Source organism: Adiantum capillus-veneris, chromosome 19 (assembly GCF_014529385.1).
Source record: "Adiantum capillus-veneris isolate H3 chromosome 19, ASM1452938v2, whole genome shotgun sequence".
Taxonomy (NCBI): Eukaryota; Viridiplantae; Streptophyta; class Polypodiopsida; order Polypodiales; family Pteridaceae; genus Adiantum; species Adiantum capillus-veneris.
Genome location: NC_140949.1, coordinates 83,619,740 through 83,691,828, shown reverse-complemented (window position 1 = coordinate 83,691,828; position 72,089 = coordinate 83,619,740).

Here is a 72,089-nt window from a genome sequence, read left to right as displayed (position 1 = left end):
TGAGAGTAATGTGAAGAAACCACAAACCACCTCATCATGTAGAAAACCGGGTGACACTAAGGCCAATCCAGGGATACATGAGTCACTATTTCCAACAGACTGGTTTGAAGGACTCGGAACATGACCAACTCCCACAAGATCTTGAGTTGAACCAAACAGACGCCTCAGACCAGCTGATTTTAAAAAATGGGTCAGAAAATATAGTGGATCAGGGGATCCATACAACCACTTAGCAAGCTTTAAGCAAGTGCTAAGAGCAGAGCGTATATTCGATTTCCATACTCAATTTGACGGGTTTGGAATGACATTAGAAGGAAAAGCGTTGACATGGTTCCAAAACATTCCACCAAGGTCAATCATGGACTTGAACATTAGCTCAAGGATTTGTAGCTGCTTGTTCCAAAACGGGGATTAAACATAATACAGTAGCTCAAATCTACAGCTTTAAACAGAAACATGGTGAGTCTGTTAGGGATTGTGCAACTCGAATGAAACAATACAGTGCCAGATGCCCAGAGATGGAGATACCTGCAGAAGAACGACTTGTATCTTTGTTTCTGGAGGGATTGCTAAACAAAGAACTTCATGCTATACTCTATAGTAAAAAGCATACAACCCTAGAAGCGTGTGTGTCTGATGCTATTGACCTAGGAGACAATTGCGAGATTTTCAACGAAGAAGATGTCCCTAAGGATAACCAAAGCGAGAAGACAACATCCACAAAACCAGCACAAGTGGGAACAACTGCTGCGGCACTACTCTCATCCATAGAAGATATGCTAAAAAGGATGAACGACATAATGAACAACAATCGAGAGTAAATGGACCAACCATGAGACCCATGAGTGCTACTTCAGACCAAAGTATGATGGGAATGTTCAGTACGTGCCCATGAGGCCACAAGGACAACCCATATACAGATATCAGCTTAATATGGCCCAAGCTCAAAGACCACCAATGGGTATGGAAAGACCTCAACCTGTGTTGGGACAACAACCTCCGTATCCAGGACATAATGCAGTGCCTATAAAGTACATGCACTCTGAAGGAGTCATAGATGAACAAGCATTAGTGCCTGTTACACCCTATGCAGAGCCTAGTCCATCTACAGTAATGGTAGAAGGAGATTGGTATAATCCACATCCACCACCAATGGAAGAAACCGTGACTTATGCTCCACCAGAGCTCGCACCAATGTATTATGTAGCTAATCAAGGTGTCAGACCTCCCATGGGAAGACCCATGATGAAGTATAGAATATGGAACTGTCATAACTGTGGTGTTGATGACCATTGGAAAAACGAATGTACAGAGCCTGAAAAAAACCTCAAATGAATTGAAGCTTATTGCATACAATCTTGCAAAAAGTGAGGACATTTTTCGAAAGATTGTCCTAAAAATCCTTTGAACAAGGGAAAAACCGTAGTAAACGTAGTCCAAGTGATGCCTAATAACTCATCAGAGAGTGAACCGATTGTTCCAATCAAGGTAATCACTAGAGCCTAGGTAAAGAAAAAGAAACACAACTTCTCCGATGATTCGGAAAATACAAAAGTTTCTTCTCAAAGAATCAAAAGAAGCAGAAGCAAAAGATATGAGATGAGAAAACAAAAAAAACGGGTTGAAATCAAGGACAAGGCAAGGAAGCTAGTCCAGGACAAGTTGAAAGAAACTGGCAGTGAATTCAAGGAAACAACCATGAAATCTGGAGGATCCATTCTGGTTGATAAAATTTTTGATCCTATTAATGCTACCTTGGAAGTCTACCAAGCAGGACTTAAAGCAGGCCAAAACATGGAAAACAAATGGAAAAACTATCCATCTCCAGACATGGAAGTAGCTAAGCTGGAGGTTTATCAAAATTTGGTAAGAATCATGCAATAAATGCTGGAAAAACAAAAACCCAAGCTTGAAAGTATTGCAAAACCTGAAGAGATTGTGGTAGAAGAAACGAAAGCAAAATTTTATGTGGTGGCAGAACCACACCTTGAAACAAACAAACCAGAGCTTATAGTGTATGACAACGAAGATGTCTTAGACAGAATTCCATTCATAGAGGAAGATTGGCTAGGACACTTATGGGAAAAAGTAAGAGAGATCAATGATGGGAGCCTAACTATAAAGTCAACTCCTATAGAAGAAGTTTGGTTGGATAACCTACCTTCTGGTATGAATATGGATGTACAATCCTTGTACGGGGATTGGGGATCGGAAGCTTCAGGAATGTCGAAACCATTGACATTAAAAACATTACCTTCTTACTTGGGAGATAATGAAGATGAATCCATCGTGTGCAAGACCACTCAAGTAAAAAGAGCTGAACAGACCCTAGAAGTAGACAACATTCATTCAATCATGTCTACACCCATCCAATGCACTCTTACCTTGGGAGAACTGTTAAAACTCAGACCATACTTGTGGAATGTTTTACTGAAAACCCTAGAGAAGGTGGGAATAACGGGTTTAATCTCGAAGAATTTGGGAGAATTGAAAAATGAAATGGAAAACAAAGAGATTCTATCATTTCCTATGAACAAGGTCGGAGAATATTATGAAGGGGAAGAGGGAAACACCACCCTCCCAGTGAAATATAATGACATTGAAACCATGGCAATACTGGATAGTGGAGCTGGTATAGCCATAGCCACTAAAGCAGTATGGGAATCCTGGGGACAGCCAGCCATTAGACAAACTCGAATGAAATTGCAGTTGGCTGACGGACACATTGAGAGACCCTTAGGGCTGTTTGAAAAAGTGATAGTTAATTCTTGTGGAATTGAATATCAACACACGTTCGCCATAGTAGACTTTGGAAAAAAACTCAACTATGAAATCATATTGGGAAGACCTTTCATGCAACAGGTACAACTTATCCAAGATTGGGGAAACAATTATTTGTACTTGAAGCAAGTGGGATCTTTAACAAGATTAAATCTAAAAGATCACACTTATAGAGATGTCTTGAAAAAATCCATCCAAGAGTTTGATTTAGTCTCTTCGGCTGAAACTAAACTCCCATCCTGGTTAAACAAAGACACTCCTATTTGGATGTGTGGAGCTTCCAAAAACGGAAGCTTAAGACAAGAAGAATGTATCCTAGAAAGGGATTGCACTGATGAAGCCTACGTACCTGAACCCTTTCCAGAACATTTAGTTGAGCCATTTGAGTGGACTCAAATTTTAGCGACAATGGATGTATGTGTGAATACGTCTATGCCTACTAAATTTTGCAATGAGGATGGCTATGACATAATTCCCATCCAAATGATTTCAATCCTCAACATTGAAAACGAAGATGAGGAACCCAAGGACTTAATGAAAGCTCAACAAGTCTTTTCAAACCTCTATTACGATGCAACTGATGAGCTAGATGAACACTCAGCTACCTAAGAAGATTCGAGGTTAGAAAAAGAGCATACGAGAGCTAAGTTACTCTTGAAAGGAGGGGAGGAATTCTTTTTTGAGTTTCCAAACTAGAAATCAAGAAGACAAAAATGGTATAGATGAAAGAGAGACACCAAAATTGTGAAAACACGACCGTTGCCATCAGTCTCTAGTAAAACACAATGCCTGATGCAGATAGATGTTAATGATTGTGTCAAGGATAAAATAACTGGCAGATATTCTTCAAACAAATACTCATAAAAGTCTCAAACATCGAGAAAAACAAGGGAGGGTACTCAAGAAAAATCACATGAAAAGAAACCACTCATGACCAGAGTCGAGCGAAAAAAGAAATATCAAGAGTTGAAAAAAGCTCTAAAGGAGATATACACAACCGAAATGGAAACGACGGAAGAGGATGGTAAGGATGTAATGCATGTTTCATCCCATTACAAAAAGTATACTCTCCAAGATCGGAAAATCATAGTTGAACAACCTGTTAGGGAACTACGGAAACAAGGCGAGTCTTACGAAGGGCCTGAAAATGCTAAAAAGATAGACTTGGTTGAACTAGGAGAAGAGCCTAGACCTGCTTACATTGTGAATGACCTAACAGAAGAAGAAGAAAAGCTTTTGCTGAGCTTGTTAAAAGAATACCGAGATATCTTCGTTTGGTCTTACAAGGATCTCAAGGGTGTTGATCCAGAAATCTATCAACATACTATACCCATGAGAGATGACGCGAAACCAAATAGACATAGACATACACGTATAAGGAAACATTTGCCAGGAAGATAAAAGAAGAGATTGAAAACTAAAGGAATCCGAATTCATTTATGAAATTAAACACACAGATTGGGTGTCTCCATTGTGGTAGTACCCAAGAAGAATGGAAAATTACGAGTGTGTGTTAATCTCAAAAAGGTGAATGCAGCTACCATAAGAGACAACTTTCCTCTTCCGATAACTGAGCATGTTTTAGAACGAGTTGTAGGAAAAGAAGCTTACAGCTTCTTAGATGGATTTTTGGGATACGATCAACTTTTGGTTGACCCAAAAGATCAACATAAATTTTTTTTTACAACAGAATGGGGTATATTTGCCTATCGGGTTTTGTGGTTTGGGTTAACTAATGCTCCAGCCACGTTTCAAAGGTTGATGAGCCATGCTTTCAAAGAATGCTTTAGGAAATTATTAGAAGTATATATGGATGATCTATGCCTACATTCATTAATCCGGCTTGATCATTTTGAACATCTCAAAAAGGTATTCAAAAAGTGTAGACTTTATAGGATTTTATTATATCCTGAGAAGTGCACATTCATGGGTAGACAAGGAACATTCTTGGACATATAGTGTCTAAAAATGGCATAGCTACTGATATTGAGAAGATTCATGTCATTGCAAAATTGCCCAGACCAACAACAATAAAGGAGGTACAAGCCTTCATGGGGCATTATGGATATTACCGACGGTTCATCTACATGTATGGATAGTACCTAGATGGTCGAAAAACATTGTGTCATTAATGACAATAGTTCAAGTGGATTCACAAATACCACTTCCTATCACAATCGGATTAATCGAGCAATTGGCTATGCATCAATTACTAGCTGGAAGGCTATACAAAAGAAATCGGGACGGGATAATGCTTTTATGCATTAACCCTGAAGAAAAAGAATAATACCTAAGTCAAGCACATGTTACCATAGTAGGACTTCACTTTGCGGAAGACCAAACTATGCAATGAATCTTGAGACTTGGAGTATTTTGGCCGACTATGAGGAGAGATGTTAGATCTTTTGTAAATGATTGTCCTCAATGTCAAAAACAAACACCCATTCCTCATGTAACATTGTTTTAAATGTCACCTGTTCCTAGTTGGAGTAATTATCTGGTTACTTACTTATCGAGCTGAACATTTCTTGAGGATATGAGTAAACGTCGTCAGAGAGCAATTGAAATTGAAGCAAGAGACTATGCTCTTATTGGGAACCAATTGTATCGGAGAGGTAAAGATCAACATTTGCGTCTTTGTGGAAATGAAAACTCGTATATTCCGATTATAGAACAAGCACATGCTGGATTAGCTGGAGGTCACTTTTCTAGTGAGACCACCGCAAGAGCAATATTGATGGCAGGCATATGGTGGCCAACACTTTTTGCAGATGCTAAAGAATATTTTCGAAGGTGTGATGATTGTCAAGAAGCAAAAATGCCAACACGAGTAGATAGCATGCCCTTAAGACCAATGATGGGGGCTAGAGCTTTTACAAAATGGGGTATAGATTTTGTTGGACTGATACAGCCACCTACTTATAAAACCCAAGCTCAATATATCATTGTAGCTACGGACTATTTGACCAAGTGGGTTGAGGCTAAAGAAACTCAAAAGAATGATGCCAGAACCACTACTGTATTCTTATATGAGTATGTATTCACGAGATATGGACTGGAAATAGAGATTGTTAGTGATCGGGAACTCATTTCCTCAAGACGTAATAGAGTATTTGCTTAATGAGTTTATGGTAATCCATAACAAGTCAGCTCCCTATCACCCACAAGCAAACAAAGAAGCTGAGAATACGAATAAAATTCTTTGCTTGGTGCTAACTAAAGTGGTTAGTTCAGGAAGGACAGACTGAGAAATGAATCTCCATGCTGCTTTATGGGCTTATCGAGTTTCATTCAAAACAGCTTTAAATGCTCCACCCTTTAACCTTGTTTATGGTCTTGATGCTATACTTCCAATAGAATTTCTATAGCCGACATTAAGGGTAGCACATAATCTTGAGTGGAATGGACATGAATCGTAAGAAAGACTCGAAGATCTGGAAAAGCTAGACAAGCAAAGGAGCCTAACTGTTGTAGCTCATATCTATGCACAAAAGCAAAAACAAAAACAGTTTTTTGATTCCCACTTAATCACAAAAATCTTCAAGAAAGGGGACTGAGTTTTAGTCTATTCCCTTAAGCAACACATTCCCAAGTTTAAGAAAAAGGGAAACGGACCGTTTATCATTGACGATGTATCTCCAAGCGGAGCAGTAAAATTATCCACCCTAGATGGTGAACCAATGGCTAATTGGATTAGTGGATGTCGTTTAAAGAAATACAATTTTCTACTAACCAATGAATTGCTAGAAAGAGTGGATGCAGACAAACAAAGGAAGATCAAATGACAACATGTTATTGATGAAGCCCAAGAGGAAGCTAAGCTTTGGGTACTCAAGCGGAAAGCTGCTCTCAAGAATCAATAGATACCGATTCCCATCAACGCTTTGGAAATAGATGATCGACAATAGGAATTACCTAAAGATGCAGTTTCAACAGATGATGACTGGTTAGACAGAATGGACCTGTTCATCAAAGTACAACTCAACAATCATAGCACCAATGCTTTGGTCACAATAGGAGCTAGAGTAAATGCAGTCAATTATTCCACATACAAGTAGGCCACAAGTCAAGCATTAACGGCAAGAATAGCGACAATCAAAGGATGCAACAAGAACCCAGCTCCAACATTGGGAATAGTCAACTTGAACGTGATAGTACATGGATGTTCATGTCCTCATCAGTTTGTATGCTTACCAGATGGACAATTGAATGAAATGATGATTCTTGGAATTCCTTGGATGCGTACATACAAAGCAGTACCAGATTGGGATATGAATCAGCTAAAGCTATCGCCTAAAGGAGGGCAACCCATTGTTCCAATTGCACCAAGCAAGGAAGAATGGAAAAGAAGCAATCATAAAACCAAACCACAAAGTAGTCAATCTTCTCCATCCCCTCGACAATCAAATGCTACAAGTAGCATGCAAAGAGTCATGAAAATTTGGGGCACAGCTTAAGGATAAACCGATTCAGATCTGGGTGCCTAAAACTTCACCGAAAAAACACAAGAGGGTTCCAAGGGTTAAAACACAGAGACGAGCATCTCCGAGCAAGGAACCTAACATGGAAATGGTTTGGAAGAAAAAGGAGCACTTATCTTCTCCACAAACCGCGAAAACAATCAAGCAATGGCGAGTTAAGTCTCAAAAGACTCCAACACATCATGCAGCCCCAAGCCGACCAAGCTACCAATGGCGAGAAAAAGCTCGGCAACAGTCAAAAGTGCTACAAGCAGGTCAAGCAATCAGTGTGCTAAAGCATCCTGATGGTACAATCAAACAGAGAGCACACAAGCTACAAGATTTGCTCTTTGGAAGGCATCAGGAGAAAACCTCGACATCGGAAACCCTTGAGTTAATTACTCAAGACCTAGCTCTTGCACAACATATTGGTTTGAATTGCATTGATCTTCATATCATAGTAGAGCCAATCACGGCTATGCATAGACACGATTTTTCAACTCAATGCACACAGTCGTCCCAGAGTATGCCATCTAGGAGGGGTGGAAGGGCACTAAGCACTAAGTACTAAATAATTAGGGGCAATGTTTGAAGAGGGAGGAAAAAGTTTGATGTTAACGTGTGATTTTTTGCAAAATTACTTAATAATGCCCTTATAATACATCATCAAGGAAAAATTCACAGATAATATCTTCCCGATGAGTGTAAATAGTGTATATACTATCAGAAAAGCATAAAAAATAGTCATTTTTTGGATATTTTTCATCATTTTTACTGATAATGAAGTTTAAAAATAGAAAAATCCAACAAGAAACAATAAAGCTGTGTTCTCCAAGGGATTTTCTTAATTATTGAATTTTTACTTTACTTTTTTAGAGCATTCTGCTATTTTCTTTGATTTTTTATTCAAACAGGTCAAAAATTAATAATAAATAGCAGGGAAGCTCAGATGGACAAACGAAAGACACGATGGTGATCAGAAAGACAAGGCGGATAAGCACAAAAATTTTCAATAAAATCAGACGATGGAAACGGGAAGCTTAAATTAAGCGGCCATGCCTACTTTTGCAAAATTCTTGCAAAATGAGCTACAGGAATCCGAGCAGGGAAATTTTTGAGTCTAACATAGATTTCACGGACTAGTAGGACAAACAGGGGAATCTGGGGAAATTTGGTTTGGGAAGTCCGGGTATAGATATCCAAGGTAAGCTAAAAACACCTCATTTTCACTTTGAGCCTTTGCAGAGAGAGATTTCGGCCTCTTTCGCGCGACTTTTTTGGAGCCCACAGTTGACCATTTTCAGCGCCGTCTCACACGAGACATGAGGGGTAAGTTCTTTACTCGATAATGATTCATTTTGTATGGCCTCTAGCTAATCTAAAGCCCTAGAAAAAACCCTAGAAATCGAGTAGTGCACGAAGACCTACGACCTAAAACTGACCCTAGCGGTGTGCCAGCTTGACCAAATAAGATGGGATTTGAACCATAGCATGCCCTAACATAATAGAACCTTTCTATACCATCAGTTGACCATTCGGTTGGGGTCAAGGGGGTCCCCAATAGAAAAGTTAGGTTTTTGACAAATGCCAGAATTCCAACCTGACTCCACAGATGGCTTGCTTATGAGGTCCATATACAATGTATATGATTGGTTTGGTGAAATCTATCAAGCAAAGCCCTCGAAAAATGGCTCGAAGGTTACAAAGCGTCAAATTGGACATACGGGGTCAAACTGACTCCAAATGAGCCAGAATTGGACAGGTTGCTTCACGACTATGTTGCGGACAAGTCCAAAGCCTCAAAGTTGACCAACCAACCCAACAGGAAGTGTAGTCACAAAAAACGGTGATTTCAGAGTCGACAGAGCACAAAGTGATGCCGACATGACCAAACTTTACCAAATTCAATTTAGGACTTGTATTAGGTGTATGAAACATGTCAAGGTCAAAATTGGTAGGTTTTGCAAAGTTTTTGACACTGTAGTAAATAATCGTGATTATTTACTTTTGCATCAGTTTTGCTTGGAAATTGTCAAATCATCTCACCTATGATGTGTACACATCTATTACATGCCAAAAATCAAGTATGAGCCAAAATGACCACCCATTACTTGTAAAATTGCCAAAAAACGCAAAGAAGTCTTTGCAAGCCAAAATTTGGGTTATGGACAACATTTTTTGATCCAAATCACTTCATATCTCATACCCAAGGTCTATACAATGCCTAGAACCAATTTGTACCAAAAAATGTCAATGTAGGAAGTAAAGTTAATAATTGTGATTATTTACTTTCTGGTCAAAATTGGGAAATTTTGATATTTTGCCATTATACATCTAAAGTACATGATGTGTTAAGCCCACTAGCCAATTTTGAATCAGTTTGGAGCTCAATATCTCAAATTTCCTTTATATTTCAAAGACCTAAAGCCAAAATCTGGTACCATTTTCACCCTATGCATCTAAATGAACCCATAATTCACTCAGAGCATGTATTTGGTATATACTTCAAACCTATAAAGCCAAGTTTGCAAAAAGTTGAAAATTTTCCTCAGCTATAAATAATCACGATTATTTACTTTGGTTGTAAATTTTTGTTTTGACCACACAGTTTTGTTCCTTACATGTTTTTATGCATCTTTGCTTGTTCAAAAATTGATTTGAAGCAAAGTTGACCAAATTGTCAACATTTCAGCCTAAAGGACATTTCACAAAAAATTCCGACAAATCTACTAACTTTGCACTCTATTCACCACTGAACAGGAGCCATGCAAGCAACGGAGAGGGCCAAGAAGAAGCTAAACCAAAAGGAGAAACTACAGGAACTGCCTGCTTATCAACTAGACCCCGAGTCAGCCAAAGCAGCAAAGGCATCCTACCTCTCTAGAGAACTGCTGGAAGAATCTTTCTACACTGGATTCTTCACCTGCCGAATGAAGATATTTGCGTCGGTGATCAGCAACCTAACATCCAGGTTTGTAGGCTACTTAACGGTGGAGCTGAAGAATAAAGTAACAATGCAATTTCTGCAAGTGACTGACAAAGAAAGAAGAATCAGATACCAGAAGGCACTAGATGCGCTTAAAGACCGCCTCGCCAGCAGCCGTCAACCCGAAGTCTATTTCAGCCCATAAAGCTGTGTCAAGGGACGACACAGGCGAGGAGGGGGGAATGTTAGCAGCAAGCTAACACGGACACCATTTTTCGGAGTTCTCTTTGTAAAATATTTATTATTTTGATAAATCGAGAATATTGTAACTCCTATTTTCTTGGATAAACTCTATAATTAATGAGTTGGGGCTACAAGATTCCAGATTGTATCAACCAGTCATCACCCAACATCGGTAGAACTCCAGACTATTAGTTTTGACCACCAAAAAACCTTGGCTAAGGTATAAAAGCCAATTTTTGTAAGTTTTTTAGAAGTTTTGGATAAGAAATACACAACGTGAGCTAACGACGGTCTAACTAGGAATTTACACTTTTAAATCGAAAACTAAGCATAGGCGGGGTATTGGGGCATCATTGCTAAGCATTTAGATGCATTCTGGATCGAAAATGACTAGGTCAAAAATCCAGTGCTGTTAATAAGCGCGATTTTGGAACTTGACCTAAAGTGGGGTTTGAGACCATAAGCATATGTGCTTAGGTCTTATAAACTTTTCCTAGAGGTTTCGTTACGTTTGGATGTCATTTGATCCTGTATCGTATGTGCTTTGCTTGTCGATGAGCAATTGGCTTTTGGTGATTTCAGTCACTTGAGTGTAGCTTGAGTTAGATGCGAGTTGTTAGTTGTTTTCCGAGAGATTGACAACCTGTTGTAGCCCCTATGCACTAGTCGAGTCAGCTTCGTCCCTTGGTTTGACAAATTAATCGTGGTTCTCGCTAATACTGCAATAAGATAGGATGGTGAGGTTAGACATGCATCCCACAAGGAGCAAGGGCATGCATATCATGCTTGCCCCCACAAGAATACACGTAATGAGCCTCCTAGAGCTACCTTGGTTGAAATTCAAAAAGATGATGCTCATCACAAAGGATCTCCTCTATGTCATGCTTGGGGAGAAAGGTAAGAGAACTTGATGCTTTCATTGTCTTTGACCCTGGTTCTACTCACAATTTCATATCCACAGAGTTGGCCACCAAGTTAGGCATCCAAGCCTATCAAATGGGAGATGTCCTACTTGCCAATGGTGCTTTCAAGGAACAAGAAGCTTCAATCACTCCCTTAATTGGGAAATTGAGGCTCCATGTCCAAAGCTATGTGGACAAGGAGGGTTTCTTCATCTCTCCTCTCAAACATGAGGATGTAATCCTAGGGGCACCATGGTTTGATTGCATGGCTGCCAATGTTAAATTCCCTAAAAAACAAATCTATTTTAGGTACAAATAAAAATATATGTACACAGATGCTAAGGAGTTGGTTAGCACCATACCCATTGTACATAAGCAAGCTTTCAATAAGTCAATAAAGAGCTCTATTCCATGTACATGATTTTTATTAAAGATTCTCAAAATGAACCTAATGTTTTAGCAAAAGAAGATATAAGCAATGAAAAGGAATTAGATTTATCCATTTTCCTCAAGGGATTCCAAGATGTTTTTATTGATGACATCCCTTGTGAACTATCTCCCAAATGAGGGGATGCCGACCATGCAATTGAAATTCTTCCAGGAAGCTCACCGCCTAATAAACCTTCTCATTAAAGTTTCTCAAGCTCAACAAGAGATGATTATGCAGCAAGTGCATGAGTTGGTTGAGAAAGGCATGGTTAGTACTAGCTCATCTCCATTTTGTTCACCAGTGTTATTAGTGAAAAAGAAAGATGGCACATATCGTATGTGTGTTGACTATAGAGCACTAAATAGGATCACTATCAAAAATAGATTTCCCATTCCACGGGTAGAAGACGTATTTGATAAGCTACATGGGTCAGCATACTTCAATAGGATTGACTAGTTGATCAAGACATTGTAAAGACCGCATTTTGCACTGCGTTTGGTCTTTACGAGTACATTGCCATGCCTTTTGGCTTGACGAATAGACCAGCCACATTTAACCGTCTGATAGAGAAGCTATTCAGGCCTCACCAAAGCTTTAGTGGAGTGTTCTTTGATGATATAATCATCTACTCTAATTCATTAGACAAGCACAAGCAACACCTCCAGGTAATATTTCAAGTTTTATGAAAGAAGAAACTTTCTATTAATAGAAAGAAAAGTGATTTTTTCTTACAAGAGATTTAGTATTTAGGTCACATTATCCCTCAAGATGTCATCCAAATGGATCCATCAAAGTTAGAGGTAATAAAAGGATGGCCTAATCCAAGGAATTTGCGTGAACTAAGAAGCTTTATAAGTATGTGTGCATACTATAGACGCTTCATAGAAAAGTTTTCACAAATTGCGGGACCATTACATGACCTAACAAAGAAAAACGTTAGGTATATATGGTCCACCAAGGAAAACAATGCTTTCAAAAAGCTTAAAGAGAAGCTTATCTCTCAACCTGTGCTTACAGTGCCGGATCTCTCAAAGCCATTTGAGGTCCAATGCGATGCCTATGGTGATTCCCTTGGAGCTGTTTTGCTCCAAGAAGGGTATGCCATAGCCTATGAAAGTCAAATGCTCGACCCTGTTGAGCAAGCTCTAGGTATATATGAGAAGGAACTCTTAGCAGTTCTACATGCTCTAGATTTGTGGAAGCACTCATTCTGCAAACGGATCACCAAAGCCTTAAGTACTTCATGACGCAGACCAAGCTCTCCGACAAACAAATGAGGTGGGCAAATTTCCTTTTGCAATTCCATTTTCATATTGTTGACATTGCTGGCAAGCATAATCAAGTAGTCGATGCACTCTCAAGATGACTGAGAGTGAATGTGGTATCCATAGCAACTCGCAATGATCTATCTTCTATGATATATGAGTACGCTATTGATCCTGATTTTAAAGATGTGATTTCAGCCCTTTGCACTAGGGAAGAAGGAAGAACCATTTACCTTAAAAGATAGTTATCTTCTCTATGGCAACATGCTATGCATTACTAACTCACTGTATGTGAGAAAGTAATGCATAGCAACTCGCAATGATCTATCTTCTATGATATATGAGTACGCTATTGATCCCGATTTTAAAGATGTGATTTCAGCCCTTTGCACTAGGGAAGAAGGAAGAACCATTTACCTTACAAGATAGTTATCTTCTCTATGGCAACATGCTATGCATTACTAACTCACTGTACGTGAGAAAGTAATGTATGAATCTCATGCTCCTCCTTTTGCGGGGCATAGAGGGATTCAATCTATCCTAAAAGGGATAGAAACTTCCTTCTATTGGCTTGCCATGAAAGCAAACATACAAGAGTATGTTTCAAAATGTGTGGTATTCCAAAAGACGAAGTTTGATAGAGGGAGGCAACGTGGATTGCTTCAACCTTTGCCAATCCCTAATTCACCATGGGAGAGAATATCCATGGATTTTATCTTTGGATTGTCCAAGTCTATCCATGGGAGTACAAGAATATGGACAATAGTGAACAGGTTTAGCAAACAATCACATTTTATACCTATCAAAAAGACTATCAAGGCCATAAAATGGCAACCCTCTTTATATAAAAAATCTTCAAGTACCACGTCTTGCCAATGTCCATAGTGTTGGATAGAGATCCTAGAATGACCACTAATTTTTGGAAGGGTCCCTTTGAGAATTTAAGTACAAGGATAAGCTTCTCTTCAGCTTATCACCCGCAAACGGATGGCCAAAGTGAAATAGCTAACCTAATAATTCTTGATCTACTAAAAGCTTATGTCACAAAAGTAGATCAAAAGTCCCAATGGGAGAAGTACTTACCTTTAGTGGAGTATGCTTACAATAACACTGTACATACTTCCACATGAAAAGCATCTTTTGAGGTGATTGAGGGAAGATCAAAAAGTCCCATGCTACTTAAGGTACATGGGAAGATCTTTGCTGCAGATGAATATAGCCGAGACCTATAAGAATATTTCTAAAACGTTAAGGATGCCATTTTTATCTCTCAACAAAGGCAAAAAGCTGCTGCTGATAAGCACAGAAGAGCTATAGCCTTTAAACAAAATGATTAGATCTTGCTTAAGTTTCCCAAGGCTTGCTTAAGGCACACGACGTGCAAGAATCCTATGGGACACCAAAAGTTATGTGCTAAGTTAGCAAAAAGGTAATATGGTCCCTTTCAGATTCTTAGGTCCATCAATGAGATGGCCTATCAACTCAAGTTGCCGAACCATTGGCTCATACACAACGCTTTCCATGTGAGCCTACAAAAGCCTTACAAAGGAGATCCACCTCAAGAAGAAACCTTTGAAGACCCATTGGAGATCGAGGACGAAGAAGAGGTGCGGCAGCCCGAGTCCATTCTCCGACATGAAGACAAGGTATTGAGAGGCGGTAAGACTATTCAATGATATCTTATCAAGTTTAAAAATTATCCTTTTGAAGATGCTAGATGGATGCAAGACATACAATTAAAGGATAACCTAAATCTTGTCAATGCTTACAATGACTCCGTAGAGTAAGCAAATGTAAATATGTATAAATGAACAAAGTTTTTATCTTATAAGACACTCTTTTTCTTTATTGTGCACAAATGTTAATAGGTATGCATGCTTAGGATCATGTTTGTGGAGACACCGTCTCCCGAACACCAAGTAGAGCTTGTCACTCTACTATGGAAGATTGATACGGACTAATGTATAGACATGCTTGCGGCAGCTAAGGCTCTCAAGCACCAAATGGATTAGTCATCCATTCTGGAACGGTTGTAGGGTAAAATAGGGATCCTATACCCGCTAGCAGACAGACTAATCACTAGGCTTTATCTTCTCTACCTCATAGTCAAGGACGACTATGATTTCAAGAGAGAGGTAATGTCATAAAAACGAACATCTAATTCCTCCAAATGATTTTCTCATGTTAAAATAATCATTTAATATGGGGAGGTACCACGAGAGTAATAGCTAGAATATTGGTAAGGCTGCCAGATCGGTCTCAGCAGGGATCACAAAGGAAGGAAGATAGGTATCCAAAGGGGGACAGTCTGCAAAAGAGCAATGTGCATCAATGGAGCTTAAAAGAACTAAGGTTCAGCTCCATTAAGACTTCCATAGGCTAAAGTTCCTAAATTTAATTAAATTGTCCAATGGCCGAAAGTGGGGAAAATTGGATGGTTATGGGAAGACTAAAAAGTCTTTCCACATCCTTAGGAAGGAGGGGGCGAGCCCTAATGGTAGGGGAAGAGAGAGAAACACACACACACACACGTGCGCGTGCACGCGCGCGCACACACGCACACACACTCACTCACACACTTCCAAGCTCTCCCTTTACACAAAGGGAAGAATGGACGCATGGAAGGCTCCTAGCCCAGTTGCCCCCCAATCTCCCCTGAAACCCCATTGAATGGCCATATAGGTGGACCAATGTAAATTAGGCTAGAGTAAAATTATTCTAATCAATTTAAAATATGCTTGATAAAAGAACCGATAGAAATTAATCTCCCTAGAAGACTATTGGACAGTCTACCAAGGGGTCCAATGAGTATCCAACAACCCAACGGCTTGCTTGATTCCTATTGGCCAGAAGACTAAAAGGTCCAATGAGAGTTTAAATAAATTATTTTAATTACCTAAAGCTCTCACAAAAGGGAAAAGGGGGACACATATCACAAGGCTATCAATTATGCTTCTAAATTGTTATTGGCTAAGCTTTGTAAGAGTCAATGGGAAGCCAACAAGAGTAATTGGGAGGAGGGGTCAACCAAGAGAGAGAGAGAGGTTGGCATTTTAGTCTATCTAATTTTTGCTACACAGACACACACACACACACACACACACACACACACACACACACAGAAGTGGGAATACTATGGAGTTAATTTTGTCTTCCTCCTATAGTTATTTTTCCATAAAAAAACCCCCTTCCCCCCCCCCCTATTGGCAAAATAGGGCCGTCATTATTTCACTGTGCCACCGAGTTTTTTGATATGGGACAAAATATATAAGGACTTTTTTGTAAAAAAGCAAGAGGAAATCCTTAGCTATCATCACAAAGGGAAGGAGGCTGCTTCCACCCTCGGACCATGAACTGGCGCTCTCTCCCCAGGCAATAATATCTTTTGACGCCTGAGGAGCTCTCATAGGAAGGGGCGGCTCTGCTCTTTCACTTCGGGCGCTCAGGAGGCGTGCAAACCAACCTATAAATACTAAGGTGAGGGCACTTCTTAGCCCTCACTTAGCTTGAGATTAGTTTCTGGTTGTGGTTATCCCGCTCTGTGTCGTTACTGCTTGAACTTCCTAAAGCTATGGAGCTTGCAGCTCAAACTCCTCAGGTACTGTGGTCTACCTAAACTCTCGTTTGCTTCCTCTATGATTTACTGTCGGAGACCGACTGTCTTTTTATAATGGGATTGACTGGCTCCTCTTGGGCTGGGCAATGATAAGGAATAGAGGTAATACTATGGCATATATTGGTGATTAATGGTTGTTCTGTTGCTTTGTGTGGAAAGTAACTAGGAATTGTTGAACTCATTAACTGCATATGATCTTAGGAAGGGGTGTTTTGTTAATCCATGTGCAGGAGAATACCATATACAGGATTTTTTCATAAAGAACAACACTCGGTACTGTTTTTTCTTCATATTAGCCGGGTCTTGCCACAGGTTTTTGAAAATGGCTCTATAAAAAGCAGCCGAAGTACTTCACCTCTGCTTAAATGAATAGGTGTTTATATGAGGCAGGATGTATGTGTGTATAGGGGTATGTGGATGGAAGCATGATGGGTGGCTTGGCTTATTGGCTGTTTTTAAACATCTGCTACATCAAGATATTTGCATAGGAGTAATTGGTTGATAAAAGAAGTTGATATCCACTGTTGGATTACAGTCGAGGGGTTTCTGCCTACTAGAAAGAGACTGCATGCAACACATGCATCTCTCTACTATGTATTTTTTTAAGCCGCTGCAAGTCTTTTTTTACTACTGTCTAAACTGGTTTTTCGACTTTAAACTGATTAAAAGAAGTTATTCTTTGCCTTTGTAACATTCAAATCGTTGGGTACCTTAATCTACTACTCTTCTTCTTCATTGACTTAGTAGCAGGACGGGGGATTTTTCTGACTGATCTTGTTGAAAAAATATAGGGTATCTTGGCTTAGCTTAAGCCACTGCAGGTCCTGCCACCTAACAACCTACCTAAAGTATGGTTAAAAGAAAAGAAGGGCTCTGTTTTTTAGTCGATACAGGCCTAAACACTGTTTTTGTCGACACTGGTTTTTTTGGGGGCTCTGTTTTAAGCCGACTTTGGTCTTTTTTTCTGTTCAAACTTGACAGTAAGCGAACATTACAATAACATGGATGATAACTAATTACTTAGCTCTTGGAGGGAGTAGGTATAGAGCTAATGCACTTTTTGCTCTGGCTTGTAGCTAAAGCTAGTAACTGTATAAGAAGTAAATGGAACCTTGAATTTTCTTAAAGCTTATGATTGTTTTGGTAATAAAACTCTGTCTAAACACCAACAAGGAGACGTCTGGCTCTTTGGTGGTTAGAAATATGGCAACTCTTGGACTTTGGCATAATACCCTCCCTCATGATTTCATATGGGGAAAAGGTGTTAAGATTATCTAGCACCCAGGACAATGGAGGTATCTTGAGAAAAGAGGGCTGAAATCTGCCGAACTGTATTGAATACTTAAAACTTGAAGTTTTTTGAAGGTAAGTATATATGCTCAGCAAAAAAGCTGGCCTTTGGCTCATGACATAAAATTCCACTTGATTGGTAAGTATATGGTGGCTACTGTTAGTGTAAAGCATAGCTACGAAGCTATGAAGAAATCTTTGGATATTGAAGGTAAGTATATGGCTAGTACCCTCAAAACTTGGCATAAATACCAAGATTTTGCTCAAGAAATGAGGTTCCACTGGAAAAAAATGGTGTTTTTTTACTTTAGTGCTTAATAAGTAGATGGTTGTTATTATGGGCTCGAGCATAGCTACCAAGCTATGGATTAACAAGTAAACCTCACTATTCTTAAAAACATTTTTTGATGATGGACTTCACCACTCATATTAGAAAGTATACCACTGATTTCTGAAGGAATATGTAAAGAGTACTAATAAACCTAAAAGCTTGTCTAAAGTAAGTAAATTTTGTAAGATGGACATGGATAACAACTGATATAGTCCATTAATACCTGTAAAACACATCCAAGGCTAACTGAATTGTTGTCTTGTTTGGTGGATGCAGGTAAGGACTCTATCTTATCTTGGAGGGTTTCTTTTCTTTGGCAAGCAACATTACTGTTATGAAATATCCACTGAAGAACGGGGAAGTTTTTTTACTACCAACCCCACTGAAAGAGGACCTCTTTCTTACAATCATTGTACTTAGATAATTCTGATACTGAGTTATTTTTGTACAAATCAGTGCATTGTTCCTTGGCCAGTTGTCTTTTGAATGTAAAAGTTCAATTATGTCTTATTAAGTAAGATTTAAATAGCTACACACACACACACACACACACACACACACAACTCATGTGTTGAGCAAGAACCCCATCTCCTTCTCCAAGCATTGGGAAGTAGAGGCCTACACCAACAACTCTTGGCTATGGAATGCAAATCCAACCAAGAGCCAAGCTTCAATGGCATGCTCATCTCCTCTACCATGCTAATTACTAAGCTAAGCTATGCTATTAGAGTGATTATGTGAGGAGAATACTTCTTTCTTGTAAGATATGTCTTCTTCCTCTCAATCTTTCCTCATTCCCTGCTAGCTCTCACCATTTTGAAGGTGTGTGAGGTCTTGGGACTGAGGCTAGGCCCACTAGGTGTGTTATTCAAGCATAATTTGGTGCATGAAGCTTCCATCTTCATTGCACCAACAAGTTTTGTCAACAAACAAAAAGATTGTATTGTACAAAAGTCTCCTTTTATGGGAGAAGCTATAATACAAAGCCTTTTTGGAGAGGGGACCGGCTCCATGTAAATCCGGTCCTCAACTGTTGTCAATTGTTCTATTTCTCTCTCTTTTCAAGTATTGTGTATGCCAAACTAGCTAGGTGTAAATTGCTATGTTGATTTGTCAAACTGAGTACTCTCTCTATGCTCATTAGGAACTTGTTCTTAATGAAATGCTCAGTATGTTATCAATTTTTGCTACACACAAGTTACTAGTGCATTTAAAGAGAGAGAGAGAGAGAGAGAGAGAGAGAGAGAGAGAGTATCTCCTTTTCTCTCATCTCCTTCACACTCACTTGTCGTCTCTTGCGCTTGGGGCCTTCCTTCCATACAAATGTGTGTGTGTGTGTGTGTGTGTGAGAGAGAGAGAGAGAGAGAGAGAGAAAGAGAGAGAGAGAGAGAGAGATCTTGGCCTCCCATAGAGTACCACAAGTTAGCTACTATTGAAAAAAGAAAAAAATCTCCCTATCTCTCCCATGTGCCAACTCAAAGTGATTCGCACAAAAAAAATCTTTATTGGTCTCCATTCTTGTTTTGACACACATCACTTCTCTCTCTCTCTCTCTCTCTCTCTCTCTCTCTCTCTCTCTCTCTCTCTCTCTCTAGGCTCTCTAGTGGCCGTATTGCCCTTTTCCCCCTAAAGCTCTCACAACCATCCCCTTAGACTCACCTTTATCAAGATAATAATATTTTTTTGAAGAGATCTATTGCCTCTGTAGTTTTTTTCCTTAATGCACAACCTTCCACTTGGCTAGACAAATCTTCTCTTGAAAGAACTATGTATCTCATTGTCCCATAATCCCAAAAGAATAGCTACCAAATCTACCACCTATTTTTAAGACATGGCTAAAGGGTAAGTAGGATTCAACCCACCACGATCCCTTACATTTGAATACATTTGACAAGTTACACAGTTACATAGACTCCATGTATTGAGATACATCTATGTACATTCATTTCCACCAATATATTTCTTTCAATTTGGCAGATGTTGCCCATACACCTCAATGAACAACCTATATAATGAGATTTGGGTGATTACGTCGATGGGTAGAATAAGCTAGCATTCATGCTTAATGATGAAGTTAACTAGCATAAGCTAATCATAACTAGAGAGAGAGAGACAATGGCAAGATAACTGCACACAAAATAAGCTTGATTTTATTAGGGTGAAATGAAACGAGTACAAGGGTCATTATATAGGCCTATGAGGTGATGTTTTCAATGTGCAAGAATCCACCAAAGCCGGAAAAGGTATCTCTAGTCCAAGTGCAATGTCCACGGTGTGAGAAAAGCACAAATCCTCACAATCCTACACTTTTGTATTTGAAAACACCAAAATGTGAAAATCCTTTTAGTGGGTTCTTATTCTCCATCTAAATAGGTATGCAAAATGATTGTCTCACTTAAAGAGTTGTGACAATAGGGTGTAGGTCAAAAACTCGTCTCCTTGAGAGTAGTAGGCAACAATGGTGTAGGCTAAACTCCTCTCTTTGAGAGTAGTAGGCAACAAGGGTGTATGAACAAAGTCAAAAATTGGTGTCTCCCAAAATAAAAAAGTACCTATGGTGTCTAAGAGTCAAATATCAATAATACCTATTTCAAATCTACAATTTTTTTTTTGTTGTTTTCATCTTTTTCTTCATTTTCATCGTCGTCGTTTTTTTATTGATGCTTCTAATCAATGCCTTTCCTTGCTTCAAATTTTGTCATCAAAGTGGATGTTGATGGCGGTATAGCATGCTTCTCAAACTTTGTGCAAATGACACACGATGGTGGTATAGCATGCTTATCAAACTTTGTGCAAATGATGTGTGTCAGTAAGAATGGTCTTACATGTGGTAGGGTAGTGTCTCATCCTTTTACAAAGGGATGGTCTTACATGTGGTACGGTAGTGTCTCATCCTTTTACAAAAGGCATATTCTTTGTATTCACTGTGTACAAGTGGACTAATGCATATAGAAATGAAAAGATCCTCCTAAGATCCTCAATGTTTTGTGTGGAAAAGTTCTTACTCTTAGTGTAGGCAATGTCTAGTCTCCTTCTTAATTTATGCACCAATTTCGCAAGGGAATTTACAATGCTTTGTGAAGCCACTCTTCACTATCATGAAGAACCTCTTCACAAGGACTGAAAAAGGTTAAAGCTCAATATTCACTTTTGAAAAAATTCACCACACACAAGATTACGCTCTTGAATATTTGTAGCCTTGGCTTTGTATGCTCCAAAGGAATTCAAGGCACTTACTAGCCGGGTGTCAAAAGATCACCGCTACTATGGGAAGAACCTCTAAATTGCGCTGAGGCTTTTCAACTCAAAGGTGGCCCATGAGAAGGGGACCCCTCTAAGGGAGGACCCACAGATGCTTCAAACTTGGTTGTGCACGTGGGCAGACAAGGTCGTGTGGAAAAGCAGACACTAGTCACAGGGACGTGAGTGACATGCATGTTTAGGGGTCTCCTAAAAGATAGAGTAAGAGCCTATAAGGGAGGGAGGTTAGATGGAGAATGGCATGTAGTAGTACCGTGCCCTTTTAGACCGATCAATTGGATTTGGACGCCATCAATTATAGGGAGTAGCAGATGGGGCACCAAATCCGGGTGGCCACCATGGTGGGATAGTGTGAGTGCCTTTTTGGGCTTTTGATCTCCTTGCCTTCTAATTATAGGAGGTTCACATCATCATGCCTTGGTAGAACAACCCCCATTGAGTCTTCAAGGATGTTAGGTAGGTCTTCAATTCTCCAAGCTTTAAATACACACTCTCTAATATTTTGATCTATAGGGGGTTCTAGACATTAATGAATGCAATAATCTTGCAATATTAATTGCGCAATCAAATACTCCTATGGAATCCAATTAAAGCACATAGATAGCCTATGGATAGCTCTTGGCAAGGAGTTGTGGAGAGGTGATCAATGTAGAGGCTGGTGAAGTTGTGTGCAAATTTTTAAGCAAGAGGGATCAAATAGAAATCAAATCAAGCAAGAGAGCGAATGAAGGCTTGACATGATTTAGCTTGAGAAATTGAAAATGCAAACTAGGATCTAATGCTAGATCAATGGAGATGCTAGCTTTAGGCTTTGATACCACATGATGAGGTTTGGGTGATTATAGTGGCTAGACTAGGCTAGTGTTCATGCTTAATCGTGGAGTTAATTAGGGTAAGCTAATGATAACTAAAGAGAGACAATGGCAAGATAACTGCACACAAAGTAGGCCTAATTTCACTGGGGTGAAATGAACCAAGTACAAGGCCCATTATATAGGCCTAAGAAGTGATCTCCTATCGACATCACTGATGATGTTCCCAACGTGCAAGAATCTACCAAAAGTGGCAAAGGTATCTCTAGTGCAATGAATGTAGTCAAGATGAGCTAGGGTGGTACTTCATGGTGTGATCTAGGTGCAAAACCAAACACCATATACTCTCATGAAACTCAACAAGCTTCATTTGAGTATCCTTGTTGCATACGGCGCTTTGTGGAATTCCACTCCTTTTATTGAATGCTATCATAAGTATCCACTCTTCAAAAGGTACCCATATGCCTTCTTTATGATCCTCTTGAATTCTTGTTCAGACCAATCTTCTTGCTTTTGCAAGGTACTTCAGTAGAGATAAATAAGAAACCGCTCACCCTCATATGTCTCCACTTGAAATGGCTTAAGTGATGCTACAAAACACATTTGATCACTCTTACCACAACCAATACTGTAAAACTTTGTACCTATGTCATCTCCCTCAAACCATGTTCTCTTCATCTTCATACCTTGCTTTAGATAGCATATCTGCCACACTGGATTCTCATTCCCTGCAATACGCTTAAACTTTGGATTCAATGACTATATGTAGGTAATCCACGCAACATAGCAATGTTTGGAGGAAAATTTTTTAATCATGCCAAGGAAAGCTAAACAATCATGATTACCTTGTTCATCCTGCTCAACTGAGTAGTCACTCCCTAAGGTAAGGTACACGTCCTTATTACTCCCAAATGTAATTTCATGGTCGTCAAATGTCTACTCTCAATAGAAAGATAAAATTGATCATACCCTAAATAGAAATCTCGCATTGAGTAAAATTCTCTTCTTGCAAATGCCTCTACAAATTCATCCACAATTGGATTATTTATAGGCTATATATCTTGTATGAAATGTATAGCTCTATTCTTCTTAGGCACAATGAACCACTTGTTTGAATATGGTGCATACAAAGGCTCCAAAATACCCATGCAAATCATCTCATTGAATAGCTCTATGAGCTTTGAAAAATGTGTTTTTGGAACCAAAATTGGAGGCAAATTCCAAGGTACATGAGGAATAGTGAAGATCACCATAGGTACAATAATACTAGGATCAATACATCTTATCTCATGTGGCTAAAAATCAAAAGACTTACCATGTCTTGAAAGCATTTCCTTAAAACACTTGTTCTCTTTTTGTATTAGAAACTCTTCATAGTCAAACTTTCATTATTTTAGAGATTCCATTGTGAACTTGTGTCCTGTTCAGTTTGGATCCCTGAGAGTTGGCTATAAAGTGGCTTGTTCTAGATTCTCCCTACAATCTGATGGTAAAGGCAAGGCCCAATGATCTTACTTTCTTTGCCATAATTCCAATCCTTCATTGCAATTGATCTTCAAAAGCCTCAATCACTTCATACATTTACATAGTGCACCCTTTCAAGATTTTGCTTCCATATTTCATCTTAGGGTCCATTATAGCCTCAAGATCATACATAGTATCAACATAATAAACCTACTTAAAGAAAACTAAAATACATTCATGATCCTCTATAAAATCCATTTTTTTGAGTCTCAATTCTATACATGATATACATGTTGGCATTCACCTCTCTTCATATCTTTAAGCTTCATGAAGCATCCTAACCCATGGTATGTTAACATTGGAAAACCTATTGAAAATGCTACTTCCCTATTTGGGTCATGTGAGAACCTTTTTCTGTTTTTACAATTGTAATCTCGCTACATAATGGTACATGGCCAAAAACTCTCATCTCGTTGTAGTCTCTGAACTCTTTGTTTGCATTTGGTAGAGGATACTGAGTGAAAGCATGTATTGGTGGTACCACTATTCCACTTTTAGGGGTACCCCGAGTGTACTTTGGAAGGAAAAATGTGATTTATTAAAAAGAAATTGCATTCCCACCCTGTACGTACTCAAGCTACTCTGTAGGTATTAGCCCTTCTCTTCCTTCTTTACACATGCCACACTATGAAGTCACTTGCCCGCGGTTTACCAAGCCACATGACCTCGAAGAACACGATGCAAGAACTTGCATCTAAAGATCAAACCCCTCCACCTAGAGATCAAACCCTTTCCACCTAATGAACTAGCAAAGCGACGCAAACCCCGCAGTCCAAAGAAAAACTGGAGGTAAAGGGGGTGCCTGGCAGCGTCATTGAGTGTTTTGTATCCAACTCGAAGGTGTCAACAAAGTCATCAAAAGGTATGCATGCGTCTACTTTGCAGTGTGTTTTCCATTGTTGTAAGGGCTACAAGGATGGTCTTTCACCAAGATCCATTTTTTGGTGCTTGCAGTGTTTTGAGTACCCGTGCCTATCTAGATTCTACTACTTGGCCAAGGAACTACAAAAAGAGCATGGCCTCAGCCTAGATGGGTCAGCCTAGATAGGAGGCTGCCTAAAGAGCTCAAAGAAGGAGATATCCTTGATGAGGAGTGACTGAGTGTTTTCAAGTGCCTGCAAAAGAAAAACACAAAGCTATTTCTTCATCATGTGAGGGATGCGTTTGTTAATGAGTGCAGGCTTTTGTACCAAACTTCATATCAAGCGGCCCCATCCAATGGTTTGCTAGAAAAATTTGCACGGGGACGGTATATGTACTGGACATGGCAAAGGGAATCAATGCCAAGATGGATGGCCTACAAAAGGAGTTGGCTACGGTGAAAGTGCAGCTGCATGAGAAGAGGGACCTATGTCTTAGAAATGAAGGGTTGTTCTCTACTTATGATGGCTTCTACACTGAGATGGAGCAACAAAACAAGGAGTTGGAGGTGCTCAAAACTCACCAAGTTCTGATTGGAGAGAGGTTGTCTGCAAGGAGGTAGAGGTCAAAGCAATCACCAAAATGCTGTCTAGAGCAGATGCCAAGCGTGAATTGGCATGGCTTAAAGAAGAGTTGGACTCCTTGTAGATGAGCTTTTTGCAGGTGAGATTTTTGCTCAAAGTGCAAGGAAAGTGCTTGTACTGATCTGAAATTACTGAGAAACTACTTGAGCTATGCATGAGTGGTTATCATGCTAAATAAGGTGCATAGAAAGTGCTTAGAGACAGCTTCATAGTGATTATGAGGTGCTTAGAAAGTACTGAGAAGTGCCTCATACTGCTCAATGGAGCTTAGAAAGTACTTAGAAGTGCTTAGACACAGCTCAAAAGTGTAAGAGGTGATGTAAATCCATAGATGTGCTTCACAGTGAAGCACCTTCTTAACAATGCTCAATGATGCTTAGAAAGTGCTTATAAGCACACGGAAAGAGCTTCAAAGCGCTTACAAGGTCATTGGAAACTGCTTAGTGTTAGGTTTAATGTCCATGTGGCCGGTCGTCCATCACTAACTGCTACTGACCCTAAGTGTACAGCTATACACTTGTGTGAGCCACTAACACTAAGTGTCGTGTGTATTGTGCTTGTGTGCATATTTGGATAAATGAACATTAAAGGGGGCACTATGTGTTGGATCTCCCCCTCCAAGCTACGAGTGTATGTGGCTATGTGTGTGTGTATTCCGCTCCATCATCTGGTATCAGGGCTTGGGTCTAAGAGGTAGTGGCACCGGCATTGTCTTTGTGCGTGCACAAGCTTTGAGAAGAGCTAAGGCTTAAACCTTAGTGTGCAACAAGAATTAGTCTGCAACAATCGATTTGATGCAGATGGTGGAAGCAAGACAAGCACACAATCAATTTCCATTTTGTGTGTGCAGGTCAAGCAAAGAGGAGGAGCTTATTATGAGCTCTTTGTGTCCACAGATAACCCAAACACACACACAACAAGCAGTTTTGCAGAAACAAATTTGCGTAGTGCATTTTTTGACCCAAAAATCAAATTTTTGGCCATAAATCCCTCAGGGACTCAAATCTGCGCAACCCAGGACTCTTTTTTGTGGTTTTGCATGTTGCGGACACAATGGTGATGTTTCTTTGACCTAATTTAGATCCCTTTTTTTTGCAGTTGTGTGTATTTTGCATTCTGCACAAGTACGTATTTCAGAGTTTAAATCAGGGCTTCAGATCAGGGTGATGAAAAGCTTTAGAGAGCTAAATATTCAGACAACTTAGTTTTGGAGAGCCGTATTTATGGCTAGACCACCAACTTGGCGTCAAGAGCACCTATCCCACTCTAAAGCTTTAGCTCTCCCGGCTATGGAGATACCTTCGATGATACAGGTAGCTGGAGTTACCCTTACGTGACCTCGCCATAGGACATGTATAGAGTGGGATAGGTGCTCTTGACGCCAAGTTGGTGGTCTATAGTCAATGTGATAGTTTATGCACCTCAGTTTCTCTCTATACTGTCTGCCTTGTGAGTGGCATGCACTTTGATTGACGCATTGGTCATTTTCTCTCTTATATTTCGGTTGATATAGTCCCAAATATAAAGGGGACTCTGCTAAAATTTTCCTAGAATCTTTTGAACTTATCATAATGTCTACTACCAAGGAGCGTGATATCTCTGATAGAAAGAAGTTCAATGGAACTAATTTTTAGCTTTGGAAAAACCAAATGCAAGATGTGCTTGTCCAAAAGAAACATAAATCGAATATTATCTATGAGACACAAACTGAAGACATGAACTTGAATCAGTTTCAGTGGGAAGATCTTGATGAGCTATGCAAGTCTACCATTAGACTGCACCTTGTCAAGTCAGTATACTTTTTTGTGTTAGAATATGATACTGCCTACGCTTTATGGAAAAAGCTATGCAACACTTATGAAAAGGATACGGCTAGTAATAAGGTTTTCATGATGTGAAAACTCTTTAACCTTTGCATGAAGGAGTCAGCCAGTGTTGCCAGTCATATCAATGACTTTGACTCTTTGCTTACCCAGATTCGTGCACAAAAAATTAACATTGATGATGAGATGAAAGAAATCTTCTTTCTTTGTTGGCATCATGGGATATCTTTTGCACAGCTGTCAGTAATTCTGCTCCTAATGGTACACTAGAGTACAATGATGTCACTAGTTCTCTTTTGTTAGAGGAAATGTGTCAAAATACTATGAGTAGATCACATCATGGCAAAGCTCATTATGTACAAAAGGATGATAAAAAGCGTAAAGGTCATTCTTGGCACCGTGACTCCAAGAAAGAGGCCAATAGAGATGCATCAAAAAGTAGATCAAAGTCTCGTGGTTGCTGCAATATACAATGCCATTATTGTGATAAGTATGGTCACATAAAGAAAGATTGTCATGATTGGAAGCATGATAAGGGCAAGGACAAAAGGCAAGGATCATGATGTGAAAGACGAAAAGCCAAAGAGTTCTATTAAGATTGAAGAACTGAACATAGTTCAAGACGACAGTGAGGCGCAAGACATTAATGTGTTGACTGAACATTTAGATGTATTTTATGATGCACAAGAAACTTTGACTTTACAGAGTTCTATGCCAGCTGAACTACTTGTTAGTGGTGAAGTGTCCCACACATGGGTTCTTGATTTGGGCGCTTCATTGCATGTCATACCTCATAGAGATTGGTTTACTACATACGAAGAAACAAATGCTCTGTTACATTTGGTGACAGTTACTCTTGTGACATTGTGGGCATAGGTGATATTTCCATGGTGATGGCTAATGGCATGAAGTTTATCATCCATAATGTGCGTCATGTTCCAACCCTGACATGCAATTTGACTTGAGTCGGACATCTTGATGACTTGGGTTACAAAGTCACTTTTCACCAGCAGTCTTGGCACATTCCTAAAGGTCATCTTGTTATAGCCCATGGTTCAAAAGTTGGTTCATTATATCCTCTTTATGTGTCTGACAAAAACAGTGTTCTTTCTGTAATCAAGTTGCCAACCGTTGCTTTGTGGCATAGCCGGTAAGGTCATATGTTGAAGAAGGGAATGCAAACGCTTTCTCCTTTGGGCTACTTATTGTCTTTATTGCTTTCAAATTTTCCTTTTGTGAGCACTGTCAATATGGAAAACAAACATGGATACATCATACACATTATTTTGACAAAGAAAGCAAACCCTTAGAGCTTATGCACAGTGATTCATGTGGGCCTATGCATTCTAAATCACGTGGTGGAGCGTCCTCCTTTGTCACATTCATTGACAATGCAACACGACATGTTTGGGTTTACACCATGAAGTCTAAAGATGAGACATTTTCTTGTTTCAAGAAATTCTTATCTAGTGTGAAAATTCAGTCTGGGAAACTCAGTATGAACATAATTTGAAAGCTTTGAGATCAAACAATGGTGGAGAATATGTCTGCAAAGAATTTACAGACTTTTGTTCACTGAGTAGGAGAATTAAGCATGAGTTTACAGCTCCTTATACCCCCACACAAAATGGTGTTTTTGAACAAATGAACATGACCATCCAAGAGAGGATAATGTCTATGCTATCACAAGCCAATCTACCACAAGGGTTTTGGGTTGAAGCATTATACAATGCTGTGTATTTGTATTCAGGAAAACTAAACTTGGGAATTGGTTCAATTGCCAAAAGGTAGGAAAGCACTGCCTTGTAAGTGGGTTTACAAGAAGAAGATTGCATCCAGTGTTGAAACTACAAAGCTCGTTTAGTAGCCAAAGGTTTCAAGAAAGAAAGAAAGAATATGGTATAGATTTTTAAGAAATATTTTCTCTAATGGTGAAGATAACAACACTGACAATGTTGCTTGGTTTGGTTTCAACTGAAGATTTGGAGCTTAAGAAAATGGATGTCATTACAGCTTTCTTACATGGAGATCTCAATGAGGAGATTTATATGCAGCAATGTGAAGAGTTTGTGTTAAAGGGCAAGAAACATTTAGTCTGTAAGCTTCTAAAAAGTCTCTATGGCTTGAAGCAATCATCTAGACAATCGTATCAAAAGTTTGATGCATTTATGTGTTCCCAAGGCTATAAGCGTAGTACTGAGGATCCATGTCTTTATGTGAAAAGACAACCCTATGGACAACTAATTATGCTTATTCTTTATGTGGATGACATGCTCATTGCTGGAATTCAAAGAAGGACATTGCTGACCTCAAAATGAAGTTGAAGAGTCAGTTTGACATGAAAGATTTGGGAAGTGAAAATCACATTTTTGGGTATGTGCATTACTTGAGAACGTAAGAAGAGATTGTTATACTTATCTCAGAAGGATTATGTGCATAAAGTTCTTGAGCATTTCAACCTGCAGAAGGGGAAGTCATTGAGTACCCATTGCCTACATTTTGCATATTTGAAACTTAGCAAGAACGATTGTCCCAAATCTGCTGAGGAAAAAGCTGTGATGGCTAAGGTTCCTTATGCTTCTGCCATGGTGGCTACAAGATTGACATTGCACATGCAGTGGGAGTTGTCATCAGATTTATGTCTAACCCTGGTAAAAAGCATTGGAATGTTGTTAAGACGATTCTAAAATACTTGAGTGGAATAGCAGATAGACAATTATGCTATGGTTGTTGAGAGTTATTCATTAAGGGATTTGTAGATAGTGATTATGCAGGCTGTGTTGACAATTGTAAATCAACAATAGGTTGGATTTACACATTTTTTGGTTCTGCTATTTCTTGGAGATCAGTTCTTCAAGAATGTACATCCATTTCCACTATAGAGGTAGAGTATGTTGCATTGAGTGAGGCATACAAAGAAGCTATTTGACTTGCTCGTCTAGTGAAGGATTTTGGATTATGACAATGTACACCGGTCCTTCATTGTGACAGTCAGAGTGCTATTGCGTTGGCTAAGAATCCAATGTTTCATTCCAAAACAAAACACATTGATGTGCGTTATCACTTCAATCGTGAATGTTCGGCAAACAAGAGCCTTGATTTACTGAAGATTCCTAGATTAGAGAACACAGTGGATGCACTCACTAAGAGTCTCTCTAGCCATCAATTTTAGCACTGTCGTGAGTTGATAGGCATTGAGTAAAGAGTGGTTCTCTTCCATTCTTATGGTCTCCCACATTGGCCATCAAGTGGGAGAATGTTAGGTTTAATGGCCATGTGGCTAACCGCCCATCACTAATTGCTACTAACCCTAAGTGTACAACTATACACTTGTGTGAACTACTAACACTAAGTATAGTGTGTATTGCGCTTGTGTGTATATTTGGATAAATGAAGATTAAAGGGGGCAGTGTGTGTCAGATGTTCCCCTCCAAGCTATGAGTGTGTGTGGCTATGTGTGTGTGTATTCGGCTCCATCACTTAGCGAGTGGTTAAAAATTGCTTAGCAAATGATTAGGAACTGCTTAGAAGAACTTCATAGTGCTCAATGGTGCTTAGAAGTGCATAGAAAGAGCTTTAAAGTGCTTACAAGGTCATTGGAATCTTCTTAGAAAGTGGTTAAAAACTGCTTTTTAGCAAGTGGTTAGCAACTTCTTAGAAGTCCTTCATAGTGCTCAATGGTGCTAAGAAAGTTCCTAGAAGTGCTTAAAAACAGCCTCAAATTGCTATGGGGGATTAGAAAGTGCTTACTAAAGGTACAGAAAGCGGTGTAGCACCTGCTTAGAAGTGCTTTACAAGTGGTCAATGGTGCTTAGAAAGTACTTCAAAGTGCTTAGAAAGAGATACTAAGTGCTATGAGGTGATTAGAAAGTGCCTAGAAAGTGGTGACAATGCAGTGTAGCATTTGCTTAGTAGTGCTTTTTAGTGCTCAATGTTGCTTAGAAAGTTCATTAAAGTTCTTAGAAAGATCTTAGAGAGAACTTGTTTTTTAGAAGTTCTTAGTAGGTGCTTGGAAGTAGTAAGAAAGTGCACAAAAAGTGCTTTGTAGGTGTTTCAAAAGTGCTTGCCAAAAGCATTCTACAATCTGCTTTAAATTGTTAAGAATAAGTTGGGTAGAAGCATTAAAAGCATTTAAGTTCAACCAAGCATCAAATGATCTTATTCTATGATGTTGTCTATGCTATGGTTGGCAGGAGAGCAAGAATGCTTTGGAATGTGGATCACAGTTCTTGGCGTCTCAAAAAGCGTTCATGGATACAACCCGGGGGGTCCACCTCAAAATATGTAAGTGTAGCACACGAGTTAACCTAGAGGGGTTTTTTAAATACCAAAGAGTTACAAAATTGCATGTACAATAGGGGTTTAAAAATAGAAATTTGAAAAAAAGTTACAGGTTTATGAACGAAGCGGGGTCTTTAATTCAGGATGAAGTGTGTGCGTGTAGAGGTGTTTTAGAAATACCTCTTGAATGCACCTTCTATAGGTGTTTTTGAAAGGTGGACCCCTCGGGGGATACACCAATTCAATATATGCAACATGAGACTAAAGCTTTCATGGTGCCTTTGATGGGGGCTTTTCACAAGCCAAGCTCCCATACCCCTCTTCTCTCGTCCCCACCCCATGGAAACCCTCTCTTAGGGAGGGAGTGATAAAAGGCATTGGAAAAAAGTAAGAAAAAATAAATTATGATTATGTAAATATATAAGAAAGGTAAAATAGGCCACCTCATCCCTGTGGGGTAGCCCATCCCCACCTTGCCTTCTTTTTCTTCACTGTTGCCCCGCCGGGTGTCCCTTTTCCTCTCCTCCACTCAAAAGGTCAACCCCCTCTCTCTTCCCCTTGTCCTTTCTCCTTTCTCTCTCCCCTTAAGCTACCCCACCTCTCACCAATAATGCATTATAACTCACCAATAATGCACCCTAACTCACATGCAACTTACCCTATCTTCCAAAATAGTATACCCCACCCCCTCTTTCTCTCTCCTATCATATCCCATGACCCAAATACCCCCCTCTCTCTCTAAAGGGCGCCATGTCTCTTGTCTTGTAGCTAAATAACCTCCCCCACACTCACACACACTTAGTTTCACTGAAAAAGGTGCCCACAGACCCATCCCCACCCGGTGGTTACCTAATTTTTCTTGTGTTCACACACATCTGCACACAGATTCACCTCTGAACACACTCCCCTCTCTCCCCTCTTGTAATTACTTTATTCTCCATGTCACCTCCCACTTTTTTTCATCAACCCATCTCTCTCTCTTAGTCTCTCTCTCATGAGACTGCTGTTCTGGCACATATACACACAGCCAGACAAGTGGGGCCCACAGTCACATGGCCTATGTAGATAATGATTTCTTCATTTCTAAATTCTAGAATTCCTCCCCCCTCCTCCCCTATATAAAGAGGGGTCACCATCACACTAAATACACACACAACATCACCAAAGAATACACTATGCATTGTGTGTGCCTAGTGCACACCCACACACCCACACCATCACCATCACCGCAATCACCATGCTCGTCTTCAGCATGACCTCTACACCCTTGGGCTATGGAAGATGAAGGGTAGCTAAATGAAGGATGATGGCCATAACCCTCGTGCGAATCTTTGCCATCAACTCCCACCTATCCGCCATGTGCTCTACCACTCTCTCCCTTCTCATTCCCCTACCCTATGCTCCCCATTTCATCGCCTTATTCTCTAAATAAAGCTTGAGGTTTTGTGAGTATGTTTTCCTGCAATGTTTTTCCCATGTGAGGTGTGCGGAATCGCCACCTAGTGTTGTGTTTGGAGTGAGCTTGTGTATGTGTGAAGGGTGTGCGGATTCGCCATCCTTCTGTGGTGCCTAAGTACTAAGCCGCAATACCCCCTCCCTCTCTCTCTCTCTCTCTCTCTCTCTCTCTCTCTCTCTCTCTCTCTCTCTCTCACTCACTTGATCTCATCTCCCTTCCTCTTCATCATTACTCCCAAGCATCCATCTCTCTTGGATGAATAATTTGTTATGGTGGTGTGTTGTTTGCGTCCTAGCCGCTGAAGCTAGGTGGTGCCCCCTGTTTGCTTTACCATGTCAGGCTCGAGGCACGCCATTCGGTCCCCGGTGTTTTAGAGGCCGTCGGGGGTTCGGGGTTCGCTTTGCTCCTGTCATTTGGTGACCCCACTGAGGATCTTTTCATGAAACCCTTCAGTTTACAAGACTGAAACCCCTAAACTATTGTGAATGGATGAATGGCTAGCAGGATTTGCTAATTGGACGACAGAAGAAAAAGAGCTCCAAGCACAACTAGACGAACTCCGCATCTCCATCGAAGCTCGAGTGCCAGGCGTAACGGTAATCGATTTGTAGTTGGAGAGTCAACCAACACGCCAAACCCAGTGGATATACATAGGCCAAGTGCCAAGAAGAAGAAGGAGAAGGTCGAAACCATGTCCGCAACCTACAACCAACCCACAACAACAAAATGGAAGGAGCTCTACACAATAGAGAATCAACACTATTCTACTTTGAGAATCGGGCGACTCAAGTCACCGAGGTAATTATCACAGTCAGTTTTCAAGTCGCACCTGATGCTACAGCACAGATAACGGAATCATTGGCTCACACTCTCACTAGAGAAACTAGGGATCTACTGAGTTTGTTTCAGGAAAGAACACCACCCCCTCCCACAAGCTTGGACAGTGACTAAGCACCTCTAAGCTTCACATGAATCAGTACAACCTACCTCAAGACAGATCACACATACCAACACGTGTATGCTCAATCAAGGTAATACTGGACTTGAAGGCTCACTACCAGCACGTCATTGACACCATGCTGGGTGGGGAGCGATTTTTTTAGGTTCTGGCATTAGATCAACCATTTGTCTTACCTTTGGTACAAGGCAATGTACCGTTTGAAGTTTTAATCTATGTCCTAGTATAAGAGGGTATACACGCCTCCTTGTAAAGAAGAAAAAACTTTTGCAAGTTAAGCAGTGTGTCTTTCTAGCTCTCTCTCAGTAATCATGGCAAGTGTAGCATTTCCAACATTTAAAGGAAAGAAGGGGGAGGATTTGGTAACAGACTTCCTAGATGACTTTGAAGTAGCATGTGTAGTGAGCAACAAAGATACGGATGAATCCCGGGTTAGAATCTTTAAGCATCTTATGAAGCTAGAAGCTAGATCATGGTACAATGCACTTCCACAAGCAACCAAGGATGACTCGGAACCCTTAAAAACCGCTTTTAAGAGGCGCTTTGGGGGAGGTACCACTTTAGAAAAGTTGTGGGACAAGTTGAGAGACTTGAAACAGGAGGGTCTTTTAGAATATGCCACCTATGAGTCCAAATTTGTGGATTTGTGGGAACGGTGGGTTGAGTCACTGGCAAGGGGGGAAGCTGCACCCGATTTCCTAAAAAAAGATCGGTTCACGCAGGGCTTATGGCCGCTTCTCAAGGAGAAGGTGAAAGGTAGATTCTCGGCTACGTATGAGTTAGCCGTTGAGATTGCTCGCCTTAAGGACAAGAAGCTGCGAATGAAAGCCAAAGAAACCGAGTCAACAGAAGTAGGAACATCGCGTCGACTAGCAACTACGACAACCACCATACCACCACCATCGGTTCTTGGGGTAAGAGATGACCAACAAGATATGTTGGCCCATATTACTGACCAACTGCAGAATTTGTCTGTCCACTTAATACAGCAAGGGAGGAGTCAAAAAAGAGATCAAGACCCTGGAAGAGCACGACGACAAAACAGGGAGTATCATTGCTACAACTGCGGAGAAGACGGTCACGGTATGTACTACTGTCCCAAACCACGACAAAAATATAATAGAGGAGGTAGGAGGAACCAATTGTCACCCCCTAGAGAAAGAACACCCCCACCCCGAGCACCACCCCCACCAACACAAATTCTACGTCCACCCCAGACACCACTACAAGCATCCATCCCACCTCTTCCACCAGCCCCACCACCTGATCGCCGTGTAAACATCATAAGGCTAGAAGAGAAAGGAAAAGCCGTAGTAGTGGATCCACCCAGAGCAAAGGAGAGGGACAAGGGTAAGGAGAAGGTAACCTTTTTAGAACCACTTGATGCCATGACTGTGAAAAGAGCTAGGAGGGAGAAAGCTACACAATCAGATGATGAGAGAAGCATGAGAGGAGAAACTAGCAAGAGGCCATCCAGGCCACGACGAAAATTGGGCATCATCGACTTCCAGCTAGGGGAAAGTTCTAAGCCCTATGATCTAACATTGGATGTGGCAGAGCAAGGACCGAAGATTACATGGCCACAGTTGCTACATCTTGTACCTAAAGTAAGGCGACAATGGTATAAAATGGTAAGTACAAGACGCTCCAAAACAAAGGTAGCCGGAGCAATTTCGGGATGCAACATGGATGACATCCTTCCAATTGTCGACGTAAACATAAAAGGAAAGAGGGTTGGAAACACCTACATTGATGGAGGTGCACAAATCTGTGTAATGAGCGAAGCTATGATGCTTCGATTAGGGCTCGAGGTTGACAAGCCTTCTCCATGCAAGGCAAAGATGGCAAACAACGCAAAAGTAAAGTGTGTGGGTGTGGTAAGTGCCGTGAAAATAAAAGCTTTCAACACTGAGGTAGAGGTAGATGTTTTTGTAATGCCTACTAAGGGGGAGGGCTATCCACTAATTTTGGGAAGGCCATGGTTGATGGCCATGAAGGCAAAACAGGACTGGGGTACTGGCCTTCTATGCATGACCGGTAAGAAAGGGGAGACAATCTACTACGACATGAGGATTGGCAAGCAGAAGCAAATGAATCTGGAAACATCGGCAGATGAAACCACTAGAGAATCTTCCAGTTCTGAGGAGGAGACCACATCCACCGATGAAAGTGACAGTTCCATTGATGTGATGGGTATCATTATGACGGATCCACAAAGGGTAAGCACAACTGGTGATCCATCACCAAAAGGGAAACCCAATGAAGAGGAGAGCAAATCACCTGGCCTAGGAGGAAGTAGGTTGAAGGGTATGTTGTCTACGGAATTAACACTTGAGGAGAAAGATAGTTTTTTGCAAATGTTGATGGGATTTCCTAACCTGTTCATTGACAACTATGAAAGAATCACAGGCATTACAGTGGTGGAACATCATATTAAGCTGAAGGAAGGGGTAAAACCAGTTGTGCAAAAGCTACGACGATTGGGGGTCATACAAGAAAAGGCACTCTTGGCCGAGGTAAGGAAACTGCTGGAGGCGGGATTGATCTATCCTGTAGAAAAATCAAAATGGGTGTCACCCGTAGTGGTGACGCCTAAAAAGAATGGTAAGTGGAGGGTCTATGTTGACTACAAACCACTAAATGCAGCTACAAAGAGAGACCACTTTCCTCTCCCTTTCTTGGATGAAATTCTGAATGAAGTAGCGGGTTTTGAATGCTATATCGTCTGTGATGGTTATTCTGGATACTTTCAAATAGGCATAGCCTTGGAAGATCAGCTAAAAACCACTTTTATCACGCCATGGGGTTGTTTTGCATACAGGGTTATGCCATTTGGTCTCACAAATGCACCTGCCACATTCCAAAGACATGTCACATATGTTTTTCAACCGTTCTTTGGAACATCCATAAGAGTGTTCATTGATGATTTTTGTATATATAGCTCCCGTATTTCACATTTAGAAAAGGTAACTGAAGGTTTGGCCAGGTTGCAGAGCCTAGGTGGGCAATTAAATGTGGATAAATGCCACATTGGGGAGAGTAAAGTCATTCTACTAGGCCATGAAATTTCAACAAAAGGTATCAACGCCGACCCAAGTAAGGTGTCCGCACTCATAGCCCTACCTTCACCAACGACCGCACGTCAACTGGTCTCTTTTCTACAGAAGGTGAGGTACTTAAGTAGATTCATACATCTACTATCACAACGTGTTCTACCACTGCAACAACTCACTCAAAGATCAACTTTCACTTGGGACGAGGAAAGCGAACATCACTACAACAAGGTAAAAGAGGTCTTAGCCACTCTGCCAACTATCTCAGCACCTAAGTGGGATGAAAAATTCTATGTCACCTCAAGTGTTGGTGATGACTCATTGGGGGTTGTGCTACTCCAAAAGGATACGACGACATCTTTCATGAGGCCAATCTACTTCTCTAGTCGAATGATGACAGCAGGAGAGAAAGGTTTCACCCATGTGGAACACTTAGTCCTAGCTCTTAGATTTGCAACTACAAAGTTTAGGTCATATTTGCTGCCTAAGCAATTTGTGATTCTAACCACGGATGAAATATTTCCCTATGTTGTACAACACATGGATGTGTCTGCTAGAATTACTAAATGGCTAGTTCGTCTGCAAGAGTTTGACTACACGGTATATGTAGAAAGCACGACAAGGGCAAGTTTGGGGGGACTCATGACCTACCAAGTCTTTGAAAGGAAGGAGAAGCAATCTAAGGAAGGAGAAGTCCAATTACCTCCAGTACCACCGATGGTAGAAGGAGCATACTCTCTCTACTTTGATGGAGCCTACAAGCGAGCGTCCGACAAAGCAGCTGTAGGCATAGTGGTCTTTGATGACAAAGGGACAAAGGTATTTTCGTTGGGCCAATTGTTGGATTCACATTCTAACAATGAAGCTGAGTATGCAGCACTAACCAAGGGTCTACAATGGTGTGTCTTGCAAGGTGTACAACGCCTTAATGTATTAGGGGATGCTCTACTTCTGGTAAGGCAAGTAAATGGAGCATGGACATGCAAGAATCCTAGTTTAAGGACTCACTTAAGTGGTGTAAAAACCTTGTTGGGCAAGTTTGAAGAAGCTCAAATACACCATATCCCAAGGTCTCAAAACCAAGAAGCAGATGCCCTAGCAAGTGAAAGACTATAGGAAGTGGTGGTTGGAGCAATAAAACTAAAGCTCCCTCTATTTCAAGGAAGTGATGCCTTGCCTAACATCATGCATTTTTTGGAAACAGGGGAATGCCCATCAGATTTAACAAAGGGACAGAAGCAATGGCTGACGCGGAAGGCCACAAGGTATCGACTCATCAATGACAGTTTGTACTGTAAGGGTAAGGACCAAATACTCAGGAAGGTCCCTCTCTCTCAGGAAATCACGGGAGTAATTGCTAGTTGTCACCACTGGGTTTGTGGTGGTCACTTTGCCCTAGACATAACAAGTAGGAAAATCTTGCAGGCAGGCTTCATATGGCCTAGCCTCAACGGTGATGTACACCACTGGTGCAAAACGTGTAAGTTGTGTCAAAAGGCCGGCACTAGGTCACTTATGCGTGAACCACAGACACCTATTCTCTCATATGGCCCATTTGAAAAATGGGGTATCGATGCCATTGGGCCATTACCTAGGGCCAACTCAGGAAAATTCTACATTATTATGGGGGTCGTCTACATGACTAGATGGGCAGAGGCTACAGGCACCACTAGAATCACAGCGGTAGAGGTAGCTAAATTTATCTACGAGCACATATGCTGTAGGTTTGGCACACCTTTAGAGATCATCTCTAATAGAGGGCCAGGTTTCAGAGCAGACTTGGTAGGATAATTAATGCAGAAAGTGGGCATTACAAGGAGGCACTCTTCACCATATTACCCTCAATGTAATGGCCTAGTTGAAAAGGTAAATGGAATGGTTTCTAAAATTATTACCAAGCAGGTAAACAATCATCCTGGAGACTAGGATAAGTATCTACTACCAGCTTTATGGGTCTACAGAACTTCATTTCGTACATCCTTGGGATTCACACCGTATCATCTAGTATTTGGTAAGGAAGAAATCTTGCCCATTAAAGTGCAACTACAAAGTCTCAGAGTAATGGCAAGCCAGCTTCAACAGCCCAACATGCATTTGAGAGATCACATCATCAACTTGAAAAGACTGCAACTGGACAGAGAAGAATCAATAAATTATTATGCAGCACAAGCAGAGCATAGACGACTTAGCTTTAATGAGCATCTCCGGAAAAAAGAATTGAAGAAAGGAATGTTGGTGCTCCGCTACGACAATCGCTTCGACACGCGCATGGATAAGAAACTCCTAGTCCGATGGGAAGGCCCTTTTATCATCAGGAAAAAGTATGCCAATGGAAGCTACCAGCTTATGGAGGCTGATAGAAAACTTCATAAAACTAGGGTAAATGGTTGGCGACTTAAACCTTATTTTCTTTGATTTGACCTGGCTCCACCAATTGACATTCCAGATGAGGACACACTATCAGCCGCCACCTCCGACGATAATGATCAAATAGATGAGCTAGAGACATGAATGCCTCTAGCCAAAAGGGGAGGGCTAATGATGGGGGCTTTTCACAAGCCAAGCTCCCATACCCCTCTTCTCTCGTCCCCACCCCATGGAAACCCTCTCTTAGGGAGGGAGTGATAAAAGGCATTGGAAAAAAGTAAGAAAAAATAAATTATGATTATGTAAATATATAAGAAAGGTAAAATAGGCCACCTCATGCCTGCGGGGTAGCCCATCCCCACCTTGCCTCCTTTTTCTTCATTGTTGCCCCGTCGGGTGTCCCTTTTCCTCTCCTCCACTCAAAAGGTCAACCCCCTCTCTCTTCCCCTTGTCCTTTCTCCTTTCTCTCTCCCCTCAAGCTACCCCACCTCTCACCAATAATGCATTATAACTCACCAATAATGCACCGTAACTCACATGCAACTTACCCTATCTTCCAAAATAGTATACCGCACCCCCTCTTTCTCTCTCCTATCATATCCCATGACCCAAATACCCCCCTCTCTCTCTAAAGGGCGCCATGTCTCTTGTCTTGTAGCTAAATAACCTCCCCCACACTCACACACACTCAGTTTCATTGAAAAAGGTGCCCACAGACCCATCCCCACCCGTTGGTTACCTGATTTTTCTTGTGTTCACACACATCTGCACACAGATTCACCTCTGAACACACTCCCCTCTCTCCCCTCTTGTAATTATTTTATTCTCCATGTCACCTCTCACTTTTTTTCATCAACCCATCTCTCTCTCTTAGTCTCTCTCTCATGAGACTGCTGTTCTGACACATATACACACAGCCAGACAAGTGGGGCCCACAGTCACATGGCCTATGTAGATAATGATTTCTTCATTTCTAAATTCTAGAATTCCTCCCCCCTCCTCCCCTATATAAAGAGGGGTCACCATCACACTAAATACACACACAACATCACCAAAGAATACACTATGCATTGTGTGTGCCTAGTGCACACCCACACACCCACACCATCACCATCACCGCAATCACCATGCTCGTCTTCAGCATGACCTCTACACCCTTGGGCTATGGAAGATGAAGGGTAGCTAAATGAAGGATGATGGCCATAACCCTCGCGCGAGTCTTTGCCATCAACTCCCACATATCCGCCATGTGCTCTACCACTCTCTCCCTTCTCATTCCCCTACCCTATGCTCCCCATTTCATCGCCTTATTCTCTAAATAAAGCTTGAGGTTTTGTGAGTATGTTTTCCTGCAATGTTTTGCCCATGTGAGGTGTGCGGAATCGCCACCTAGTCTTGTGTTTGGAGTGAGCTTGTGTATGTGTGAAGGGTGTGCGGATTCGCCATCCTTCTGTGGTGCCTAAGTACTAAGCCGCAATACCCCCTCCCTCTCTCTCTCTCTCTCTCTCACTTGATCTCATCTCCCTTCCTCTTCATCATTACTCCCAAGCATCCATCTCTCTTGGATGAAAACTTTGTTATGGTGGTGTGTTGTTTGCGTCCTAGCCGCTGAAGCTAGGTGGTGCCCCCTGTTTGCTTTACCATGACAGGCTCGAGGCGCGCCATTCGGTCCCCGGTGTTTTAGAGGCCGTCGGGGTTCGGGGTTCGCTTTGCTCCCTTCACCTTCACCACCTACAAGGGCCTCTGTTTTGAAATCGATTGCGCATATTGGTAGCCAATGTGTTGCATGTGGAAAACCCCTCTCAGCTAACCACATGGCAGGGGTTTTCTTGCTGGAATGTCAACATAAGTATCAACCATTTTTCTTTGCAGTACTATGCAACACCACATCAGAGTGCACCTACCCAATGTGCATGGTAAAGATTCCAGAGATTTCCAAGTCTTGTGCACTCAAAACTGCATACACAGAGCGCGAGGGTGAGTCCACTATACTCATCTTAATTCCACTTACCATGAGATTAGTCTGTCAAGAGTCTAACATGACCATTCCTTCACAAAAACCAATGTTGAGAAAAGTTCTTCTCTACTTGCATGACGAAAACAACACAGAACTCTCTGATGGTTTTCAGTTGTTCAAGGACACAACCATGGACGACAACCCTCCTTGGAAAATGGATGCTTCAAAAATAGTGGTTGAGGAGAACCATGTCAAGGTTGCTATTGTGGATGAGTCTATCAATCTCTCAACCCACAATCAGGAAGGTGAAAAGAACGGTGCTATAATGTTTCATTTTCTTGTACCAACTTTCTATTTTTTTACCCTAAATCTTGTTTTGTGATCCCAGAATCTAAAACTGCGGATAGCGTGAAGGACCCCAAGGATGAGCCAATAGTGGTTAAGGAGAACCATGGAAATTCTACTATTGTGGATGACTCCAACAATCTCTCAACTCACAACTAGGAAGGTAAAAAATAACATTGATGTAGCGTCCCTACTTGTTGGACAAGCTTTCTATTGTTTTACCCTAAGCCTTGCTATGATCCCAAAATAAAAAACAAAGAATAAAGTGAAGTGCCCTGAGCATGTGGAGACAATATGGGCGATTGAAAAAATGTTGAAGAAGAAGAATAAGTGACAATTGGAGGAAGGAGTTCACCCTCCAGATCCAAAGAAAAGTACTAACCACGACCCCCCCAAAACTCGTGCACATCAAAAACTTTAAGTCTCTTGTGCTATATTTGCTATTTATTTTTTGTCTCATGTGTGAATCTTCACTTCAATTTACCAAGTGGTTTTTTGGGCACTGTAGTAAAGTACAAGTCATTGGTAATGTTGGGCACTGATAGTGTAGTGAAGAAGACCTAGGGCATTTTGATCACGGGTTACCTTGGGTAGTAGTTCCGTGTCCCTGACCTCGGTGATAACAATAGTCCTACCTTGATCATTAATAGGAATGATATGATTCTTGTCAGTCATAACAAAAAAGAGGGACAAACCCCTCCTGGTGTGGACATGGTGCACTACGGAATTGTGAAGCACTATGTGCACCACTTTGCAGAATGGTTTGTTCTTGGGGCTAGCCAGATTAGTGAAGTGTACGTCTGGAACACATGTAGTGGGAGAGAACTAGAACAAATCTCATGGCTTCTCAAGCAATAATCTGAACATATTCTTTTTAAAAACTTGAACACTTTTTGGAACGAGTTTCCACAAGGGTAACACCCCTTGCTAGATGAAAAATATTATAGGTGCTGCTTGAATGACAGACTCCTATGCTATCTTGCCCTCTCTAGAGGACTAGATAAAAGATCAATGGAAGAGTTTCCTACATCAAAAGGTTTTTCCATTTGTCTATGAATGGAAAATATCAAAAAATCAATTGGAGACAGCCACTACCTGTGCACAGGACATAAGAACAAATCAAGAGTAGTCTCAATTAGTTGAAATGGTGAGGGAAAACATGTCAAGTGGGGGCAAAGTACTACCTCCAACACAATGTTAGAAGAGGCATTCTAGTAGTATCAGGACCTATGATTATCATAAAAAATTGTAAGAGCTAGATACCTATGACTATGTATGCAAATATCCATGACGGGTTTGATAGTGTAACTCATCATGGAGAATTTGACATTTCAAAATGTAAATGAATTTGACATTGTATTGGGGAATTATATGCTGACTTGTAATGCAAAACTTGATTTTCTATTCAATTGAATTTCTCCTTGTGCTTTACAAGTTGTTTGATTATAAGTTGGTTTTAGATCATTTTAGTTGTTTGTCTTTGGGCTTTTGTAGGTGATTTTCAAACCAAATTGAAGTGGCAAGAAGTGTAAGTTGTACCCCTTGTAAACTGGGGACCACCTCCAAGTGGTTGAGAACCATTTATAAATGGTTGAGAAAGCTTTTGCAAGTGGTGTATGAGATTATAACTATCTAGATAAGAGTGTTCAATCAACCACATGTGAACCGGGGACCACTTGCACGTGGTTGAGAATCACTTGTAACTGGTTGAAAAGCACTTGCAAGTGGTTGAGAATCTCTTGCAAGTAGTTGACAATCACTTGTAAGTAGTTGAGAACCATTCACAAGTGGTTGAGAAAGCCTTTGCAAGTGGTGTGTAAGATTAGACTTATTTGTTTAAGAGTGTTCTGCAGCCACATGTAAATTGGTGACCACTTGCAAGTGGTTGGGAGCCAATTGCAAGTGGTTGAGAAAGCTCTTGCAAGTGCTCTTTGAGATTAGGATTATCTGTATAAGAGTGTTATAGAAACCACTTCTAGAAGGTTTCAAAGACCAGTTACAACTTGTATGAACCACTTGCAAGTAGTTCAAAGCACTTGCAAGTGGATGTCAATTTTTGTCTGAACCTCTAGTAAGTGGACCAGTCATCTGATAGCGTTTTACATAGGTTGTGAGTTGCTATAAGTACTTGGATGGATTAAAAAGATTCAGCTATAGGGTAGGAAACATAAGGCTTTTGTGAGGAAAAGATGCAACAAAGGGGTACCCAACTATACCTCAAGAGTATAATGTGTTCTAATAAGACAGGGTATCAGAAGGCATGCTATTGTAGATTTGCTCATAGACAATATCACTCAAGGTATAGACATTAGGGTCATACTTCTTAAAATACAAGAATCCTTCATACTCATTCATCCATTCACAATAGTTTAGGGTTTTCAGTCTTGTAAACTAAAGGGTTTCAAGAGCCCTCCTCAGTGGGGGCACCAAATGAGAGGCGGAAGTGAAAAAATAGACCCGGTGGCCTCTACACCAAGACTATGTACAATGGCCTCATCATGGGGAATACACAATAGGGGCACCACCTAGCAAGATATGCGGCTAGGACGCATACATATACACAATGAAGCAAGCCATGGAAAACAATTTCAAGATCCACGCCCAAATGTGGAATGGGGTGGTCGGAGAATAAGGTGAGAGGAGTGGTGAATGAGTGAGAATGGGCTTGCTACTCGTGCATGTTAGTAAGGAAGATAATGAGGTAGGGGAAACTTGCGAGTATGCTCACTTATCATACAAGAGGTGGCGAATCCGCACACCTCAAGATGGAAGTAGCAAGATGATAGGAATATGAGAGGGAGAGAGAGATTGTGTGTGTATGGTGGAGAATCCGCACACCTTTACATAAGCAGAAAAAAAAGGAAAGGAACAAGCATATACCATACTCACAATGAGATGTATCCAAAGCGACACAAAGTATGGCACCAAGATGGAGTGTGTTGATTGCTTGCAAAAGATGAATACAATAGGTAGCGTATGGCAGGAAAATGAGAAGGGGACAAGATCGTAGGAGGCATAATGGAGAGATGGGAGTTGATGGCGAGGAATATCATGAGTGTGTCCACCCTTATTCTTCTTTAAATTGTGCCTTCAACCCTTAATTACAAGTGGTGTGGAGGTGTGGTGCTCATCTTTTGTGCATGGTGATGGTGATGATGATGGTGTTGTGACTATGTGATTAGGGTTCATGCTACAAGCATGTAGCACAAGAGTGTGTATGGATAGGTGTGTGTGTTCTCTCCCCCAAGTGAGCTCTCATGGCCTCCTTATATAGGGAAGGAGGGAAGGATTTAGCAATATTTCTATTTGAGGTGAGTGTCCCACTTTGGTGACTAGGAAAATGGGGTGCATGTGACTGTGGCTCCCATCTTGTCTCCTCATTATTTAAAATACCAAAGTCAATAGAGAGAGAAGAAGAGAGAATGTGGGTAGGATGTAGAGGATAGAAAATATTTACAATAGTCTAGCTTTGCATAGACATAAGCTTATTAGGGAGAGAAGAGAGAGGTAAGAAAATTATAAGAGAGGTTGTCGAAGGTGGATATTTGTTGATGAGGATGGATCCTCCAAAAATGGTGATAGAATTACTCTAGACTAGCCAAGACCTCATTAAAAGAGCCTTGTCTCTTGTAATCATGCTTGAAGACTTATAGAACCATAGCCATTCTAGAAGGAAGAAAAGTGGGGATGGCCTGTGTCACCATTACACGAGAAAACTGGGGTCCACTACAAAAATCATATCTCCGTGTTCATAACTCCAAAAATTCTGAAAAAAATTGAGCTAAAAGTTGAGATCACGAGCTACATCTTTCATGTTGAACGCTCCTTCAGATTCGGGGTTCTTCTTTACTTAAAAAATTCAGCCAAATAATGTATTATTTGTGGCTGCAAAAGTCTTTTGGTGGTCCCCTTTGAGTGGACTTCTCTCTTGCCTTCAAGTGTAAGCTCCTTCATGTGTATGAAAACATGACCTAGAGTGTTGAAAAAATTGGCAATCATTTAGATGGAGGTATTATTGAAATTTGAAAGTGGGGTTGAGGTTTGAAAATGAAAACTAGTGAATAAAATATTTGGTAGAGTGGAATAATATATATACATGAAAAATATATTAGAAAATACGAGAATATATATATATTTAATATTTAAGGTCAAAAGAGAGATCAACAAAGAAAGCTTACTTATTATGCTACATCATGATTGATTAGCATAAGTATTATTTATTTAATAAAGGCTAAAACGTTAGTGAAAAAGGGAAGAAAAAATCAAAAGTAACTTATATAATAGGAAATATTTTTGGTAAAAGAGAAAAAATATGGGGGGGGGTTCCCATGCATGGAAAAGCATGCCTCAAGGGAAATAGGTTGAAATAGGTAAACAAAAGAAGAACAAAAAACCCAATCAACATTACAATGCATCCAAATTTCCTTTGGGAGAAGGGCAACCAAATTATAGTTTAAGGGTTGTTTTGTGGGTAGAAAGGCTGATGTTACCTTTGGGCAACTCATGGAGATGTGTCCTAAGTTAAAGAGGCAATGGAAGCATGTAGTCAACCCCATGAAGAAGGAGCCTGCAAGGGGGTCAATGAAAGTCTTATCTTTGAATGAGCTACCTGATATATGCCCTACTATGGATGCATGGCATAAGAGGAAGTGCATTGGAGAGGCATATATTGATGGAGGTGCATAGATACGTGTTATTACTCAAGCTTGTGTATCAAAGTTGAGACTCGACATGGTGAAGAATTCAGGTTTTGGCATAAAGCTTGTGTGAAGTGCTTGGGAGTTATAAATGACTTGGAGGTGGATATATTTGATGTCAAAGTTCTGGTCAATTGTCATGTTATGCCTACGGGTATTGGTGCTTTCCCTATCATCTTTGGAAGACCATGGTTACGAGCAACCAAAGCTAAACAGAAATGGGGACATGGTACCATCACTCTCTACAATAGAAGGGGTGATAAGAAGAGGTTTAACATGGCTAGCAAGCAATATTTGGATGCTGATTTTGATGATCAAATCGATGAAGAAGAGTACTCAAGTGAAGAAGAAGACAATGGGGATGATGGAAGTGAAATAGAAGATAGCAGCGATAGTGACCTAGATGTTTCCTCCTTGTTTCTTGAAGAAGAGCACGATGAGAAACAGAAATTTCTTGGCCTTATGGAGAATGAGGATATCTCTGGTCCGTATGAGAAAACTGAAGAGCTGATGCAACCCAAAGTTCAACCTAAACTCAAACAGGAGTTGATACAAGGTATGTTGTCTCGCGACTTGACTAGTCATGAGAAGGGTGAGTACCTACATATGATACAACAATTTCCCCATTTATTCATCACTTCTTATGAAAAAAATGGAGGCTTCAAGGGAGAGGAAATTCACATTCCAGTCAAGGAATGAGCTCAGCCAGTACGCCAAAATCTAAGGAGAATGGGAGAGGTACAACTTAATGCTTTAAAGGAAGAGATAGACAAGCTTCTCAAAGCAAGTTTCATATGTCTTGTGAGAGTACTACAAAATGGGTGAGTCCTGTTGTTGTCACACCCAAGAAGGATGGAAAGTGGAGGATATTTTTTAATTTTAAGACTCTAAACATAGCTATGAAGAGGGATCCATACCCTCTTAGATGACATACTTGATTCTATTGCAGGGCATGAGAGGTATAGTGTATGTGATGGATTCTCTGGATATTTTCAGCTCACCTTGGCTTCAGAAAATCAAAAGAAGACCACATTTATCACACCATGGGGGTGTTTTTATTATTGTGTCCTTCATTTTGGTCTTATGAATGGCTGTGTGTGGCACCAAAAGCGCGTCAATAAGGTGTTCTCTCCTTTTCTTGGCAAGTTTGTGAAGGATCTTATTGATGACTTTTGAGTTTATAGCTCTAAAAAGGATCATTGTGCAAAGCTTGGAATGGCATTGAAGCAATATGATGAAAGTGGAGGTCAACTCAACCTGAAGAAGTGTCATCTTGTTCAACCAAGAGTGAAGTTTTTGGGGCATATGATCTCAGAGAATAGGATTGAAGCGGATCCTAACAAAGTGAAGGCTTTGGTGCTCCTCCCATCACCTAAGGATACAAAGCAACTTTCTACTTTCATTCAAAAGGTGAATTATATGTCAAGGTTCATCTCCTTTTCCTCTCAACTTCTTTATCCTCTACAACAAATAGCAAGGTTGGATCCTCTACAATGGACAAATGAATGGGAAGAGGTTTTTCAAGGTATCAAAGAGGTTCTTGGTTCTCTTCCTGCTATGCAAGCTCCTAATTGGGATAAGGAGTTTTATGTGAATCCATCAGTAGGTGAGGATGCTATTGGAGCTATTCTTCTTCAAAGAGTTGTGATTGGAATCACGTCTTATGTTTCTAATGGCAGTGCTGCTACAAGACTAGGATAATCTACATCACTTAGCCTTAGACTAAAGGATGGCTGAGCTGGGGCTTTGCTGGATCGGGGGTGTTGCCTAGGTCTTCTTTTTTTTGTTACGCTCATCTACACGGCTAGTTCTTCGGGGGTTGAATGACCTACATGGCTAATGCATCGGGGATCTTGCCTTGGCTTTGCCTAAACACCCGGTGTGGCACCTAAACTGGTATGGTTGGTGTTGATACCCTACCACCTACTGGTACTTTGGATCCTTTCAGAGCTCGGGTTCATGGAGGGAGGTGAAGCGACCTCAACTTATGTCTGGCTCAGGTAGGTTGGAGTTGTTCTAGCTCGCTCTCGGCAAAGTGAAATTCTCTCTGTTTGTAGTAGACTGGATGTGGATGGGTGGATTTGTCGATCCCTAACACAGGGTCCGGTGCTCTGCTAGTTATTTTGTCATAAACGTTTTGATGTTATCGTATACCCAGATTTTGTCATTGCATTAAAACATGGTTTCCTGTTTCATTTAGATGGGGCATTAAAAGATTCTCTATTGTCATTCTCTCACGTCTCTGTGCAGCTCTCTCTCTCTCTCTCTCTCTCTCTCTCTCTCTCTCTCTCTCTCTCTCTCTCTCTCTCTCTCTCTCTCTCTCTCTCTCTCCCCGCAACACGGTGTACACATAAATTCACCCTCCACAATGTTATATTTCTCTTGAGTACTCTTTCATTCATAACACCCATTCACGGGTAGCACTAGTCGCTAGGCGCCTCTAAATGTGTCATGGTCTAAACTCCATGCTTGGTCGGGTGCTGAGAACTCCTCCCCTTCGCAAAGGCTTTTGCAACTCTGATGTATATTGAAAATTGTATAAAGGTGTAAATTGTATATTTTATACATAGACCCCAGGGAGGGGTATCTCTCACCTGGTATCAGATCTTATGCTTAAGGTTATGGGGGATAGCCTAAAGCTTGATACTAGTCGGGATTAGTTATGCATCGTGCACGCAATCATGTATGCTTTTTGAGAAAGCATATTGTATTCGTGATGCATCTATGAGCGACATTGGTTGGTGATACTTGTTTGACTTGTCTTCTTGAATGGAAGTGTTTGGTTTGAGTTATGGTAAAGTGGTTGAAGTGTTCAACAACGACGTTGTTATTTCTTTGAATGCTTGTTTTGTAGTAACAAATGGCTACCAGAGTGACTTCTGAATGGTAAAGTGGTTGAAGTGTTCAACAACGACGTTGTTATTTCTTTGAATGCTTGTTTTGTAGTAACAAATGGCTCCCAGAGTGACTTCTGAATGTTTTAGCCAAGGAAATGAGGTTTTGGCCATAGTGTTCAGCAATATGGTGACACGGTTGTCAAGGGATGACAGGGAACTCTTTTACTTATAAATTCGGACCAAAGTTTTTGGCGTGCTAGGAAGCACAACTTGTTGCAAGAGTGTTGACCGTAGTTCCCTTACTCGTCATCAAGAACCCTTCCATCAATTCTTTATCTACATTGACGATAGCCCAAGATATTGGTTTGCCAACCTCAGGCCACGTCAACTTAGAATATGGTTAGGCCTAGAAGACATGTTCTAGTACTTAGTGATACCCTCCCAAATGTTAGGGATTGTTAAAGTTGCTAAAAAGTTTGAAGCTCTTGTAGCTATCGTAGGAAAATAAAAACTAGAAGATAACTACAGACCACGTTGTCATGTGGGAGGTCTGAGAGAATGACCTTCCATGAGAGTTAAAAGAATATTTAGAGAATTAGCTTCGAGACACTCACAATATTGTAATAAAATCATAAATATCAAATTTTGATGAATAAAAGGAGTATAGGCTCAGTTTTGCTTCACATGTGTACTAAGTTTTTTCTCTCCTTGTCTTGTCTTAAGATATATCTTCTTAATTGTCTAGCTGAGAACCCCCAAGTGATTTTGCACAAAGGGTCTTTTTCAGTTATGCGGTTGGATTCAGTTTCCATTGGGGAATTGAAGTGGTTCGAGCTTCAAAGGGGACAAGAGACTACCGCGTTTCGAACACTTACTTAGCATGGGAGTTATATGTTGAAGCCCAACCTGAACATCAAACACAAGTTCATGATAGGTTTATGACCAACCCACAGCTTTGGGTCTAGGAAAAGATCCAAGAAGGCGACGTTAAAGTACAGGGATATTTTCTTTACCTTAACCCATGTTCTCTTTTGGACATATCAAGTCGAGAACTCGTACTTAGTAAGAAGGCTCTCATGCTTTTCTAAAAAGTTCATAATCAGAGTACGGAAGAAGTCAAATGGAGGCAACCAATTCTACTATGTACCCCATGATTGGTTCAATAGAGTCTATGGGCCTATTCTCAAATACAATCCTCACAATGTCACCATTACCTTTGATGACTATAAGAAGCCCAAGTGCATTGGTGACTTTGCCCAAGCACAACCAATGGCAGTGAACTCGAATAGATATTTCTACAGAGATGATGTAAAAGAACGGCATGCTCATGTAAACTGCCTATATGGATTACCACCCACGTATGTATCACGAGAGGAATGGTACAAAAAGCAAGACGTGAATTTTAGTGCACAAGTTGAAGTTCTAAACTTTGAAAATCATGACGTGAACAATTATAGAGATAGAACCTCGGTTGTAAGAACCAAGAATTGGTTCATAGGACCCTTTCGTATTTATGTATCTCCTTAGAAACACTATGTATCTTTTTGTTCTTCTACAGTTATAAAAATTTGATTTTGATATAAACATGTTGTTTTGAGGATATAATATTTGACTTTAAATCTGGTTTTATCATTCTAACTAACTTGAGTGATGGGGTGTGTGTGTAGATGACTAACATCTTACATCGAGGGATATGGACAAATATACTCTCCAGCCTTATGGTGGAGAAGTATTATCAAAGTGGAGTGGGTTTGCAAAGGCTTGTCACACTACCACAATTAATAAGAAAGAGAAGAAAAGGTTAATGTCCACGGATTATATTGTACCTAATACATTTCGAGCTTGGTACCATTATGCTGGAGAAAACCCCGAGTTTAGACCACCTAGACATAAACCCTTGCCTATTTGGAGTATCGAGTGGATACAATCCATGTTGGGAAAGGAGATTGTTGTCACTAACCAAATATTATACATAAATGATTATGAACTTACTTTGAGTCCGACAAAGGAAACATGGATGGCTAGAAACATACTTTCCTTAGTGATGGCTACAGGATGTTTCAACATTGTTATGTTCAATGTATGGGGTCGTCAATGCCAAAACAATGACCAACATTCCTTTAGCCCGATACCTTGAAAGTTGTTCTTTGACTTATTTGGAAAGTCACTAATCCACAATCCTCGCCATGTAAAATTTTATACAATGTCTACAACAGACCCTAGTGCCTTGAAAATTGTGCAAATATACACAACTCAGATGGGTGAGACACACTGGATGTGTTTCCAAAAGAATATGCTTACTTCGATGACTACTCCGGGTACAAGAAGACAATTGTTCATACAGAAATGGGGATACCTATAACAAATAAATCTCTTACTCAACAATGGTATGACTCACACGCTAATGAAGAAATGTTTCAACCAAAGATAAAAAAGGATTATTGGATCACCCATCCGATATACTCAAGGAATGGGATAGCTATAGTCCATTGATGGAAGGGTGTCACAATGGATATTACTAAGTGCATTATGGCAAAGCCATTAGGATTTATTAGAAACTTTCAAGACACTTTGTAGAGTTTTTGGAATCCCAAAGTTTTATGATATAGAAATTGGATTAATTTACTCATTATTCTTTCTCTTATTTCTCTTCAATCTTTTCTTTAATTCTCTCTCGTCTATTTGACTTATAGGACTTTGAGCCGACTAGAATATTGTACTAAATGTGGTCTTGGTTGATATGATGCAGTAAGTTACCATGCCGCCTCCTAGAGGAAATACAATTGCTAATACAAATACGCCTACTGCTCCTCAACACACCATCATTGATAGAGACATCGATGCTATGCTTCCCAAGTCTCAACCTGGAAATTTATCATGGAAGGCAAAGATGTAGGCAAAGTTCTTAAAGACTAGATTGAGCGGATGGATGATTACTTTGATTTGGCTCATTCATCTGCAATAAACAAAGCTATTATTGATAAGTTCAAACTAGAAAAAACACCCAAGCATTGGTGGAGAGACCATTGCACAGAAAACAATGTCGATCCTAATGTTGCAACTTGAGATTACCTTAAAACCCAACTCAAGAAGAACTATCAGAACAAAGTTTATCATTCACACCGTATGAATGAGTTTCTTGACTGTACTCAAGGAACCAGAGATGTGAAATCATACTACAGCATTTCTTAACCCTTGTCAAGTATGCTCCAGCAGGGATGACTCAAGAAGTGAAGGTAGCTCGATTTGTGTCAGGGTTACATAGTCCTATGAAGACAAGACTCCAGAGTCTTCGTCTTACCAGTTTTGCAGATGTCCTTTATGCAGGCAAACCCATTGAAATAGAGTTATCTACTACCAAAAAGAGGAAACTAGAACCTACCCCTATTCGTGAAATCAAAATGCCTCATCCTGAGGAGGAACAAAGTTCTGGAAATCCGCAACAAAGAAGAGAGAACTTATTACGTATGAAGGCCAAACAGGATCATTTGTGCTACACTTGTCTTGATCCTAGTCATTAGTCCATGGATTGTCCATTGAACAATTCGAGCTTCAGATGATTGGTGGACAAATATGAACATAGATACTTCAATCCGAATGGGAGTTTTGAAAATTTTAGACCTAGACCATTGACAATTCAAAGGAACTTCAATCAGCAGAACTTTACCCAAAACAAGAGACAACCTCAAAACCAAGGTAATTTTAGACCAAGAAATCCAACTTTTATTCGGAATGGACTGGCTGCCAACAATAAAAACAATGGAAATGTTAACCAGCAACCTCGTCCAGGAGGAGGAGGAAATCAAAGACCTCAAGACCTCAAGATAGCAAAACTCAAGGAGCTAGAGGTGAAGAAAATTAGGAAAACGTGTATGTTCATGCTACAATTGAACATCAGGGAGTGAATGAACAATTTTTAGTAATCCAAGCCCCAAAAGAGTATCAAGGTAACCATTTTACATTATTGATTGATTCAGGGAGTACACATTCCTTCATATCTCCTAAGTGCATCAAAAATCTCATTTTGCCCGAACACCTTGATACAAACCTTACAGTAGAATTAACTACGGGCAGGAAGGTTAGATTTTCTACTTCAATGGGTAACTTGAATTTTATTTTGGATGGTCATAATACTTCTAAAAATTTCAGAGTCTTACCCATAGGAATCTACAATGGAATCCTAGGAATGGATTGGCTTAAAGCCAATGATGCTCACATACATTGTAAAGACGCTTCATTGAATTTCGGAAAAGACCAAAAACTCTAGGGTTGCAGTTATTGGGAAATGGGAAAAGCAAAAACTCAGGCTAGTGAACTTTACCAAACTTATGAAGAGTCATAAGAAAAATGAAAGAATCTATGTACTAAAGCTTAACCATAAGGAGAAGAAGATAGATTCACCTAAACCCAAATGGATAACAGAATTTGATGATGTATTTCCCAAAGAACTTTCACAATTACCACTCAAGAGTGATATTGATCATGCAATCGAGCTTACTCCAGGAGCTCAAACAGTTGCCCGTAGACCATACAAAATGTTGGTACCTGAATTTGTGGAACTCAAGGAGAAACTAACTCAAATCCTTGAACGGCCTTATTTGACCCAGCATTTCTCCATGGAGTACTCCAGTTATCTTTAATTGGAAGAAGGATGGTACTCTACGTCTTTGTATTGATTATCATGGATTGAACCAGGTAACAATCAAGAATAAGTATGCAATACCAAGGATTGATGAACTACTTGACCAATTACATGGAGTTTTACCAAACATCGAGCAAGTTTTTCCGAGCAAACCAAAAACCGAGCGTATTCCACCAAAATAATAGCCATTGTCTACCACAATTTGTACCTTTTTTTGTGGGCACCAATTACCCTAGTAGAAATTGCTCATTCATCTTTCTTCCAAAAACAATTTGAATTTTGGAACGATACATCAAGACGCTAGAGTTGATCACAATTATAATATGATCTACCCCTCCAAGAATATTATGGAGCCTATCTATTATTTTTGTGGCCTTATCGACTCTCTTCTCTCTCTCTCTCTCTCATGTGCCTCTCAAAAATGGGAATGTGTTGACAAGGGTGTGCACTACTATGGTGGCAAAGTATAATTCTGGCTAATACCCTTCTCTCTCCAAACAAGTGTGTGAGGCTGAGGCATAGTTGGATGCCAGTATCCTAGCGATTTCCTTAGAAAGGACTCTTCATTAATATAGATTTTTTTAGTAGGGCAAAATAGGAGTTATGCATGCATGATCTTACATAAACCTCAAAACATAGAATCTACTGAGAATAATGATATTTTTAAGGGAAAATTACTAAAACACGCGTCTAATTTGTTGGAAATTCGCAAAGTACCCCTCAAATTTCAAAAATTCCTAATATACCCTTGTACCATTTGGGATGGGTTAGCCTCGATCTTTGCATATACTTATATTTATGACAAGGGAGAGTTATTTTTAAGTTTTTTAGACCAAACTATTTACTAATGCGGTCACAAGTAGAGACATTTGTGTCTTAAAAAGGTGAGTAGTTTCATTTTAAGAGACCACAATACCATATCAAATCCTAGTTATATCATCTTATATTGAGGAAGAAACCAATTTCCTATGAAAAGTTGCAAAAAAACTTCAAAACTTTGTTTTTAGAGATGTTTACTAGGTTATAAATGTCATGGGCCATCATGACAAGAGAACATTGTTGGACAAAAATGTTGTTTCTAGCCCAAATAAATTTGCAAGCAAGGAGTATTTTGGGAAATTTCTTCAAGAGTATTTTGGGAATTTTTGGTGGCGTATATCCAGAAAAGCAAAATCATATTTTTAGGAAAGTCCCAAAAAGCATGGAGTTATTTCTAGCTGTGAAACTAGCACTACTTGTAGCTTGGGGCACACTCCGGGCAGTTGGAGAAGCTATAAATTAACATAGATACCTCAGTTTTTAGTGCCGTCTATTGCATCTACTACCGCAAGGCTATACGTATCTATTATTTGGAGTGGTGCAAGCTCTTCATCACCATCTCCATAAGCTGTTCTCTCTTGTATACGAGAAGAAGAAGGATATTGTCTCTCTACTTGCTTACCATCTCGTCTCTCGTTTCACGGTGTACGCACTCTCTGAAAGCTCTCGTGGTGAATACTTCTACGTAGCTCTCATCACTACTCTCTTGTGTCAAAGCAAGAAGCCTTTCAACAACACCTAATCTATTCTAAAGCACGATGAGAAGCTTTAAACTCCATAGCCATCATCATCTCTTTGTCTATGTTGTTTTTCTGAGTAGTCACTCTCTCGGTGATTGTTTTTTTGTATACGAGTGCAGGTATGGATTAACCGAGTATGTATAAAGTTGCCCCATGATTATTTCATCATGTTTAACACGTTGATTTATTCACACGATGCGTTTATGATCACATGCGTGTATAAAAAGCACTTTTCGTTTCACGTCATAGAGACGATAGAAACATTGTTTTGGTCATAACTCACAAACCGTTATGAATCAGCCCAAACCCTTTATACCGGAGATAAAACACATCATTTATAAAATTTTCTTTCTTTGGTGTCATGTGAAAATCTCGCACAGCCAAATTTTTTCACTCCAAGCTCTTTGGAGAACCACTATATAGACTCACCGGATGGGCATACCCACTTAACCAATTGAAAAGATTAATAAAACTTGATAATAAATGTATTTAGGTCTCTGTTATCACCTCGAGAATGCGCGTTATTAATCATTCCATAATTGGTTTTACCTACACGTGTAGAGGTGCTACCAGGGGGAGTGCCATATGATGTCGTGAGTTAACCGAGCTGTTTATGTATGATTTATGGTTTGTTTGGCGAGTTGATTTCAATTATTAGATGCCCATAAACTTATGTGAGGTATATGGTTAGACATTCCGAACCGCATAGACAGATATGATTAATGTGACTTTCTTTTTGGGTTAATGTTTGTTGTGTGAGTATCATATGGGGAAAGTGATGTGATAGAGTGCTGGTCTATATTATGGAGCTGAGCTTGATGCATTGGTTTGAGGTCAAATACTTTCATTTGCATGTTATGCATGCTCCGGAAAATGTCAAAAAGTTGTTTTTTGCATATGTGTAAAGTTATGGTTTATGGTTGACCGAAAGGTCGGAGTTGTTTTGCATCATGTTTATGGTGATGGAATGTTATCATATGATGCATGGAACCTTATGGATTGATGCGGATTCCTCATGTGCATGGGTGTGATTGCTTTCCACCTTTCTAGGTCAAAAGCTAGCCGTATGTGCTAGAGAGGTGAAGTGAAAATGTGATGCATCAACTTTGCATTGTTGGATGTTGTCAAAATTGAATTTTTATATCATGATTAGCTTTTGGTCGGACTCTATTTATGCATGAAAGACTCATATCTTAAGGGTCATAAGTGCATGGACTCCGATTGGGATATGTCAAACTCCAAGTGTGGGAGTTGGCTCATTGTGAATGTGATTGTGGTTAAGGGCTGATATTCCCACATGTATTATGGTTGTGGTTTTATGGTGGAAGCCGTTGTGGCTCTTGGTTTTTTTTCTGGATATGGTTGTATTGCCGAAATGCTGCCGAAACTTTTGGAGCCATGTTATGCAGGATTGGTTGTGCCTCACCCGAGTTGGGTGGAGTGTTCACCCGTGTGAAGTGGTTGGGTTATGGTTTATGGTTTTGGGATTAGTTCATGAAGTGATCTGGATGGTTTATGGTAGACGTATAAGGGTAGAGACCCTGTACACTCAAATGCTTGAAAAAGATTGTTTGTGCATATGGAAAGTGCTATTGTGATTGGACTTACGTCTTCTGTTTCTCATGGTAGTGTTGCTACAAGACTAGGATCACCTACATCGCTTAGCCTTAGACTAAAGGGTCGCTGACTTGGGGCTTTACTGGATCAAGGGTGTTGCTTACGTCTTCTTCTTTTTGTTAGGCTCACCTACACAGTTAGTGCGTTGGGGGTTGAATGACCTACATGGCTAACGCGTCGGGGATCTTGCCTTGGCTTTGCATAAACACTCGATGATGGGCATTGAAGAGTCTTGGCACCTCAAGTGGTATGGTTGGTGTTGATACCCTACCACCTAATGATACTTGGGATCCTTTCAAAGCTCGGGTTCATGGAGTGAGGCTAAGCGGCGTCAGCTTATGTCTGGCTCAGATAGGTTGGAGGTGTTATAACTCGCTCCTGGTGAAGTGAAATTCTCTTTGTCCATAGTAGAGCGGATGTGGATGGGTGGACCAGTCGATCCCTACACAGGGTCCAGTGCTCTGCTAGTTATTTTGTCATAAACTTTTTGATGTTCTGGTATACCTAGATTTTGTCTTTGCATTGATACATGGTTGCCTGTTTCATTTAGATGGGGTATTTAAAGATGTTTTGTTGTCATTCTCTCACGTCCCTGTACACTCTATTTCACCCTCCACTACTCTCTCTCTCTCTCTCTCTCTCTCTCTCTCTCTCTCTCTCTTCCCGCAACGCGATGTACACATATATTCACCCTCCACAATGTTATATTTTTCTTGAGTACGCTTTCATTCATAACACTCATTCAGGGGTAGCACTAGTCGTTAGGTGCCTCGGGATGTAGTCCGGATCATGGCCTAAACTCCATGCTTGGTCAGGTGCTAAGAACTCCTCCCCTATGCAAACGCTTCTGCAACTCTGATGTATATTGAAAATTGTATAAAGGTGTAAATTATATATTTTGTGCATAGACCCCCAAGGAGGGATATCTCTCATTATACATGAAGGGACTGATCTTGTGCTGAGAAAAGTGCCTTGGAAAGAGGAAATTTACAAAATTTTAGAGGAGAATTATGAGGGTTCTTGTGGTGGTCACTTTGTTTCAAAGATCACTTTCCATAAAGTCTTGCAGGAGGGATATGTGTGGCCAAGCATTCAACGTGATGTTCATCATTGGTGCAAGTCTTGTAAGAGTGTCAAAGCATGGAAAATAGGATTCTCAAATCAGAATTTAGAGGGACCATTGTGGCTTATGATGTGTTTGAGAAGTGGGGTATTGACCCAATAGGTCCTCTACCTATGACAGCTAGAGGCAAAGGTTACATACTTACTGCTATTGACTATCTATCCAGGTGGGCCGAAGCCAAAGATGTTAAGCACTTCACGAGAAAAGATGTTTCCTTATTTGTATATGAAGATATTTGCTACAAATTTGGCATGCCATTGGAGTTACTTTCTGACAAGGGTCCAGGTTTCAGGGGAGAGCTAGTGGATTATCTATGTGAGAAACTTCATGTTCATTGCAGGTTTACTACTCCATATTATCCCCAATGCAATGGAATGAATGAAAGGTTTAATGGAAAACTCATAAGGATGCTTACAAAGATGACAAGAAACAATGTGAAGACTTGTGATTTAGAGCTACCTTGTGCTCTATGGGCTTACAGGACTACCATCAAATTAGGTACCGGTTTTTCTCCCTTCCATCTAGTCTTTGGCAAAGAGGCTTTACTTCCTATTGAGGTGGAGATACCAGCTTTGAAGATGATGCTAAAGATTGAAGAAAAGACCAATGATGCATTCAAGGAAAGGCCATTATATTTTCAATGTGTACAATTGGATAGATTGTTGGCTTTTGAGCATTATGGTGATAGGTCTTAAGAACAATCAAGCAAAGACAAATGAGAAGGTGAAGGACAAACACATCAAGATGACATGGTGCTTTGTTACAATACTAAGCTTCATAGAAATTTTCAAAAGAAGTTTCAAATCAAGTGGCAAGGTCCTTTCTTGGTCTTAAACAAGTTTCCAAATGGCACATATCAGCTTGCTGACTTAGATGGTACCCCACATAAAGCGCGTGTGAATGGCTACAGGTTGAAGAAGTATATTGCTAGGTTGATAATCGTAATTGAGCATGAGCCTTCTTTTGAAGAATTTTCTAATCATGTGGCTAAGGATGAAGATGAAGAGAAAACTCCCTCATGTGGTTTACATGATCTCTTTTGTGTTGCTGATCATGAATGATCTAGCAAGCTGGGGTGTGGCAAACTATGTTGGGCGCATTTCTCAAACCACGTTTTTTGTAAATTTTTACATACGGACATGATGCCCAATGTCAAAAGAGTGTGTGGGCTTTCTTTTTGTGGTGTTTTTAGCTTGCTTTAGCAAGCACACGTACATGCAAGGCAAGTCACTAGTATAGCGCCAGGTGAGTGCCCGTGAGTGAGTTTTTTGAAGGGAGAATTGTATATAACTTAAACTCATGTACAAACTTTAAAAAGTTCACCAAAACTCTATAAAATTTCAGGTTTGAGCTTGTTGTGCCTCCTTGATGGTTTCTGTTGCAGTTTTGGCCCTCGCCTTGCCTACTCTACATGTATTTGTGTCGGGACAGCTCTCTGTTCGCGTCAAATTTTTCATATGGCGGGGTGTAGATTCAATTTTGTCTATCTTCAGCTTTATCGTCAGTCATTTTTCAATATTTCTCTCAAGCTTTAATGTGCCCCAATTGGAGTTGTGCTCTTCAAGTTATGACTAGTTTTGTGCAGGTTTATGGCTATGGCAGCCTAGTGGCAAATTGTGTGTAGACAGATTGGGAGGGCATGTATCTATGAATTATGGAATTGATGTTGAAGTTGTGGGTTTGTGATGTTCAATTGTGAAAGGGGAGGCCCTTGTCTTCATATGCATCGATTGTTGTGTGCTATAAATACATGCTTTGACAGGGTTTTGCTCCTATGTGACATAGTCTCTTGGGTGGACGATGGCCAGTAAATTCCCAAGGGGACTACTCTTGTTGGATTTGTGGTTTTTTGAAGGGATTTTCCATATATTTTGGTGCTCTTGTAGTGCTCTTTCAACGCTCATGAGTGACATCGCTATAGAGGTGTTCCAGTTTGCTTGTTTCCCAACAATGCACTGAAACTGCGATTCGGGTCTGAGCATAGCAGATTTTGGGTAAAAATTGTCAAGCCCAACTTGCAAAACTTGCGAGGGTTTCAAATTTGGACCAAGAATTAGGGGAATCATCAACAATCAGTTGGTAATCATTGCAGCCAAGAACATCATTGTTCTAGCCTAGTTTTGGACAATATGGCCACAATTCGATGAAGAAGCTAGAAGTGAGGGCCAAGAATTGGACAAACATGAGCATAAATCATGGTGGATTGCAGATTAGGCTATTACAACCACACATTTTCATCATTTCAAAGATTAGATTCAAGTTTGAAGCCTTTGAGCTAAAGTTAAGCAACTCTTGTGAGTCTAGAGAACAGTCAAAGGCCAAAATTTCTTTGGCCTAAGCAGTATTGTCAACTGAAGTAGGAGAAATTTTGTTCAACAACATCAAAATCTGTCAAGAGACAGTTTTTATAGATTGAGCTAACATGGACTCAAGTCGAGCCGAGAATTCAAGTACAGCAGAGCAAGCCAGTAGTAGCAGAGGCAACATAAGCACAAGTGCAACAAAAAATATTTTACAACTATATGGCTACACTGAAGATAAAGTCTTGTATACTGATTTAGAAGGTCATAGGTATCTAATGAGCAACAAGAGCAACACAGGAGCCAAGATCCTATTGATTAGAGTAAAGCCAGCTTCAGAGAACTCTCAGATGTTCATAGATTTTAGTGGAGCTAGGTATTGGAAGCTCAAAGATAAAGTGCAGACAGAAGTCAACCTGAGTGTTTATCTAGATGTCTGCACAAGACAGCAGACCGTACAATTGATGCATATGCAATCAGGGTCATTGTACATGGACTACAATGGTCGAATCTACAGTTGAGAGCCAGAATTAGAAGATCCAACAGATCAACCAATAGAAGCTAGTCTGATTGGAGAACCGAGACAAAGGCAGTACAAAGGTCAAGATGAAGCAATCTTTAGCTTGATGCTCAGTGTATTAAAAAAAAATGTTGACAATTTGGTCAATACAGAAGTTGAAACTTCTCGACAAGAGCTAGAGATGGAAGAACCGAATGAAATACCACCCATCATGGTGTATTTCTCAGATTGTGGAAGAAAAGGTGAACATTTTCTAGAGGATTGTCCTAGAAAAGAACCTCCTTGAATATGGACATCCTCTCCAAGAGCATATAAAGATTACCTCCTTCATCTCTTCAGAGGAAGCTTTTATCTTGGACATACACTTTTTGAAAGGGCTCTCCTTTTTCTCTAAGGGGATTTTAGACACACACTGCTACCAAAAACCTCTTAACTCTTACAACTACATCCCGTGGCAATCTTGGCACCCCACCCACCAGAAAATTTCCTTTATCTTATCAGAGCTCAAGAGGTATATCATTAGGGAAAACTCGCTTGAGGGCTTTATTTCCATTTGCAACCTTCTTTTCCATCGGCGGCAAAGGGCCAAAGGTTACCCAGCGCCTTTTTTGAAAGCGTGTTTTTTGTATGTAACATATGCATCAAGGCCCAATCTCCTTCTTAAGAATAACCAAAAGAGTGCCCCACCTTCCATTGTCAAAATCCCCTTCTCACCCTTCACCCGTAAACTCAACCTAGCCCGTTCCATTAACCAACCTCTTTCTAAACTTCTTGAAAAAAACCTCGAACTCCCCCCTACCCCCAAACCGGTCATTTGCTGGCTTAATGCACCTAATCTGGGCAAACTTCTCTCAGATAGGAACCCCTCTCCCCCTTTTCCTTTCCTCCCCTCTAATCCTTAAATTTTCCAACCCCCCATACCACCCTCTTATTTCTCCATACTTTTGGTCGTTTTTTTCCCCTCCATACCACCCTTCTCGTACTCCATACTTTTTTTCTCTATTCCCCCCTTACCACCCTCCTCTTACTCCGAAAATTTTGCTCATAGTCACCCTCTATAACACCCTCCTCTTTTTCCATAAATTTATGGTCCAAGTCCCTTTCTCTTGGTACCCCCCCCCCCCCCCCCCCCCCCCCAATTAACACTCTTTAAACCTCCCTCTTTCCCTCCTTTTCCTACCCCATTTAAGAGCTAATCCCTCTCCATTAAAGTGACCTCCTACTCTTTAAAAACCATGTACCTACCTTGGGAACCCCTCTTCTTTCAAATGTATACCTATTTAAACCCTCCTACTCCTCTTGTATGGTTGACACCATTGAAGAGCTAATTGCGAAACGCGTTTGGTGTTTAACCTATTTTTGCAAGACCTCCTCCTCCCCCTTCCCCACTTCTCTACACTCTAGAGAATTACTTCTCGCTCACCTTTCTTTATTGGGCAAAGTTTAATTTTCACTCGCTTAGTTTGCTAGCTAGTCAAGTTATTCCTTGGCTTTCATAAGATTTTCAAGAATGTTTCACATTCTCCGATGTACAGCGTAGCATAATTTTGCCTATCCCCCATCATTTCCTTTCTCTTCCCTTCCCTTGGAAGCTTTTATTCCTCTCACTTATTGCCCCGCCGGTACACATGGGAGCCCGCCCTTACTTCGAAATTAACTTTCATTTACTTTAGGGGCCTCTCTCTTCCCAAAGCAAACGGCAGTACGCGTGAATGTTTGTACATGTTGCCTTTGCCCCAGCTCCTCCCAGCATGAAGCACCTATGCTCCTTTTCCCCCTGCGACCTCCGAGCTTTCGGAGTTTCCCCCTTCTGCTACACAACACCCGCTGCATCTCTACATATCTTACTGCGCACGGCCCTCGTAATAGGATGCGCACACAGAACTACTGCGCGCTAGCTGCAGTGACACTGGCTTCTACATTCCTGCTGCACCTAGCCTCCATAACTACATTGGTCTTACTGAGAGCTTACCACACCGTTGTTGAGCACCCCCCAGCCTGCAGGTGCATCTCCTAGGTACACCTCCCACCCCACGGTGTGCCACTCCAAGTGGTTTCTGCAGGCGGTGCGCCCTTGTGACGTCCCCTTGTTGAAGGCATCTGAACCCCGCCTACACACTCCAAGAAGTTGCTGATGGCGGCACTCACCTGCGACGTCCACCTAGCTCTAGCATCTGGAACCGACAAGGCCCTGCGGCCACCGACTGCTTCAACTTTCAGCGCGTAACCACTGTAGCAGCAAATCATACGAAGATGCGAATCACCGGGAGACGGAGTGCCGCTATACTATCAGTTGGCCACTAGCGACTCAAAGGCCTTCACGCGCAACGACCTGCCTACACAGCGGCCCTGCAATACCGCGACCAAGTAACTACGATGATTGAAGGCTTGGCAAGGCGCTTGCTTCATATTCTCTGGGCAGCCACAGTACCCACCTTGCCCATAGCAACGGCAGCCACCACACTAAGCCAGCAACTGTGACAGCCACTCCACCAAGTCAAGCAAACGGCCACCCTTTCAAGCCGACAGTTGCGGCATCTCTGAAGCACCCCGACTTTACGGCAGCTCTGTAGCACCCCGACTGTTCTACTAGACAGGGTATTATCTTTCACTTATTTGGTAAAGCCAATACATTAGGCTACCTTCCCATGTCTTCTACAACGGCACGTTTCTTCCAACCCTCGACTATGGATAATGCGGGGGCCTCGGCTTCTCCCAACGATCCCTCCATGCATCGATGGCAAATGAAACTGCCCTCACCACCCCATCGGTTGGTCCTCTATTCGTCGGCAGCGGGCTTAGTGCCCTTTTCTTGCAATCCGCCGTCGCTACAACCTCTTCTTCGACGCTTTTCCCCACAAACACCCGCGCATCCTTGTGCCCTCCCAATGGGGCCGTTTCTCTCTCGAGATTCACCTCGGCGGCGGCCCTCGTCAACCCATCAGCTTGGGGACAACACACCCCCGGCTTGCCCGCTTTCTCTACCCTAACCTCTTCCAAGAAGTCTCTTTTTGGCCCAGAGGAAATACGAGGCCTCACAGCCAACCTACCCCTCGAAGACCTTGATCAACTCTCCCTCCCCTCGTCCAAAGCCTTTGGCTCCGCTAATGCGTCTTTTGTATCACGTAAAAATGCCTTCTCCAAGTCTAACCAAAGCGGTATTCTCTCAAGCCCCCCCCTCACATTCCCGACCACCTTTGGCTCCCTCACGGCTAACTCCTCCTCCTTCGCCTTTGCCCCATCCCTAGCTGTAAACCCACCTATGGATACCCTACCCATTCTTCCCGCCATCAACAAACCCTTGGAATTTGACAAAATTGTTGCCCTTTCTTTAGTGGAGTTCAAAACCCTTAACCTAAAGCTCCATAAAGCCTCTTCACACCTCACTCATTTGCAAAATCTTCTCGCCAACCAAAAAGCCCCCCTTAGCCTTTGTATGAAGCCTCCCACCTCTCCCTAGAGGACTCTCAAGCACAAGCACTTTTGAGTGCCAAGATAGAAGCATTCAACATCCAATTCCAATTGGATTGCACCCAAGCCTACATTCACGCCCAAGGTATTCTTGTCACCAACCTTCAAAACAACTTTGATTCTTACCGTGACATAGTTGAAGAGAGGCTTCTTGACCTCACCAAGAAACTTGCTTCCATCTCCTTTCCAAGAGTCGAACCCTCGGCTTGGGCCAATCAACTCCTTGCTTGGAAACTTTCCTCACTACATGAGTTTGATGCTCAACTTTAAAATGCTATCCTCCAAACCCATTTGGCTTCTTCAATGAGCACGGCGGCTCATAATGCAAGGAAGAGGGCTCAAGCTACCATTTTGGAGGAAGCGGAGTCTCTTCCCAAAGAGGAAACAGTTGGAGAATTGGTGCATCATGAAGTGACCACGCAAATGAAGAATCTTCTCTCACCTCCGTCTAAGAGGCCTCCTAACCCTAAAAACTCCCATCGTGTAATCCACAATAAGAAAACTCTCCCTTTAGCAAGAGCCTCTCATGAAGAGGGTTTTCATCAACCCTTCAAAAAACCTAAACCCTCCTCCCCGGGAATCCTCCCTTCCCCCTACACCCCTTGTAAACTGCCATTGAGCTCCTCCTTCAAGAAAACCCTTTTTTCTCCTCCCCCCCTCTCCCAACCCCACCTATATCCCTCCCCTTTTGAAAAAACCTAACTATCCCTTGGGCCCTTCTTCCTCCTCCACCCCTTTCTCTCACCCTCCACATCCCCACCCAAAGCATAGTCTCCCTTGTAAACTAGAGGGTCAAAAAACTTGCAATGGAGGAGGAAGAAATAGGTTTTGAGCACCCTTCTTCTTGGGTCCACTTGATCTTCTCCCATACCCCGCTCTATCCTCATCTTTGGACCCCTCCTCCTTGTAATTTCTCTTTTCTCCCCCTCTCTTGCCATAATTATAGAGAAAGGTCTAAATATTGTCTCCCCCTCACCAACCCCCGTCTCTACAAAATTTTAGCCATGGGTAGGCAAACACTTTTTACCTTAAAAGCATAGGATTACTAACCTCTCCTTTCACAACCTAGCCAATCGCTCTATCTCATCCTCAGAGCATAGATTTTTAGGCCTATGACTAAACTAAATTCCCCCCTCCCCTCCTCCACCTTCCTCTCTCTCCTTCCTTTTCTCTCCCGAACCCCTCTTGGAACCCTCCCTCTCACTCCACCACCTTGAGACTTGTCTTTGATTGTACTTTCTCTCTTTTAAAACCCATCCTTAGTTATCCTTCTCCTTTCCTCCCCAAAACCCTCTTGATGAATTCCATCTCTTCTCTAAAAAATGATCATAAAATTTTGATTAAACCGGCCGATAAAAACCTTGGCCCAGTAATTCTCTCACAATCTTGGTACATTAAAGAGGCACTACGCCATCTCTTAGACCCTCTCACCTACTCTCCCATAGCTACCCCTCCTTTGCCCTTTGTGCATTCCACTCTTTTAGCCATTGTTACCAACTTTCATCTCCTACCCTCCAAAGAGAGAGCGTTCATCCTCTCCTCTTCACTTGTCCCTCCCAAGCCTTGTCCCTTCTTCCTTCTACCCAAAATTCATAAACCAGTCCTTGTGGGCCACCCCATTTGTTCCTACAAGGGCTATATCCTAGAAAATGACTCAAAGTGGCTACATGTACAACTCTTCCCCATTCTCTTAGCCAAAAAACAGCACCTCAAGGACTCTCATTCTCTCATCTTGGACTTAGCCTCTATCCCCTTCTCCCCCCATGTCACTCTCTTTACCTTTGATGTGGAATCCTTGTACCCTAGCATTCCTATCCAGGAGGGACTTAACGCTCAGAGAAGCTCTATCCTTGGCTTCTTTGCCTATCCCAAGATCCTCTTTATTCTCTCCCTTGCCTCTCTCATTCTCAACCATCACTACATCTCATTTAAAGGCAAATTCTGGCATCAGGTCAAAGCTACGGCGATGGGGTCTAATTTTGTGGTGGTATACGCTTGCCTTTTTCTTTGCACTTTGGAGGAAGATGGGAAAATTTTCTCTTCTCCTTCTCTCCTATACTTTAAGAGGTTCATAGACGATGCTTTTGGGGTGTGGGAATTCCCCCCCACCATCCTAGAAAAGCACCTCCTTGAATATGGACATCCTCTCCAAGAGCATATAAAGGTTACCCCTTCATCTCTTCATAGGAAGCTTTTATCTTGGACATACACTTTTTTAAAGGGCCCTCCTTTTTCTCTAAGGGGATTTTAGACACACATTGCTACCAAAAACCTCTTAACTCTTACAACTACATCCCGTGGCAATCTTGGCACCCCACCCACCAGAAAATTGCCTTTATCTTATCAGAGCTCAAGAGGTATATCATTAGGGAAAACTCGCTTGAGGGCTTTATTTCCATTCGCAACCTTCTTTTCCATCGGGGCTGAGAGCCAAAGGTTACCCAGTGCCTTTTTTGAAAGCGTGTTTTTTGTATGTAACATATGCATCAAGGCCCAATCTCCTTCTGAAGAATAACCAAACGAGTGCCCCACCTTCCATTGTCAAAATCCCCTTCTCACCCTTCACTCGTAAACTCAACCTAGCCCGCTCCATTAACCAACCTCTTTCTAAACTTCTTGAAAAAAACCCCAAACTCCCCCCTACTCCCAAACCGGTCATTTGCTGGCTTAATGCACCTAATCTAGGCAAACTTCTCTCAGATAGGAACCCCTCTCCCCCTTTTCCTTACCTCCCCTCTATTCCTTAAATTTTCCAACCCCCCCCCCCCCCTACCACCCTCTTATTTCTCCATACTTTTGGTCGTTTTTTTCCCCTCCATACCACCCTCCTCGTACTCCATACTTTTTTTTCTCTATTCCCCCCTTACCACCCTCCTCTTACTCCGAAAATTTTTCTCATAGTCACCCTCTATAACACCCTCCTCTTTTTCCATAAATTTCTGGTCCAAGTCCCTTTCTCTTGGTACCCCCCCAATTAACACTCTTTAAACCTCCCTCTTTCCCTCCTTTTCCTACCCCATTTAAGAGCTAATCACTCTCCATTAAAGTGACCTCCTACTCTTTAAAAACCATGTACCTACCTTGGGAACCCCTCTTCTCTCAAATGGATACCTATTTAAACCCTCCTACTCCTCTTGTATGGTTGACACCACTGAAGAGCTAATTGCAAAACGCGTTTGGTGTTTAACCTATTTTTGCAAGACCTCCTCCCCCTTCCCCACTTCTCTACACTCTAGAGAATTACTTCTCTCTCCCCTCTCGCTCACCTTTCTTTATTGGGCAAAGTTTAATTTTAGCTCGCTCAGTTTGCTAGCTAGTCAAGTTATTCCTTGGCTTTCATAAGATCTTCATCTTTATCGTCGGTCATTTTTCCATATTTCTCTCAAGCTTTAATGTGCCTCAATTGGAGTTGTGCTCTTCAAGTTATGACTAGTTCTGTGCAGGTTTATGGCTATGGCGGCCTAGTGGCAAATTGTGTGTAGACAGATTGGGAGGGCATGTATCTATGAATTATGGAATTGATGTTGAAGTTGTGGGTTTGTGATGTTCAATTGTGAAAGGGGAGGCCCTTGTCTTCATATGCATCGATTGTTGTGTGCTATAAATACATGCTTTGACAAGGTTTTGCTCCTATGTGACATAGTCTCTTGGGTGGACGATGGCCAGTAAATTCCCAAGGGGACTACTCTTGTTGGATTTGTGGTGTTTTGAAGGGATTTCCCATATATTTTGGTGCTCTTGTAGTGCTCTTTCAACGCTCATGAGTGACATCGCTATAGAGGTGTTCCAGTTTGCTTGTTTCCCAACAATGCACTGAAACTGCGATTCGGGTCTGAGCATAGCAGATTTTGGGTAAAAATTGTCAAGCCCAACTTGCAAAACTTGCGAGGGTTTCAAATTTGGACCAAGAATTAGGGGAATCATCAACAATCAGTTGGTAATCATTGCAGCCAAGAACATCATTGTTCTAGCCTAGTTTTGGACAATATGGCCACAATTCGATGAAGAAGCTAGAAGTGAGGGCCAAGAATTGGACAAACATGAGCATAAATCATGGTGGATTGCAGATTAGGCTATTACAACCACACATTTTCATCATTTCAAAGATTAGATTCAAGTTTGAAGCCTTTGAGCTAAAGTTAAGCAACTATTGTGAGTCTAGAGAACAGTCAAATGCCAAAATTTCTTTGGCCTAAGCAGTATTGTCAACTAAAGTAGGAGAAATTTTGTTCAACAACATCAAAATCTGTCAAGAGACAGTTTTTATAGATTGAGCCAACATGGACTCAAGTCGAGCCGAGAATTCAAGTACAGCAGAGCAAGCCAGTAGTAGCAGAGGCAACATAAGCACAAGTGCAACAAAGAATATTTTACAACTATATGGCTACACTGAAGATAAAGTCTTGTATACTGATTTAGAAGGTCATAGGTATCTAATGAGCAACAAGAGCAACACAGGAGCCAAGATCCTATTGATTAGAGTAAAGCCAGCTTCAGAGAACTCTCGGATGTTCATAGATTTTAGTGGAGCTAGGTATTGGAAGCTCAAAGATAAAGTGCAGACAGAAGTCAACCTGAGTGTTTATCTAGATGTCTGCACAAGACAGCAGACCGTACAATTGATGCATATGCAATCAGGGTCATTGTACATGGATTATAATGGTCGAATCTACAGTTGAGAGCGAGAATTAGAAGATCCAACAGATCCACCAATAGAAGATAGTCTGATTGGAGAACTGAGACAAAGGCAGTACAAAGGTCGAGACGAAGCTTTCTTTAGCTTGATGCTCAGTGTATTAAAAGAAAATGCTCACAATTTGGTCAATGTAGCAGCTGAAACTTCTTGGCAAGAGCTAGAGATGGAGGTACCGAATGAAATACCACCCATCATGGTGTATTTCTCAGATTGTGGAAGAAAAGGTGAACATTTTCTAGAGAATTGTCCGAGAAATCTAGCCAACAGGGACATGGCTATTGCAATGAAAGCACAGAGCAAGCTAGAAATGCAAATCTTGATGTAAGTGCATATAAATCATCACTTTTGATGCAATTAGATGTTCATGCATTACCATTAGAAGCACCAAGAAAAGCAGTGCATGTTCAGAATCAGCATAAGGATGCACAGACACCTGAAAAGCTTAATCCCTTCACAGTTCCAAAAGGTGAGATTAAACCAAATCCAAATAGTTTTGAATTCTCATCATGGAAAAATCTTTAGTGATCACCCTAGGAAGGAGGGAGCTGCAAATCCATCAAGCTCATCTCTTGTACCAAGAACCACAACAACAACCATTAGAAGTCCTAGAGCCTCTAGCCAGCAGACATCTTCAAACAAGAAACCATTGAAAGATCATATGGTTGTTGGAAGTTTCCAGTTGATCCAGATTCTATTAGAGTTTTCAAACAAATTCCTATATAAAGATCATCAAGGAAAAAGGTTCTTGTTGATCTCCACAAGTCAAACCAAAAATTGGGCAACCCAAGAAATTGCATGTGACTAAGCTCACATATGCATATTAATATGCAAATGTCAATGAATATTAGCAGCTTCATGACCTTGTACAAACCCATATGGATGGCCCGTTTGAAGTCAATGACTATCTGAAGATGGTGCAAAGCCTCAAGATGCTAGAACAGGTGACAAATAAGTCAAAATCAAAGGAAGCTAAAGCTCAAAAGACTACACAAAGGTCACCACAAAAATCTCCTCCAAAGAGACAGATTCTACGAGAAAGTATAGTGGATCTTCTAAGATCAAAGGTTACCCAAATGCAGGCATATAATGCTTGAAAGATCATCATAGCCCAATTCCATGTGAGCACAACAAAAGCTCTAACAGATAACATCAGGTGGGAATGCCACTAGCCTAAAAGGTCCTAGAGATACGGAGTTCAACAAAGATGTAGTCGTCAAAGACAACAAAGAATGAAGACCAAGAATGGTCACCCGCAGACGACATCACAAAGTCCTCAAGTGCAATTAAAATGGAGATAGATGCCAAAGTAGAGTTTAACAAATCATAATCATTACAGCATCAAACGACATCCAAATGTCACGAAACTTCTAGGACATGTTTATAAGACCTAAGCATACATGCTTATGGTCTCAAATCTCACTTTAGGTCAAGTGCAAAAATCACGATTATTAACAGCAGCATTGAGTTGTTGACCTAGTCGTTTTTTACCGAGAATGCATCTAAATGGTTAGCAATGATGCCCCAATACCCCGCCTATACTTATTTTATGGTTTTTAAGCTTAATTTCCTACTTATGATGAAATTAGGCCGCAGTTGGTGACGACAAAAGCTACGAATTACCATGAAATGTTTACGTCAACGCGTAGAGATCTTAGTTGCGGTTGCAACGCAATAGACGGCATTGTAATGTGACAACTGAGAAGTGAGTAGGAAGTGCGAGAAGGAGAGAAGTGAGCATCGTTATCTCACGCTGTGTTCTATTATCCAAAAACTTACAAAATACTTACAAAAATTGGCTTTTATATCTTAGCCAAGGTTATTGTGGTCAAGACTAATAATTTGGGAGCTCTAACTAAAGATAGGTTGATACAATCTGGAAGCTTGTAGCCCCGGCTCATCAATTACACTGTTTATCTGGAAAGTAGAAGTTACAACATTTCCAATTTATCAAGATAATGAGTGTTTTTACAATAAAAGCTCTGAAAAATGTTATCCGAGTTAGCTTGCTGCTAATATTCCCCCCTCCTTGACTGTGTCGTCCCTTGACACAGGTTCATGGACTGAAGTAGTGTTCGGGTTGACGGCGGCTGGCGAGGTGGTCTTTAAGCGCATGGAGGAATTTTTCATATCTGATTCGTCTTTCTTTATCTGGGACTTGCAAAAACTGCATGGGGACTCTGCTCTTACGTTCAATGGTTGAATAGCCAACAAACCTAGACGTAAGGTTGTTGATCACTGGCCCAAATATCTTCATTTGCCATGTGAAGAAACGTGTGTAGAATGCATCTTTGAATGCCAACATATTGCTAGATGGTAGAAACATACATCTGGCGTAGAAGCCGTAGAGGACTTCTTCTGAAGGTTGTCCACTTAAATCATAGCATAGACGACCTTTGTTTCCTTTGAGGAAAGACATCCATGGTGCTCCTAATTGCTCAGCCTCGTTAAAAGTTTGAATGCAGATGAGTAGCATTCTACAGATATTATAAAGCATTTCACATGAGAGGTCAGGGAGGCTCTTAAAGAAGGTCATGGTGGCCGTTAGGGTTTTCACCATGTATTCTTCAGTTGTTGGTCCCTGCTCTGGAGTTGGTAGTTGTGGGTAATTTAGCCATGTTGGCCTCTTCTTCTTCAGTGCATCGTCTGCTTGCTATGTCCTTACCCTAGGTACTGGACATAATGTAGGGTCTTTTGTTGGGCTACAGGTGCTCTTGTGAATAGAATTAGGCTTTTGGAGCTCTTGTTCAACCAGGTTTTTCTCCATTTTGGGTGGATATTTTCTGAGCCTTCTGCTTGCATATCCTTGTAAAGTCTTTCCTTAACCTGCAGTAGCTCCACCTTTATCAATGGGTAGGATAGTGATTGCTGATGCCATTAAGCATTGATTTGGTTGGGAGTGAGATGAGTTACATTTATCGAGTGGAGAACTCTCAACTCCCAACCCATTGCTGCTTTCCATTCAGCATCTGCTTCTTGAACAATCTGCTCTTTTAGCACATCTTCCTCAGCTTTAGAAAGCTAGACCATTGGCACTTGCTCGG